A 61,725-nucleotide genomic window follows, 5' to 3' on the forward strand; every position below is an offset into this window, starting at 1 on the left:
ACGCCCCGGCCTATAACATGTTAATTTTCAAACAGAATGTTGTGCAGTATCACTTCCATTTCAATAAATGCTTGCACTTCAGATCCTCACTCTTAATAAAAATCTTGAGCACTGACATCTGACCGCTGGGTTCTGTACACTGTTTCATATTTTTTTCCAAGTAATTTTAGGTAATCTCAGCTACTCGGAAGGCTGAGGCAGGAGAATCGTTTGAACCCAGGAGGCGGAGGTTGCAGTGAGCTGAGATCGCGCAATTGCACTCCAGCCTGGGGTACAAAAGCTAGACTTCATCTCAAAAAAACAAACAAAAAAAAAAATCAAAAAGAAGAAAACATGTTATATAAGTATATAATCATAGTTGTTTTTGTTTTTTTAATAACAGCAGTTTGAGGCCGGGTGCCATGGCTCACACCTGTAATCCCAGCACTTTGGGAGGCCAAGGTGGACCGACCACCTGAGGTCAGGGGTTCAAAACCAGCCTGGCCAACATGGTAAAACGCTGTCTCTACCAAAAATAGAAAAACTAGTCGGGCATGGTGGTGGGCGCCTATAATCTCAGCTATTGGGAAGCTGAGGCAGGAGAATCGCTTGAACCCTGGAGGCAGAGGTTGCAGTGAATAGAGTTTGAGCCACTGCACTTCAGGCTGGTGAAAGGGCAAGAAGAAAAAAAACGAAAAAAAAAAAAAAAAAAAAAAACAAAACCAGCAGCTTGTTAGAAGAGATACTATTTCCAAAGCGAGTAACAAGAAGTCCAGTGTTAAAGGTTTTGTCTACAGTAAAAGAGAAAAAGCTGGAACCAGAACCTGAGTCTTCTTGCTTCTCTGGTCAAGTCAAATACACTGCATTTTGTCTCAATCCTGGGAACTAATATTTGGTTTTATGAATGATTAAAGTTTTATCTGTTCTGCCACAAATTGGTGTTGTGTTTATAAGTTATTCTATCTCTATTGATCTAATTCCTCATTGGTAAATGGGGGAGGCATTTAGACAAAATGACTAAGGCTCTTTCAGCTTTAAAGTTCTACATTTCTAACATTTTCCATATTATCCCTACCACAAGGAGTCCGAATATTTCGTTTACTTAAATAAGGTAACTTTTCCTCTGAATATGCATTACTCCGAAATTTAAAATATGCCAAACAAATATCTCTATTTTTGAGCTTCTATATAAACAGTACTCTTCTGCCTTTTACACTGTTTTGTTGGGGCTTTTTGGTTCGTTCTTTAGAAAAAGAAATATCCCTCTAAAAACTACTTTGGACCTGCACTCCATAAATTATTTTAGTTGTGCACAAGGAAAAAATGTCTAAACACTTTAAGAAAATCAGAATGAAAGAATAAAATGCTCTCTAGTTCACTCAAGGCACAATAAGGAGTTGATAATACTTTGCCTGAAGTCTACTTTTTCTCAATTTTTATTATATGGGGGAAAGTAGATCTAATATCAGTTTAAGTTACTCTAAACGTATCTGCCTCTTATTGTCTAAACTTTGAAGTACGGAATTCAATCACTCCAAGGGACCAGATTTATGGACACCAAAAAAACATTTCTTGAAAAGTTAAGTACATATAAATAAATGTTCTTATTATCCTATCTAATCGAATGATACCAAATTGTATAGGTAATGGGAGATATATGGCTCTTTCCAAATGGTCCAACACAGTACTCTGGGACAGTGATTTCTACTTTAGCACACCTGCGTTAATGTCTACTAAAAATGTTCTAGAAAAGTAAATAATGGAAAATTACTAGTATGTGGTTTTCCTAAATTTCAGTAGTAAATACCTTGTCGTTTTTAGAAACTTTAAAACTTGGCACGGTTTCATGTTTATTTTTTAATTCCCCAGAAACAGACCTTTAAGTAAGCATAACTGGGCTTTACTTTTTAAGATTCTCTGACTACTTAGGTGGGATTGGTCTAACTCCTACTGCGAAGCTACTGTGCTCCACAGACAGTATTACTAACAAGAACCACTCCAGGCTGCTTCTCTAACATTAACTAGGAGACAGTTCTCGTTCTCATGAGTCAGTAAGCTTTAATTCTACAGGTTTTGACAGCAGTAAGTCTGTGCCAAGCTCTTCGTTGTTTCATTTTTAATTAAGGAAAACACGAAAAGCTATTTTCATTTTTATACAGAACTTTTTGTGAAAGTAGATTAAGCTTTATATGCACATGTACACATACGAATGCATACATATAAATGTAAACGTACAATATGTAACATGCACTCAGCACCATCTGGACGACCTAGGAACACAGAGGTTAATAGACCATTTATCCTAACTTTACCCTCAAAGAACCAAAGTGATTCGAAAACCCTAAGTAAATTTGGAAGCATGAAAACTTTGCATTAACAGAGACAGCCATCTCCTATATTCTCTCTTCTCTTCAAAAGACATGGTCTGGGCATTAGCAGTGCTCTTATCCCCAGGGTTGGTTATATTCTGTGGACAGATTAAGGCTGGAGGCCCTTAAAGTGGAACGGAGCAGGATAGGGCGGGGGTGCGAGGGGCACCAGAGATGGATCTTCCAGTCATCATCATAATCTTCCTTCAGGGAAACTCCGTAGTGGTTCAAAGCCCGAGACAGTCACACAAACCTGTATCTGAATTCCAGGCTCCAACCTTACGGAAAGAACGTGGGCCAATGTCTCACCCTCTATGCCTGTTTTCTCATCTACAAAATGAGTCAATAACAGTATCTCACAGTGGAGGATTAAAGTAATGCCCGTCAAGTGCATAACATAGTGCTGAGAACTTAAGAGTTCGATAAGTTGTCATTTGCAGCACTGTTATTTGTGAGAAGTCACCTTTTCTGTTCTTTCTCAAACCTACGAACTTGTAAGATCGAGGAATACGAACCAAAGATGAATATACGGGGAAAACAAAATCAAAACAAACAATTCTGAAAAACCTCTTCGTCCTCAGGAGCAGAGACAGAACTCGAAAGTAAAACCTCCACCTACTTGCTTCCTGCCGCAGTGGCTGGAAGAAAAAAACACTGACCCGTGTGTGCTGAGATAAACAAACTCGGTGGCGCCCCCCTCGGATCCGGGGCTGGGAGGGTGGCGGTGAGACCACTCCCGGCCGGAGGCTCTGACCCGGGCGGAATACGCACAGAAAGCCGCCCGAGCCCCGGCGGCTCGTCCCCCTCGGCGCCCCCGCTCCCACCGGAGACGCCCAGGCCGACTCCCTCACCTCCACCAGCCGGCAGCTCCCGGGAACAAAGTGTATAGAGAGCTCTTTCTCCCGCCCCACCATGCCCGCCGTCTTCACGCCGCAGCCTCAGCGGCCGCCACCTCCACCAACCCAGGATCGACGCGGGCCTCAGCTCTAACGCCCTCGGCCCGCCTTCCCTAGGCCCAGATCGACCTCGCTCGCCGCTTCCGGCTTCCGCTGCCATAGCCGCGCCCGTTGATTGGCCACGCTCCGCCGACGCCCCAGAAAGAGGGCGGGTGCGCGCGGTCCGCCCCCAGCCCACGCGCCGATGCTTAAAGCGACACACAAAAGAAAGGCCGTGACCTTAGGCAGTGAATTCAGGTTTTGTTTCGGAGATTTTATTTGTGTGCTTTTTATTCTACTTTTTTTCTTGACTCGGGAAAAGATTGAACTGGATCGCCTTGAGTTTCAAGTTTGCAGACTGCGCAGTGCATGAGGATCGACTGAGCAATATAAAAAGTAGAATAAAAAGCATTTTAAAGTCATGGGGGGCAGGGGCGGAGGTGTGTAGAGCATAATGGACACATCTCTAGAGCCCTAGGTGGGGGTTTTGAAGGATTTAGAAAAAGACAAGGAATAAAAATAAAAGGGTTGGCGTCTGAGCCATTTGTCTTCCTGGGATGCTTAAAAAAAGAAAAAACCTATGTGTGAGATTTCAAAAATGTAAAACTATTTTTAACTAATTAAAAATAAAAAGTTGTGGGGGGAAGGAAGATGAACTACTTAGGTACCTCTTCAAAACGCAGATCCTTGGACTTTACCCATAATTACAGAACAAGAAACGAGCCCGGGGTCCGACTACTTAATGGGTTTAACCAGAATCAAGCCCACCCTTTAAGAAACACCGCCTCGGGGATTGCAGGATTGGGCCACACGAGCCCAGCCTTGGTAAGCACCGAGAATTTAAGCAGCAGCATGTAAGGCTGGGCGTTCTACCACCTTTTAAAAGTTAATCAGCCCTAAGTGCTGATGCCGACTTATTTCCCTTCCAGTTAAAAACCGCAAAAAGTCCTCAGCCGGGCCGGACGCCTGTGAAATTTATGCAGAAAGTAAACCCTGGCACAGGCCGTGTAGGATTTGCCAACTTTGCACCGAACATTCCAAGGGTTCTTGTGTGCCCAGGATAGCAAGCTCTAAACGTCGCCCACAAACGTGACCACTGCTTGGTTTTTCCTAGGGCCTTTCCCCAACTCCTAATCCTTTTTGGTTTATTTTCAAACTAAAGACTAAGCAGCCTTTTAAAGAAGTTTTCCACGTCAGAACACCGTGACTTTCCTTCCTCCCCAACCTCCAACAAAAACTCATTTCCTTATTCGTGTAAACATAAAGTTTCTCTAGAACAGTAATCGAAGACAGCCTGAGGTTTCTTATGTTGATTTTTTTTTTTTAAAACACAGGCTATTACTATTCATCAGTTTGGCATCATTTAGGGAATCCTTGAGGACTGCCCCAGCGCTAAACAAACAATCGGGACAACAAAGAAGAGGGCGGGAAGAGGGCCGGGGGAGCAGCCAAGATCTTGTTACTACTCCTTTCTTAAAAACTGGGAATTCGGTTTAAAGTTTCTAGTCGCAACACGTGATGTAATCTTAGCTTTCTGTGGGAGAAAAGAAAATTAATTCTTCATTCTTCAACGTGAAGAAGGTTTAAGGGCAAGCATATGCAATTAGCATTCTGATTCTCAGAGCAGCCTGGTCTTGAGGAACAGAAAGAGTTTAACTCGGCTACTTTTGAGAATCTGACTTGATACTTACCCGTAAAAGTTGGGTACAGTTCTAGGGGCATATGTTTGGATATGGTTTTTGATCATTTTCTTTAATGATGGTAGGGTCTATGCGAATCAAACGCCATTCTTAACATAGACAATATACAACTTGGTGTGGTGGCTAAGTCTATACATTTAAAGAGAGCAGCCTGAAACTAAAAGTTATGTTAGCAGATTCAATTTACACAAAGACAAAGAACATCTGGAACACACAACTACAGATAAAATCCTTATTTATGTAGAAACTTTATATACATAATTGCATTTAAAATGGTAAATGAAACTGCAATTCTGTCTTGCATTTTATTGTCAGCTAATGAGACTGAGCTGCGCCCTTCATAACCTGGTTCTCCAGGTCAGTAACTAAAGTTGGCTTATTCTTCCATGTCCCGAGGTTATGTTTTAAGGAAATGAATGACACCCGTTTCTATTTTCTTTACACAACAATTCTGTTTTTAGCAGGCGTTCACTGGAATGCTTTTAAAGCATCTCTTACTCTAGAATTCTTCATTTCTTGAATTGCTAGTTCTTACCTGCTCCATGTCCTCTGGCATTTCAGGCATGACTCCAGAATTATTTCAGGAGAGCAGATACGGGATGGGTCTTAGCCTCTGCCTTCTCTTGCTGGGTCTTTGTTCGCTTCTGCCTGCAGAGAGCGCAGGCACGCCAAAACGTGAGGCGCAGCTTCCCTTGACCTTTTAAATTAGCATTTTGATTCCAATCCCGGAATCTCGTGCAGTTTTCCACATGGCAGTAAGCTGGTAGCTGATTCCCCGTGGTAGTCTCGAAAATACCCAATGAGAAGTTTCATGTTTAATTGCCAGTCAAGCCTGGGTCTATTTGCAAAACTATTTGGTAGAACTAACTACTTAACAAAAACAAAAACAAAAACCCAACAACTTCCTGTCAAGACTCCTTGTAGTTTTCTCTTGCAGAAGAAGAGTGAGCCACACTTTTGGAAAGCACACAGATCGTGCAGTTGATTCCTGTTCTAAAAGGCACAGTTTTCTATCATTTTATTTAGTTACACCTTATTACAACAGATTATGTTTAGTAAAATTCTCCAGTGCTTTCCCTTCCCAGTGCTTTTAATTATTTCAAAGGAGAGTAAACGGCAGTGGTGGTAACAGCACGCAAGAAGTAAAATGCAACGGGTCATTTCCATTAATATTATGCTGCCCTCTGAGAAAATGGTAGATGGAGTGAGTGGCCTTAAGTTTCACAAAGCATTAAGGACTTCTAGATAAGTGATTTCCAAACCTGCCTGCACCACAGAACCTAAGGAACAAAATCATTCTCTGGGAGCGAAGCCCAGTAATCTGTTTTCGAAGACTTTCCAGGGTGATGAATGCGCTCAGTGAGCTTTGCACCGCTATTCTGAATTAATGGCTCTGTACCAATTTAAGAACATCAAAAATTGCCATTCGAATTGAACTAAAAAAATCATCTAACTTTTAATGTTATATTCATTTAGAGCACACAGTGCATGGTAAACTCTAAGAGGCATTCAGAGAAATCTCTTAATATAAATTATGAAGAATTGTGTGTGTGTTTGCATTTGTGAACAAATGTGAACCTGAAAAAGCCAGTCCTTCAAGATGGATCCCAAGTGGCTAACTGGGCATAATTTATTTATTTTTATTATTTCAAGACAGGGTCTCCCTCTGTCACCCAGGTTGGAGAGCAGTGGTGCCATCACAGCTCACTGCAGCCTCGAACTCCTGGGCCGCACGTAATTCTACAGCCTCAGCCTCCCAAGCAGCTCCATAGATAAGGAGTTAATACTCGCCTTGGCCATTCCTGGATTCCTTAGCTCCAGACCCCAAGCACACATTCTTTAGATGTCCTCCATAGACAGAAGTGAACATTTGCCTTGGCCATTCCCGGATTCCTTAGCTCCAAGCACACATTCTTCTTAGACCACAGGGTATTCTCGGGGTATGCTTAAACTTATTGCTGCCAGGTGCATCTGCCATACAACACTATTGATTGATTATTTTTAAGACGGACTCTCGCTCTGCTGCCCAGGCTGGAATGCAGTGACATGATCTCGGCTCACTGCAACCTCCGCCTCCCAGGTTCAAGCCATTCTCCCGCCTCAGCCTCCTGAGTAGCTAGGATTACAAGTGTATGCCATCATGCCTGGCTAATTTTTGTATTTTTAGTAGAGACGGGGTTTCACCATGTTGGTCAGGCTGATCTCGAACTCCTGACCTCAAGTGATCTGCCTGCCTCAGCCTCCCAAGGTGCTGGGATTATAGGCATGAGCCACAGCGCCCAGCTCAGACAGCACTTTAAAAAGGAAGATATAAGAATAGCCGATAAGCACATAAAAAGATGCTCAACATTAGAAAAGCAAATTAAAACACACAGCAAGATACCATTACATACCTAACAGAATGGCCAAAGTTAAAGACTGAAAGCATCAAATGATAATATAAGGGAGGCAAATTTTACTTCTATCTTTTCAGGGTTTTCTGGCTAGACTTAAGAATTAAATTAAGGTAGATCAACATACAAGTTTATTTTATACAAACTTTATGTGGCATGGGCCCTTCCAAAGGAAGTGAAGACCCAAAGATGGAGTTAGAGTTGCAATTAAATACCAAATTAGACAAAATCCTAAATAGTGAAAAAGTAACTAAATTTTTGAGGCTAGAAGATCAGTTATTTTAATAAGGTTGGTACAGAATTATCTTGGCATTAACTTCTTGTCTTTGGTGATAGGAATGTTACTTTACTTGTAATATGGGAGGGCATCATTCATGTGGGAATTTCATCTGCTTTTAAGAAACAGAAGAAAGGTCACAGTGATCTTCTTGTGCCTGCTGTTTTTTAAGTGTCTTTAACTTAAAATAGTCAAAATGCCAGTGTGGCATATTTTGGGGTAGTATATTCTCAACTCCTTCACTAACAAGCATTTTGAATAACTAGAATGCTCTTTTATTGCTAGAGGGAGTATAAAATGATACAACCACTTTAGAAAACTGTTTGGCAGTTTTTATAAAGTTACATGTATGCCTCAGTGAAATAAGAACAATAAGAAAAAAGAAGGAAGAAAATAAAATAAAATAAAGTTAAACATACACCTATTCTGGCCAGGCGCAGTGGCTCAGGCCTGTAATCCCAGCACTTTGGGAGGCCGGGACAGGTGGATCACGAGGGAGGCTGGGACAGGTGGATCACGAGGTCAGGAGTGCGAGACCAGCCTGACCAACATGGAGAAACCCCGTCTCTACTGAAAAAAATACAAAAATTAGTGGGTGTGGTGGCATGCGCCTGTAATCCCAGGTGGCGTGCGCCTGTAATCTCAGGAGGCTGAGGCAGGAGAATCGCTTGAACCCGGGAGGCGTAGGTTGCAGTGAGCCGAGATCGTGCCACCGCACTCGAGCCTGGGGGACAGAGAGAGACTCCATCTCAAAAAAAAAAAAAAAAAAAAAAAAAAAAAAAAACACCTATTCCATTATTCCATGACCCAGTAATTCTACTTCTAGATGCTTACCCAAGAGAAATAAAACATATATTTATAAAGACTCACATAAGAATATTCATAGCAGCTTAATTCAAAACAGATAAAAACTGGAAACATAAACATCCATCAGCAGATGAATGGGTAAACAAATAGTAGTGTATCTATACTGTGGAATATTACTTAGCTATACAAAGAAATGAACTATGTAAATGAATCTCAAAGTCATTATGATGAGTAAAAGAAACTAGATACAAAAGAGTATGATTTTACTTATGTGAAATTCTAAAATAGATTAAATTAATTTATCGTCATCTTGTCTCCCAAACCTAATCTTCCTCTTAACCTCCCAGGTTTGTCTGAAAGATACTATTACACTAATTAACTCAGCTAGATTCAAATATGCATATGAAAATTTATTAGGGATTAAAGGTAGTAAATTTAAAACGGATTATTAAAAAAATAAGGCTGTCAATGCTTTCTGTGGAAACTGAAAAAAAATAAGGCTGGATTCTAATTCACTCATACTAGAATAAGTACTTTACAAATTTAAAAAGTTGAACTATTATTGTTTCATTTATCATGGTTAAAAAAAGTTGAACTAAAAAAGTGGAACAAAAGCATTAGAAGAGTATATATAAAATAATCTTGACGTGAGGAAATCTTTTATAACCATATTATGCCATTTAGAAACCAAAAGGGAAAATATCAATAAATTAAACTGCATAGATTTTTGTAAAAAGCTGCACAACAGCAATAATGATAATTAACAAAGCCAAAAGACAAACTGAAGGAAAATAAGATCAAATGTAAAAAGCAATTCATTGTTAATAAAAGTCAAAAGGCAAAAACACATAGGACAGCATGCTGGAACTTACCAGTAGTCAAGAAAATGAAAATTAAACTTGACAATATTTTAAATTAACAGATTCAAAAATATCTAAAGACTAAAGCTTTTTATTAAAAATTAATATTTTATTAAAAATCAGTATTTGTTAACTATGGTATTTATTAGTCAAGATAGGCTAGTTTTACACTAAGGTAACAAATCCAAGACCGTGATCAACCTTAGAAAGTTTTTACTTCCTACTCAGGCTATACATCAGAGAAGTCAGCCAGATCTCTGCATCACACAGTTTCCCAGAGAGCAGGTCCAAGGAGCTTCCTCCCTTCAGTGGTTTCAAGAATATATGATAAGAGAACATTACAGGCAGATGAATCAAGTGCACAGAAGATAGGCCTACTCAGCCTGATGTGCTCAAGCATCTGCAAGGAGTCCAGTGTGGCTAAAAAGAATAAAATAGGGAAAGCTGGGCCAGGTGGCTCACACCTGTAATCCCAACACTTTGGGAGGCTGAGGCATGTAGATTGCTTGAGCCCAGGAGATTGAGACCAGCCTGGGCAACATGATGAAACCCCATTTTTATAAAAAAAAAAAATGCAAAAAAATTAGCCGAGCATAGTGGCACATAGCTGTAGTCCCAGCTGCTTGGGAGGCTGAAGTGGGAGGATCACTTGAGCTTGGGATATTGAGGCTGCAGTGAGCCGAGAAGTGTACCACTACACTTCGGTCTGGGTGACAGAGCAAGACCCTGTCTCAAATAAATAAATAAATAAATAAATAAATAAATAATAAATAAAAGGAGAAGGAGAAGGAGAAGGAAAAAAGCCAAAGAGGGAAGCGAGTGGAAGTGTGAGATTGTAGATCTGTTAGGGCCATTAGGGCCACTGGAAAGACTTACTTTGGCTTTCACTTTGGGCATATCCAGACATCTGCCTGCACTACCACAGGCTGAATAATCCTTTAAAGACAGATCAGGTTATTTTACCACTTGCTTGCAACCTTTCAGTAACTTCCCATCTACAAGACCCTGCAGGATCTGTGCTGCATCTTTGACTCTACCTTCCTTGTCCGCCCTTCTCCTCAAATAGTATACACCCCAATCTTAATTAGACTCTTATGTTTTCCTCTCTCACAGTATCCTATACCTTTATTTTTTAGCATTAAAAAAGTGTGTGTGACCATTATTTACTTCACATCTATCATCTTTCACTTAAAAACGTAAGGGGCAAAGTCTTGTTCTCCTCTGTGTATCAGCACCAAATTCAGTCCCTGGCACAGGATGAATATTTCATAAATATTTTTGAATATATAAATGAATGAATAAATGAAATGCAGTATAATCAATATCAAAAGCATGACTTACAGGTGAATTTATTTTATCCTCAGACCACTGAATTCTTAAGTGTGTAAATACATGAAGATAATACTTTTTAAAATTGTTTCTCCCAGAAAAGAGAATTGATTTTAAACAATTCAAATCAGTGGGCTATGTATATATAATTATTCACTTGTTAAAGACAATTAGGTTGGCTTTCACTCTTTTTCTTGAAAACTACAAAGTCCTAATGGATGAAGAGACAACAGGTTGGAAAATGGATGAATGTTATTGTGGCTAGAGATGAAGAGACAAGGTATTGACCCCACCCTCTTTGTTGTAACAGTTTCTGGAAAATCTATTTGTCAAAATTTGCCTTGTGATCGGAGCTTAGATGACTCCTAATTTAAAGAACTAATGAATAAGCTAGAGTTGGAGTCTCAAGTAAAACCTTCATAAGGATAGATGTCTTGTGGTCCACCTTCACCCGCAAATAGGTTCTGGGGCCTAGTTTCATATTTTCACCACCTCTGTCATCCTTCTCACCCTGTTTTAGGGGGTGTTCACATAGAAGTCATGAACAGCAGCAAGAAGAGAATCTGAAAGAATGATACTGAGGAAGGAGGCAGGGCATCCTGACCTCTGTCCTCTCTTGTCAAGTGTGAAACACGAACAAGCATTCAAGGTTAAAAGTTATTGTAGATAAATAGGGCATGAGTTAGACTAGACAGGGTGTTCAGTTCCCAAACCCAGTGATGTTTAATTGTGATGTTTAATTTTATATGTCAACTTGACTAGATCATAGGTTGACCACGGGCACTGCTTCAGGGGCTGTCTGTGAGGGTGTTTCTGAATGAGGTTAATATTTGAATTAGTGGATGCGCTAAAGCTGATTGAGGGTCCATCGAGGGCTGAGTAGAACAAAAAACAAAGGGAGAATTAATCCCTTCTTCCTGACTGTTTGAGCTGGAACATCAGTCTTTTGCTGACTTTGGACTGAGACTTACACCCTCTGCTATGATGGTTCTCAGGCTTTCAAGCTTGTACTGAACAACACCTGCTTTCCTGGGTCTCCAGCCTGCAGATGGCAGGATGCAAGCCTTCTCAGCCTTCATAATCATGTCAGCCATTTCCTCATAGTAAATCAACTTTTCTATGTATCTCTTACTGGTTCTGTTTCTCTGGAGAACTGTGACTAATACAGATTTTGGTACCAAGAGTTGTTCTAGAGGGACAGAATGTTAAGGATGAGTTTCCTGATGGTTCCAGGGTTTTTGGAGTTGGTACTCTGATCTTATTAAATATGTTAATGATTCTTTCCAGTTAGTAAAGTGAGCACTGAGTGCATAGCATGATCTGGCAATAGAAATACACAAAATAATTGCATTGGCCCCTTCTAATCAACCAGTTATAAGAGGCAAGGAGCTGGCTAACTATGTATATGATTTGTTTTTTTTTTTTGGATTTTTGGAAAACTGATTGTTGATGGCTGTTATGAAACCTTTGTTCTTGTCTTCTTAGTCTAAAAGAACTTAAGAGGCAGAGTGAAGACGTTGCAGCATTAAGCAATTCATTGCAAAGGAGAAAGAATATTTTGAAAGTTAAGTGCACAATAGATAGTACATCCTTAGAGAGAGGATTCAGTACAGGCCGCTGGTAAGGATGACATCACAAAGACTGGCACTAGGGAGACTCCCTTTCTGGGAGTCTTACGTGATTAATCATAAGGGGGTGGGAAGAGGTGTTACTAGTAAGCATGTTCTGGGTGGTCCTCTGGGTGCACAAGAGCAGTAGCTGTACATGCTTGTTCATACATCGCATGTCTCATTAGCATCTTAAATCTCCACCCAGTGGTAGGTTTTTTACTATTATAATGAGCAAAGGGTCAGGCTGAGGATAGGTAAAATCAGAATGTATATGCTGTCTATGGGGAAATTTCCTACTGAAGATAGCTTTGCTTGAATTAGCTTGACTACAGTGTGAACGCTGGGGCTTATTTTGTTGAAGTGTGTGGTACAGTAAGCCACAGTTGCTGCATACCAAGGGCATGTTTACTTCCTTGACTACCTATTCTGCCTCATAATGAGTATAATGAGGACAGTTGGTTATTTCTAATGTCACTGGATAAAGTGGTGCAAAAAAAGGTGAGTGTAGGGATTTTTATTCCTAGCTCAAGTGCTCCATAAATAATCTGAAAGCTTCTATGTGCACCCTGAAGAAAACCCTATCTCCTGTAGCCCCAGAGCTGAGACTGTTGAAAATGAAACACAGCATCTCATCCTGTAACTGGCTGAATTACAACACAAATTAGAATTCCAGCATTGCAGAGTGACTATTGTTAAAATGAGGGCACTTACTGAAAAAAAATGGGATTCTGTAAATTAGGATTGGGACATATGGGAAGACTTTGATGAAGCTGGGGACACTAAGCCCCTAAATTCTGATGAGTCTTCTTTGCTAGTGAAGAGGCTTCTCAACCCCAGTGGAAGCAGCTTCTCTATTTCCAGTGATAGCACCCTCCAACCTGTCTGTGATGATTAACACTGCATTGCCTGAGGAAATTGTAATGGCCTCCTTTGAGGCAGTTGATATGCAAGGCAATGTCGATTCTCCTTCAGACCCACTTCCACCACCCTTCTTTGCTTCTAGACCTGAAACTAGACAGGAACAAAGTGTTACCCATGAAGAGATGTGCTATAATCCAAAGAGTCACTGAAAGTCTCTAATTTATACAGACAAAAATCTGGGAACATATGTCGGAATGGATAATAAAGGTGTCGGAAAATGATGGAAGGAACATAAAGTTGGATCAGGTCAAATTTATTGACATGGGCTCACTAAGCAAAGATTCTGCATTTAACATTGCAGCTTGGGGAGTTAGAAAGGGTGCTCACAGTTTGATTGGCTTACTGAAACATGGAAAAGATGAATTGGAAGTGCTGGACATGCCTTGGTTTCATCTAAAGGATGGGATTAAAAGGTTTAGGAATATTGGGAAATTAGAGTAGATTTTTCACTCAAGAACTACTCATCCACACTGGGAAGGTCAAGAAAGCATACCTTTCACCAATACTATGAGAAATAAATTTGCGAGGAGAGCTCCAGCATGTTTTTCAGAACTCTAATGGCTCTTCTCTGTAGGCCAGAGCTCACTGCAGTCACTGAACTGGAAAACCTAAATATAATGGAAGTAAAGGATCCCAGGGTGGCAAGGGTCAAGTAATGGGACTCAACCACCAAAGGCAAGGTGAAGTGGTTATCATAGTGACAGAGCCAAAGGAACAATCAGAATAATCTGACTTGTGTAGACCTATGCTTTGGCTAGTTGATTATGGTTTTCCTAGAAGTGAAATAGATAGGAAACTACTAAAGTCTTACTTGATCTGTATAAGCAGAAAACTTCTAAGTCAAGTGACAAAAATTGAACTTGAATCATAAAAACACAATTGTGGTCCCTTAATTCCCAGACTTGAGCCACTTTATAGAGCCCAAAACCCTTCGATTAAAGGGGAGGACCTCAAGGGGACCCTGGTTCATAACCAAATGTTTATACTGTTAGTCTTTCTCCTAGTCCTCCGCAAAGGGACGTACAGCCTTTTACCAACGTATCTGTGCATTAAAAAAAGGGAATAATCAGATCTTTTGTGAACTAGTAGACACTGGCTCTCTGAAGTGACACTAATTTCAGGAGATCCAAAGTGCTACTGTCAGGGTAGCAGCTTATGGAGGTCAGGTGATCAACAGAGTTTTAGCTTAGTTCCATCTCACAATAGGCCCAGTGAATTCCTGAACCTATCCTGTGGTTATCCCCCAGTTCTAGAATGTATAATTAGAATACAGTCAGCAGCTGACAGAATCCACACATTGGTTTCCTTACCTATGGAGTGAGGGCTATTATGGTGGAAAAGGCCAAGTAGAAGCCACTAGAACTATCTGTACTTAGGAAAATAGTAAACCAAAAGCAATGCTCAATTCCTACAGGGACTGAAGAGATTAGTGCCACCATAAGTACTTGAAGGAAGGCAGGGTGGTGATTCCTACCAGATCTCCATTCAACTCGCCTGTTTAGCCTGAGCAGAAGACAGATGGATCTTGGAGAAAAACAGTGGATTATCACACACCTAACTAGGTGGTGACTCCAATTGCAGCTGCTGTACCAGATGTATTGCTTGAGCAAATTAACACAACCTCTGGTTCCTGGTATGCAGCTACCTGGTATGATCTGGCAAATGCCTTTTTCTCCATCCCTGTCTATAATGCCAACCAGAAGCTGTTTGCTTTTAGCTGGCAAGGCTAGAAATGCATCTTCATGTCCTACCTCAGGGTATATCAACTCACCAGCCCTGTCCTAATTTTGTTCACAGGAATCTTGATTGCCTTTTCTTTCCACATCACATTGGCCCATTACATTGATGACATTATGCTCACTGGACCTAATGAGTGAGACGTAGCAACTACTCCAGACCTATTGGTAAGACATTTGCATGTCAGAAGTGGGAAGTAAATCCAACAAAAATTCAAAGGCTTTCTCATGTGTCAGTAAAATTTCTCGGGGTCCAGTGGTATGAGGCATGTTGAGATACCTCTTCTAAGGTAAGTTTCTGCATCTGCCCCCTCCTACAGCCAGAAGAGGCATGACATGTGGCAGGCCTCTGGATTTTGGAGACGTTTCCTCATTTGAGTTTGTTACTCCAGCCCATTTACTGAGTGACTTGAAAAGCTGCTAGTTTGGAGTAAGACTGCTAGTTTGGAGTAGGACTGCTAGTTTGGAGTAGGACTCAGAATAGGAAAAGGTTCTACAATAGGTCCAGGCTATTATGTAAGCTGCTTTGTTGCTTGGGACATATGAACTTGCAGATCCAATGGTATTTGAAGTGTCAGTGGCAGATAGAGATGCTGTTGGAACCTTTGGCAGGCCCATATAGATGAATCTCAGTGCAGATCCTTAGTATTCTGAAGAAAGACCTGTTATCCTATGCAGATAACTACTCTTTTGAGAAACAGCTCTGGGCCTACTGCTGGGCTTCAGTAAGGGACTGAATGCTTACCATGGTCAATTAAGTTACCATGCAACCTGAGCTGCCCATCATGAGCTGGGTGTTATCTGACCCACAAGCCATAATGCCGCTGGGTGTGGACAGCAGGAGTACATCATCAAAGAACAAGTTATGTGTGTGACTGGGCCCAGGCAGTACCTGAAGGCAAAAGCAAGTTACATGAAGAAGTGACCCAAATGCCCATGGTCCCTGTTCCTGCTACCTTGCCTTTTTTCTCCCAAGCTCATGGAGAGTTCCCTATGATGAGTTGACAGGAAGAAACAACATGGGCCTAGTTTATAGATGGTTCAGTGTGATATGTAGGCATCACTTGAAAGTGGATAGCTACAGTACGCCAGCCCTTCTCTGGGACATCCCTGAAGGATAGTAGTAAAGAGAAATCCTCCCAGTGGGCAGAACTTCGGGCAGTGCACCTGGTTGTTCATCTTCTTACCCCATCTTGGCTAAAAGTAGAAGTCCTGAAGCATTTTTTTATTTATATATGTTTTAGAGATGAGGTATCACTATGTTGCTCAGGCTGGTCTTGAATTCCTCCCGCCTCAGCCTCCCAAAGTGTTGGGATTACAGGCATGAGCCACTGGTCCCAGCCCATTAAACCATTTTATTTTATTAGATAATTTTTCTAATTTCTACATTTCTTCTGAACTTAATTTTAAAAACTGTATTTTAAAATCAAGCATGTATTAAGATCTAATAAAATAATTATAAAAATCAATTCTGACTGATAGTCCCTGTTGGGCCATCAGTGAGAACATATTATAAAAAAGGTAGCTTATAAATATCTTACAAATGATATGTGCAAAACAGGCATTTTAGAGAGAGATTTACCACTTTCTAAACAGTATCTTTTGTGATTCTGGGGACAAGGTGGTGTGGGTAGGGTAGAGATGATAAATACATCTTACATAGAAGCATGAATGTAACTTCATAAAATACAAATTGAAAAATTAATTGGTTAAATGACTTACTGTGTAATTTTATTTCATATTACACAAATGTTAATCAAATGCTGAGTAGACATGCAGATGACAAGCAGTATATGACAAACTCTAAAGAAATAGTTGCATGCAGAGTTTCTCAGATTTTTAGTGTATCTAAGAATTAACTGAAGAGTTTGTTAAGAATGCAGGCTTAAAGGCCAATCCACAGATTATAATTTCATACAAATAGGATGGAGCCTAAGAACCTGTAAATTATTAAAAAACTGATTAAAAATAGAGAGGTTTCTATGAAGTTAGGCTTGTCCTTATTTCTTATTTGAACTGGACAAGTAGAAGGATAATAGGTAGGACCAAGTGAGCATTATCAGAATCAAAGTAGAGGCAATAATAAGCCAAGGTGTTTTAGCCTTGCTAAAGAAGCTCAGACTAGAAAAGACCTCCAGGATCAAGCTGAAAAATCTGGGGATTAGACTCTTGAAACTAAGGTTTCAGAACAGGAGGATAATAATATGATACTGACTTTTAAAGGAAGATGGAGTTGATGAGATGCATTGTAGGATGGAAAGCTAGCGAAAGGGTTCAGAATGAGGTGATAAAGGTGAGCATTAGGGAGGAGGTATTTGCAAGAAAAAATAAAAGGTCAAAAGACACTTTGGTAACAAATGTTCCTTTCACATATTTAAGGATTGGCAGTTAAAATGAAATATAACATTATAAAATACCCATGTCAAACATAGTAACAACAACATCAATAACAACAATACCAATGAAATAATCTTCAACAGGTTTTTTGGATGTTTACTTCCATGATTCTTGACACTCCATAGGAGTTCGGTAACAGTTTGTATTGCCTAGAAGGATTATTGAAAAGAAGTATTAGTAATCTAGATTAAAACGAATTTATCAATCATTATAAACTAAAAACAGGCCTTGTCTCTTCTCTAAGGCAGATGAAGCAATATATTCTGTAAGATAATTTTTAGATGTATCATTTCAACCAATTTTAATTTATTGTGAATGACAAACATTCACAGTCAAGAAATAAGAAACTTACTTCTCTAAAACTACAAATTAGAAAATGATTAAGGACCTAAGAGACATTTAGGTTAAAATGCTAAGGGTATCATAGAGGGAGTAATTTGGGGTGTTTGGACAGGGACAAAATAGTCATGCAAAGCTTCAAGGAAGATATAATTTGATCCAGCCTTGAAGAACAGGCAGAATCCAGGTATACAGAAAGGAGGATAAAAACAGTCATTGTATACAACAATCTCAGTAAGAATTGCTTTTATCAGAAGGTGTCAACAAATTTTCACAGTTCATAAAATGGATGACTTGCTAAATGCTGTAAAAGCAAATCCAAAGGAAGAGGACACTTTTATACATTTATTCATGTCTTACCTTCTTTTAATGGGGTTTTCAGGGCAAAATTTTCTTTACTTTCATGATGAAAAGCCTTTGAAGGATCAAAGTGTTTGATACCTAGGACTTTATTCAATTCCTCTTGAAGTTTTGTCTCACTTTGTTTTTTTTTAGCAAGCTGACAGCGGAGTTTTGATACTTCCTAGGTAAAAAAAAAAAATAGGTAATAAACAATTATTAAAGATTATGTCAGTGAAATGTGTTACCAATGTTGTGGGCAAATTCCAAAGTTGTTTATGTATTATCACACTCAACGGCAAAAATCACTACTAGACAGGCTTTAAGACTGAATTACAAAATGACTTGAAACAGCTGTGACAAAGGAGATACAGTCTTTTAAATGTCCTTGCCCCTCTACAGCTACAAAGCTATTTTTCTGATAAAAGTTCAACTCAAAAGTAATTGCTGAGATGGACTTCTGGCATGACAGCATGAAAGCTCTGCTGACCTGCTCCCTAGTGAAACTAAAAGTTATAAAATGTTAACCAGTTAAACCCTCTGAAAATTGACCTACGGGAAAAACAGCAAATGAAGAAACATCTATTCAAGAAAATCTGCAAAAATTTGGTGAAAAAGATGAGAGTCTGCAGTATTTAAGCCAAAACTCCTTCCCCTTTTCCCACTCCCAGCTTAGCAAGGCAAAGCCCATGCCAGACGGCTACAGCCAAAAGCACAGGGCCCTCTTTTCCCCCAACTTCAAGTCAGAAGCTTCCCTCCCAGGAGGACCAGGACATCAGTTTCTCATCTTGTCCCCAGCTCCCTGTGGCTGCCGTTATATCCTGGACAAATGCAACTGTGAGGTGGGGGATCCCTTCCTCCACTCAGCCCCATTCATGGGACAGGGGCTCACCTTGGGCACAGTGTGTTGAAAATGCTGGGCCCCGATTACTCTTTCTCTGGCTCATGAGGGGGATGGTTGTACACCAGGAGGTGAGTCAAGAGGGCCTGAGGCTATTCCTCATCTCCTCCCCAAAAGTCCACTGAAAACTCAGCTCCTAGGGCAGAGGATGTCACTCAGAGAGAAAACTGCCATTGTCCCCAATTTCAGCGCTAGTCCTGGCTCAGGGATATTGTCGGGGGAGGGGGAAAGGAGGGTGGAAAAGACAAGAAGGCCATAGAACAGGTAGCTCCGCATTTCTTTTCAAAGGAACTGACTTCACCTGCAACAGAGCTTGGAGAAGCTGAAGCCTAAGGGTGCTCTAAAGCAGGGGTCCCCAACCTCCGGGCTACAGACCGATACCCATCCATGGCCTGTTAGGAACCCGGCTGCAGAGCAGGAGGTAAGTGGTGAGCCAGGAAGCATAAGCATTACCCACTGAGCTCCCCGTCTTGTCAGATCAGCTGTGGCATTAGATTCTTACAGCAGTGTGAACCCTATTGTGAACTGCACATGTGAGGGATCTAGGTTGCATGCTCCTTATAGGAATCTAATGCCTCATGATCTGAAGTGGAACACTTTAATCCTGAAACCATCCACATCAACCCATCACGAGCTGGGTGATCCGGTCTGTGGAAAAACTGCCTTCCACAAAATTGGTCTCTGGTGCCAAAAAGGTTGGGGAACCATTAAAGAACAGTGGTGGTTATAGTCAGAGAGAATTGGGAGGAGATTTAAGATATAGGCTGAACAGTAGACTAGTTCATTTGCAGGAGAAAACTAGGGAATAAGACAGCTGGGACGAGCCCTTCTGTAGTCAGAATAAATACCCAGCACTGCCCTCAGATGCAATCCCTACAAAGGAGCCAGAATTTGACTGGATTAGTTTATAGAGCAATTTATGCTCTAAGGCACTGTTGCAAATAATAAACCAAGGAGCCAGCATCTACTGGAGTTTACAGCCACTATGTTCATGGAAAGAGAGGAAGTCAGCCCTACCAAAGCAAGTGTCATCCCAGGGTAATTGTGGGCATACTAAAACTGTACCTCCCTGAACAGCAACATCAGAGGCACAACACTGTTGGGATTTGGGGAGGTAGTGGGACAGGTTTCACTAAAATAATTGAGTCACTCATTAAGCAAACAAGCAAATAAAAAACCCCAAAAGGAGGGGGAGCTGTACCTAGAAATGCTACAATATATGATCTAAAAATTTACTTTCCAGTGAAAAATTACAAGGTATGCCAATAAACAGAAAAGTGTAACCTATACATTTGGACAAAAGGAGAAAAAATGTCTGAGAGTAATCGGATGTTGGATTTTTCAGCCATTAAACAAGGGCTGAAAAACCACTTATTGAGTACTATCCTTACTACGTGGGTGATGGGACCTGTCATACCCTAAACCTCAGTATCATGCAATGCACCCATATAACAAATCTGCATATGTATCCCCACATCTAAAATAGAAGATGAAATTATAAAAAAGAAAAGTTCTTGGCCAGGTGCAGTGGCTCAAGCCTATAATCCCAGCACTTTGAGAGGCCAAAGCTGGTAGATTCCTTGAATCCAGGAGCTCCAGACCAGCCTGGGCAACATGGCAAAACTCCGTCTCTACAAAAAGTAGAAAAATTAGCCAGGTGTGGTGGTGCATGCCTGTAGTCCCAGCTACTTGGGAGGCTGAGGTGGGAGGATCACCTGAGCCCAGGGAGGTTGAGGCTGCAGTGAGCCGTGATTGCATCACTGCACTCCAGCCTGGTGACAGAGTGAGATCCTGTCTCTAAAAAACCCAAAAACCCAACAAAAAAATAAAGTTCTTTCTCTACTAAAAATTTAAAAAAAGAAAGAAACTTACAAAAAACAGACTCAAATTACTAGAATCAGAAATAAAGAGGAGCCATTACTATTGACCTTACAGAAATAAAAAAAAAGATTATAAAGGAATACTATGAACAATTATATACCAACAAATTAGACACATTTATAGAAAGACATAAACTACTCAAGAAGAAAATCGACTCAAGAAGAGATAATCTGAATAAGCCTATATCAAGTAATGATATTGAATTAGTAATCAAAAAATATTCACAAGAAAAGCCAAGGTCCAGATGGCTTCACCAATAAATTCTACCACACATTCAATGAAGAATTAATACCAATTATTCAAAAACCATTTTATATAGAAAAGAGGGAACATTTCTCAACTCATTTTATGATGTCACCATTACCCTGATACCAAAATGAGACAGAGACATTAAAAAAACAAAAACAAAGCAAAGAAAACCTATAGACTAGTATCTCTTAGGAATATGACCGAAAAAAACCCCCTCAGCAACATATAAAAATAATTAATATGCCATAACCAAGTGGGATTTACCTCAGAAGGTTAGATTAACATCGAAAAATCAATTAATAAAATACATCATATCAACAGAATAAAAAACAAATTACATGATAATCTCAATAGAAATAGAAGAAGCACTTGATATAATTCATCACCCTTTCATATAAAAACGCTCAACAAACTAGGAAACAGAAGGGAACTTCCTCAACTTGATAAAGAGCATCTATGACAAATCAACATCTTTGTTTTTTTGAGATGGAGTTTCGCTGTTGTCTCCCAGGCTCAATGGCTCCATTTTGGTTCACTGCAACCTCTGTCTTCTAGGTTCAAGCGATTCTCCTACCCAAGTAGCCGGGATTACAGGCGCCCACCACCACACCTAGCTAACTTTTGTATTTTTAGTAGAGATGAGGTTTCACCATGTTGGCCAGGCTGGTCTCAAACTCCTGACCTCAGGTGATCTACTTGCCTTGGCCTCCCAGAGCGTGGGGATTACAGGCGTAAGCCACCATGGCTGGCCGACAAATCAACATCTAATAATGTCACACTACATACATCATATAGCTAACATCGTATATCATGGAGAAAGACTGAATACTTTCCCCCTAGATCAGGAACAAAGCAAGGCTGTCCATCCATTTTCATTACTTCTAACTTCAACATTGTATTATACTACAGGTTTTAGCCAGAGATATTAGACAAGAAAAAGAAATAAAAGGCATCCAGACTGGAAAATAAGTAAAACTATCTCTATTTGCAAAAGACATGATCTATAAGAACATCCTAAGGAATCCACTAAAAAACTATTAGAACTAAAATGAGTTTGGCAAGGGTGCAGGATACAAGATAAATATATTAAAATCAATTGTATTTCTATACACTTGCAATGAACAATCCAAAAATGAAATTAACAATTTCATTTACAAAACATCAAAAAGAATAAAATAGTAATAAATTTAACAAAAGAAGTGGAAAACTTATACTCTGAAAACTATAAAAGATTGTTGAAAGAAATTAAATGAGATCTAAATAATTAGAAAAATATCCCACATTCATATATTAGAAGACTTAACCTAGTGAAGATAATAATAATATGTCCCAAACTGATCTATAGATTCAATTCAATTCCCATCAGAATCCCAGCTGGTTTCTTTGTAGAAAAACTGATTCCAAAATTAATATAGAATTGCAAGAGGTCCAGAATAGACAAAACCATATTGAAAAATACAAAGAGGACTCATGCTTCCTGATTTCAAAACTTACTACAAAACAACAGTAATCAAGACAGTGTGGTGGCACAAGGATAGATGTATACATCAGTGGAAGACAGTTGAGAGTCTATAAATAAATCCATACATGTACAGTCTAAATGATTTTTTAACTGGATGCTAACTCCATTAACTGGAGGCAAGAATATTCTCTTTAAAAAATAGTGTGGGGACTATTGCATGTCCACATGCTAAAGAATGAAGCTGGACCCTTCCCTCACACCACATACAAAAATTAACTCAAAATCAATCAATAATCTAAATGTAAGAGCTAAAACTATAAACCTCTTAGAAGAAAACAGAGGGGTAAATCTTCCTGACCTTGAATTTGGCAGAGGAGATAGATACCAAGGAACAAACAAACAAAAAAATAGACACACTGGACTTCATAAAAGTTTTTTGGGTCAAAGGACATCATCAAGAAAGTGAAAAGGCAATGCACAGAATGGGAGAAGTTATTTGCAAATAATACATAAGAGACTTGTGTCCAGAATAGATGAAGAATTCTCACAATAATAAAAAGACTAATAATCCAATTTAACAACGAGCAGAGTATGAACAGACATTTCTTTCATGAAGATATACAAATGGCCAGTAAGCACATGAAAAGATGACCAATATCATTACCAATTAAGAAAATGCAAGTTAAGCCACAATGAGATACCACCTCATACCCACTACAATGGCTAGGATAAAGAAGTCGTCAGATAATAACATCCTTGGTAAGGATGTGGAGAAATTGGAACCCTCGTACACTGCCTGTAGAATATAGATTGGTATGAGCCACTTTTGAATACAGTCTGACCTTTCTATGGCATACCACCCTGAATGCACCCGATTTCATCTGAATATAGTCTGATACTTCCTGAAATGATTAAAAGTAGAGTTATCAAATGATCTGGCAATTTCTCTCCTATTATTTCCCAGGGAAATAAAAACAAATGTCCATACAAAAACTTGTACATGAATGTTTATGGTATAATTATTCATAATAGCCAAAAATGTGCAAACAAGTGTTTATCAACTGACAAACGAATAAATAAAATGTGGTATACCCACATAATGAATTATTAGGCTATTAAAAAAAATAAAGTACTCTCCATGCTACAACACAAGTGAATCTTGAAAATATTATGCTAATTGACTGAAAGAAGCCAGTAACAAAAGGCCACATTATTTGAATCCATGAATACGTCAGGTCTACAACAGGGAAATCAACAGAGACAGAAAGTATATTAGTGGTTGCTTAGGGCTGAAGGGTGGGGTGGAGTGAGGAGATAGGAGAGTGTTAGGAAAAGGATAACAGGGTTTCATTTTGAGGTGATGAAAATGTCCTAAAATTGACTATGGTGATGGTTGCACATATCTGTGAGTATACTAAAAAACACTGAATTGTCCACTTTCAATGGGTGGATTGTATGGGATGTCAATTATATCTCAATACATATGTTAAAAAATTTAAATGCCCAAATAGTTTTTAACACTGCTTCTCTTTATGGTTTTACATCAAGGAGTTTGCAGTTTTGCAAATGGAAATAGATATGTAAAGTTTAATGAATTCATCCAATTACTCTAGTAATTTTCAATATATTAAGAAGGTAGCTAGAAAACTTTAGAACATTGAACGCTCATCTGGTCAATACTCTAATATAAATCCACTAAATCACTTACGCTCAATTTTCCTCTATAAACTGTTATTTTTTTCTGATACCAAAGATTTTCATTTTATTTAAGTATTATAGTTAGAATAACCCCCACTCCAATATCTTTAATAAAATGAAAAGTCATTTTACAAACCGATTTGAGTTGGCTATTTTCATCTTTCAACTTCACAACATGCTTGATTTTTTGTTTCAAATTCTGATGACCCAATAATTTAGCATATGAATCTCTTATTTTATTTAGCTGTTCCTGAGCTGCACCATGTTCATTCAACAATGCCTGTTTTTCTGCTTCAAAAGCATCTAGTTGTAGCTGAAAAAGATTTTTTAAATAAAGTTAAGACTTAAAACAGTTTGATCTTACTAGTTTCATATAAACCATAAACACTAAAGAAAATTAAAAACACAAATAAAAACAAGGTATGTTTACGTATTCTCAGGGCTCTCCATAGATTCTCTACGAAAATCTTTTAAACTTTGTATTTTTCATTTTAAATATCATTAAAACAGAGGAAAAGAAACAAGGTAAAAAAGCCAGCTGGCCAGTTTTATCTGTATCAGTTAGATCACCACATTATAACCAATACTGTACTTCTACCTAAGTTTCAAAATCAGCATTTATTCTTTTTTCTTTTAAAAGATCAGTATATTGAGAAACAATGAGTATTTTCAATAAGTCATATCACAAATTAAAATAGGTTAATTATCAAAAGCTCATACCAGGCAAGCCCTCTGAGCCAAACTTTTAAGTTCCTCATTACAAAGTTTTTTTTTTAAACCACAAAGGGTCCATTGAAAAAATTATGTCAATTAAATTTGTCAATTATACTTCAATAATGTGGGAAAAAATTATGCATAATAATTTAATAAAATGTATAAACCTTTAAAAGTGAGCTAAATTGGCACTGTAAGGGCAGAGCAAAATGATCTTGCAGAAAACCCAAGTCACTGTCCTCACTATAATAGGGAACAAAGTGAATCCCTAAAATAAACACAAGTAAGTTTACTTCTAACTGACAAACCTGAAAAGGTTTTGTTTTATTAGATAGTTCTTCATAGAGGAGACGCCACTTGTTAATTTCTTCAGTTAATTCTGCTGTTGTATTTTCTTTTCCAGCTTTTCTGCATGGAAAAATTAAATTGAGAAAAACATAGTTATTTAAAAAATAACATCTTAACTGAGTTAACAAGGCACTCAGGTTCTAATCATAGATTACCTTCCTTCTTCATCTTCCAGCTGTTTTCTAAAGTCTTCCTCTTGTTGCTTGAGTTGGTTCTGCAAATCAGTTATTTTTTGAAGAAAAGAAACTGTGATTTCTTTAATTTCTGTTTCTTTTAGTGCTGACTTGCTCTGCAGATCTAGAAGCATCCTTTGGTTTGAGAGAGAAGAGGTCACTAAACATTTTATAGCCACTTTCATTAATTTTTCCTTTTTGTTTTCTTTTAAACCTCAAGGAACTGTTCAAGAAGTGTCATTTTTTTAACTGAGTAAATTCTTAATTTGCAATATAAGATGGCCAAAAGCAAGCCAAGGACAGTTACTAGCTGGCTTTCAACATTAAATTGTCTTAATGGTTCTAAGGCCATTATTTGCTCTATATACCTGACATATTCTTGATTTGAGCTCTCAGTTGCCAAAATCTGATGCTGAACATCTTCTGCATTTTTTCCAGCCTTGGCCACTTTTTCCTGTAATGATGAGTTCTCCAGCTTAAGATCTTCTATCTCACGGGCTGTTAATGCTTTATAGCTTATTAAAAAGAAAAAAAAGTCAAAGTAGTTTTCTAACTATTGCGTATGACAATCGTAACTGATCAGTTTACACTTTATATACTTCTAAGTAAAACTGAAGTTTTTAATGTATTCATGCATTTAACACACGTAGGAATTCAGTGTTCCGAGGTAAGTACTAATGAGTTTACATGGCATCTGCTGTGTATTCAAAGAAAAAAAAAATCAAGGGCCTACTAGGTGCAGGAAGTATGCATACAAAGATGGAAAAGAAATCAAATACCAAACATTAAAACTACTCACAATCAAAAAATAAGAAGTGAGACTAGAGCCTAATGAGTAAGAAAGGCTGGAGCAGAAGCTGGTGGCATGAGGGTCATCACCGCAGGGCACAGTGGGCTTACCTGGGGGATAGATGGGAACCATTAAAGGTGTCCAAGTAGGCCAGGCATGGTGGCTCATGCCTGTAATCCCAGCACTCTGGGAGGCCCAGATGGGTGGATCACCTGAGGTCAGGAGTTCGAGACCAGCATGACCAACATGGTGAAACCCCGTCACTATTAAAAACAAAAAAAATAGCCGAGCGTGGTGGCAGACGCCTGTAATCTCAGCTACTCGGGAGGCTGAGGCAGGAGAATCACTTGAATCTGGGAGGGAGAGGTTGCAGTGACCTGAGACAGTGCCATTGCACTCCAGCCTGGGCAACAAGAGCGAAACTCCGACTCAAAATAAATAAATAAATAAATAAATAAACAAATAGGTGTGTAATTAAATGTGTAGCTCACTCTAGAGCTATGAGGAGGACGGATTAGGGCAGGGGAAAGAATGGAAAATTGAAGGATCAACTTGAAAACAATTATTTATCAGACCAGGTGAGTGATAAAGGAGGCTTAGACTAAGGAGCTGGCAAATACACAAGATCTCTTTTGGAAGCAGAGTAGAAAAATTCAACAGATAGATTGAATGTTGGGGGTAAGGAAGAGACGATGATGAAGGATGACTCTAAGATTTATAGAATGAAAAGCTGGGAAGATGATGTCACTGATTACAATAAAAAACAGTGAGAGACTGGGGTAGAAAGCAATGGAAAGATCAAGAGTTGGTTTGGACAGGTTAATATTAAAAGACATTGCGATATCTACTTGAAGATGTCAAGTAGGTAACTGGATATGTGAATATGGAGCTGTAAAGAAAGGTCTGGTTTGATGAAATAAATTTTAATGCCACGACTATATGGATAGTGAGTGAAATCACAGAATAGATAAAAACCTCCTGAAGCACTATTCTTCAAACTAACGAGAAGGGAAATTCCTTTACGGGATTGATATTAGCAATAAATAAATATATATAATTTACATATATTTATATAATTTATGTGTTCTGATACAATAAAAATTATAAATAAAACATATACACATACAAATTATTTATCTATGTATCTGTCATAATGTATCACATGTGGAAACAGATCACTGGGGAAACAAGGTACAATTTAATGAATTAAATTAAACTAGGCAATCGGTTGTCCATAGGGAAAACAAAAAATGAATTTGATCCCTATATTGCTACACACACAGAAATCAGTTCTAGGTGGAAAAACAGAAAGTGAAATTTTAAGACTTTTAGAAGAAAACTAGTTGAATACCTTTACACCTGGAGATAGAAAGAAGTTCTTAAATGAGAAGCAAAAGTACCCACATACAGATAAATATTTTAACCATATTGAAATCAAGAATTTTCACTCATCAGAAGAAACCAAAAGGAAAATAAAAAAATAAGCTAAACTGGCAGAAGATACCTGTAACCCATATGGCTGATAAAGAAAACCTCCACAAATCAATGAGGAAAAGATGATAACCCTATAGACAAATAAACAAAAGTCATAAACAAGCCTTTTATGGAAAAGGAAAGATGAATTATCCACAATAAGAAGCCATTTTACACTAAGTACGCTGGCAAAGTTTAAGAAGTCTAACAAGCTTTGGCAAAGAAGATAAATGCAAACTTAAACAACACTAGTGGGAGTGTAGATTCTTACTCCCACATTGGAAAGTGATTTGGTATTAAGTTTTAGAGTTGAACATTCATATACCTTTGGCTTTAGAGAAATTCTTACATACATGTATACTTATAGTCACCAAATAACTAATAATAACTAACCAAATGGGAAACAACCCAAAGTCCAAAGAATGAATAAATAAGTTGTGGTATATTCATACAATAAAATACTCATAGCAGTGACTATCAACAAACCATAGCCTCAGACAACACGATTCAATCCTGAAAACACACATAATGCAGAATGAAATAATAAGTCCCAGGAAACGGCATATACTATGATGACAGTTTTTGGTAAAGTTCAAGGAGAAGGAAAATTACATAATGCATTATTTGTATGGATATACGTGTCATAAAATTATAATACACAGGGGAAAAAAGCAAGGAAATAATTAATGTAGACCGGGACAGTGTTATCTGTCCCATTTACTTGGGATGGTAGAGGAACTTACATACGGGTACTAAGTTGTTGAAAATCTTTTGGCTTACTGGTTGTCTTTTATAGGTTCATGCATGTCAGTTTTATCTTCAAGCTCTATAGTTTATGTACATGTTATGCATTCTTTTGTATTTACTAAATAAAAGAAAGGAAACTCTCCCCTAAAATGAGCTAAAGTAAATGTGATAAATAACAATGTTAACATTAATATATAGGTATTCATTATATTGGCCTTTGTAATTTGTAGTTCCACCCAAAATAAAGTTTTTATTTAAGGAGAAAATAAGTAGAAGGCATGGGAAGTGAGGAAGTGGATACAGAGACAATCTTCTCTGTCAAGAGACAAAAAAGGAGAAGGAAAATGACTGAAAAGGAGTAGAATTTGGGGTTAAGAAGGGAATGACTGGTGGTGTTAGACAGCTGCAAAAGGAAGTTAAGGTCAGAGGAGTATTTAAAACAATTTATGTATTTTATTTATTTTTCATTTGTTTTTGAGACAGTCTTGCTCTGTCACCCGGGCTGGAGTGCAGTGGTGTGATCTTAGCTCAGTGCAGCCTGGAACTCCTGGGCTCAGGTGATCCTCCTGCCCGCAGCCTCCCAAGTAGCATGTGCCACAATGCCTGGCTAATTCTTATTATTTTTTTTTTATGGAAACAAGGTCTTACTCTATTGCTCAGGCTGGTCTCAAACTCCTGGCCTCAAGCAATCCTCCTGCCTTGGCCTCCCAAAGCACTGGGATTACTGGTATGAGCCACAGTGGCCAGCTAATTAATATATTTTAGAGATAGATGTACACTAACATGTTTTAATATTGATTGGAAAAATTCCAGTAAAAAGGTTTCAAATTATGAGATAACAAAATGATAGAATGAGGTCACTGAAGATTAAAAGACTAGGACATTTAATCTGTAATAGGTGGGAAGATAGGATGAGTATAAATGTGGGTCTCTTTATAGGTTTAGCAAGGAGATAAAAACTTCTGAATTCCTTATGAAAATGATAACATCAAGAGAGTAGGGCAGACGCACCAAATGCCTCTAAGGGCATGACTTGATCCTCCCACCTCAGCTTATGTAGTGGCTAGGACTACAGGCATATGCTGCCGCACCTGGCTCAGTGCATAAAAGTTGAAGTGGATGGTGAGAAAGGGGATTTCTATAAATTATAAAGGGGAATTATATAAATATAATAAGATTACCAGATAATGCTAAATGCCCATTTATGCTTGGTGATTATGGAATTTAAACTAATACGAATCATCCTTTGTGTGACTGCTTTGTTCACATATTTCCCTGGGTAGACACCCCTTTCTGCTCACATTATATTTAAGAGTGCAGGCTCCCAAGAAAAATACCTTTCAAATTGAGCAGTAACATCTTCAAGCCTTTGCACTGTACTGTTACACTTTTCCTGCAAAAGCAGGGTGGCCTGGGTATGAGCAGCATTACTTTTCTCCAGTTCAGCCTCCTTCCTAAGAAAAAGAAATAATTAAAAGATAAAATGCCACCTAAAATTATTACCCTAAGAAAGAAAATAGTATTTACCTTTGAAACTGTGAATCACATAGCTCATATCTTCACCATTGCATTACCTGCTAAATAGCTCAGATCCTAATTTATGACTTACCTCGAAAAGCATGTTTTTCATGCATTTTTCTACTAGCTTCAACTTATCTTTCTTGCTTATTTTACTTTAAAAATTTGGGTGAAGAAGGTGGTAGGATATAAAAGACTATAAAACAAAATCTTAAGATATTAGCCAGGACTAAAGACTGCAAAAGATTACCAGTTAAAAAACATCTGGGAGGCCATGGTGGGCGGATCACGAGGTCAGGAGATCGGGACCATCCTGGCTAACACGGTGAAACCCCGTCTCTACTAAAAATACAAAAAATTAGCCGGGCGAGGTGGTGGGCGCCTGTAGTCCCAGCTACTCGGGAGGCTGAGGCAGGAGAATGGCGTGAACCCCAGGGCGCAGAGCCTGCAGTGAGCCGAAATCGCGCCACTGCACTCCAGCCTGGGCAACAGCGAGACTCCGTCTCAAAAAAAAAAAAACCATCTGGATTGAATAAAGTTTCATTCTCTCCATTTAGATACTTGAGAAATACTATGAACAATTAAAGCCACTTCATTTTAAATTACAGAAAGAGTTACAAGACTCTGTGGATTTATTCTGATTATATGAATAACCACATAATACTCTATTACTGAAAGATTCAATAAGTTCTTTAATGGATTATTTTGCATAGACAGAATGGGTTTTATCTTTATAAACATATGCTATTAAATCTCAGGGATATTTTGGAAATAATATATTTCCAAAGCGGTGATAAAATTTTTTATATGCATATGAGCTTATGAGAGATCTTTTAAAGAATATACAGAACTGAAAATTGTAAATAAGCATTGTGTACTTATAGACTAAGTGGGACACTGAGATAAGAATAACAGCTGATCAAATTCATTCTGTAACAAGTATGGGATTTCAAAAATATACACACCACAGCAAGAGCAATTAAATATGACTAAAGAGTCTATAATAAAAATATTTTCTTCCCTGTCCTCTAGAGGAATTATTTTCAATTCTTAGTTGGTTTGTCTCTTAAGCTTGAAATTTCCAGGCTAGAAGGGATCTTAGAGATCATCTCATAAAACTCTTTTATATCTAATGAAGTAGAAAATGAGAGAAACTAAGATTGTTTTGCTCAGAATCAACCAGCTAGCTAACAGAATTAGCAATAAAAATCCTTATCTCTTGACCACTGGACCACAGTTTTTTGAGTTGGAATAAAAAATTATCTCAATTTTCTTTCCTCTCTGAAAATGACATTATCTTATTTTCCCAAGATTCCTGTTCCCTGAGATTGGCTGTAGTATAGAACACCACCCCTAATTACAATTGTGTATTGTTCCCCCAAAAGCAGGGATATGAAAAACCTTGCTGTTCATTTGCATCATTAATCATAAGAAAACAGAAAAGGTTAATAACAGAAGTATCCACTGAGACAGATACACAGGTGTGAGATATATTACAATAACACAAACTCATATTTAGCCCATAGTCCTTTGACAAGTGTTTTAATGATGAGATCCCAAGAATTTAAATATCTGCAATTTGAACTCAAGAATCAAACCAGACTTTTTAATTTAAATATATGTAGTAGTGTTTGTCACTGACCTGTGTTCCTGAACTATGAAATATGAATATGTAGGCTAAGGAACAGTTTCTCTTAATAAATAAAAAATTAGCAATTACTACGGACAAAACAAAACAAAACAAAATGAAATAAATAAATGTATGGGAGAAGGAAACACAATGTGGCAGAAATTATAAGGAAATAGAGATCAGGAAAAAAGTGAGATTTCAGTCTTCCTTCTGTTTTTGAGATGGAGTCTCCCTCTGTTGCCCAGGCTGGGGTGCAGTGGCCGATGTCAGCCTGCCTCAGCCTCCTGAATAGCTGGGATTACAGGCGTGTGCCACCACGCCCAGATAACTTACTATGTATTTTTAGTAGAGATGGGGTTTTACCATATTGGCCAGGCTGGTCTCGAACTCCTGACCTTGTGATCTGCCCACCTCGGCCTCCCAAAGTGGTGGGATTACAGGTGTGAGCCACCGCATCCAGCCAAGATTTCAGTCTTTCTACTGTAAATAAGAGATTTCTTACTTTTGAATGTTTCCCAGTTATAATTATTTTTTCTCATTTGCTTTTTATCAGTTATTGATTGAGGTGGCATCTTGCTATGTTGCCCAGGCTAGAGTGCCATGGCTATTAACAGGCACAATCATTGAGCATTACAGCCTCAAACTCCTGGGCTCTAAAGATCCTCCCATCTCAGCCTCCTGAGTAGCTGGGACTTTAGGCATGTGCCATTGTGCCAGCCTGCTTTGCATTTCGATTGCTATTTCTGAAGTGTTTGTGCTTCCTGAAAAATATAATTAAAGGTATAACTTACACCATGTAAATGCATAGACAAAAATGGGAATGCTATTTATTAATGGGAGGGATTCTTTATTTTTTCCCCCAAGTTCATTATTGTGTTTTGTTTGTTTTTGAGACAGAGTCTCGCTCTGTTGCTCAGGCTGGACTGCAGTGACATGATCACAGCTCACTGCAGCCTTGATCTCCTGGGCTCAAGTGATTCTCTTCCCACAACTTTCTAAGTAGCTGGGACTACAGGCACACACCACCGTGCCCAGCTAGTTTTTTTTTTTAATTTTTAGTAGAGACGAGGTCTCACTATATTGCACAGGCTGGTCTCATACTCCTGAGCTCAAGCAATCCTCCCACCTTGGCATCCCAAAGTACGGGAATTGCAGGCATGAGCCACCACATCCAGCCCCAAGTTCATTATTGTTCTAATGCTGATATCCAGTAAATTTCAGAAATTATCAGAGTAGTAAAGAAGTGCAAAACTTTTGTCATTTGTTTATTAAAACTCTCTTTGGCCTTAAAAAAAAGGGGGCATAACCTTTAACTTTTAACTTAAAAAAGGGGGCTGTCTTACTTGTTTGCATGTATGTTTTGTGTACACATTCTGTGTCTACTACTTACTTGTAAAATAATAATTACTACTTAATTGTAAAATAATTCCAACATCACACGCTCACGATTGATATGAGAATACTAAAAAAAGTACATAAAATAAATACATCTAAAGTCATATATAAACATGAGATCCTATTAATACAAACCCTTTCAGCTTTTCTTCTAGGAGTTTTAATTCTTCAGCTCTAGATTTTGCCTCCTCTTCCAATTGCTTGACCAGCCTTTCAGCTTGCTCCTCCTTTTGCTGTAATTTATCAAGCTCATCCAGTGCTTGCTTTAATTCTTCCTCAAAGAGATTCTTCTCTTTAACCATTTCCTCTTGAAAAGAACAGAGCTTCTGATGAAGACTAGAAGATAATTCCTATATTCAAACAGAAAACCACCAAAATAATTTGGAATGGCATTGTGAGGTTGTACTAGGAGACAAAAAAAAGTACAGATAAAGAAGGATGAAATCTAAATTCAAGAGACTCAAGGAAACTTAAAACAGTATAGAAATAGCACATTTGTTTTCATAGATTATTTCCTATACCTTGTTAACATTGTGGCAAATATCATCTTAGGCTTTTTTCTATGCAATGCACACGCACAAACTTCTTAAACTAAAATTATATTTTATACATATATATCTGTTTTACAACTGGCTTTGATATTAATATTTTTCACATATTATGTAAAAAGTGTGTGGTGATTTCCATATTATATAAAATTATTTTTTAAGCTATACAATATACAAATACATCCCCTTGTGAAATAATTCTAACATTACAAATGATGTTAATATTATCTTTGATGACCTCCCCCCCCAATTTTAGTTTTCCCATTGCAGAGATAGCTACTAGTTTGGAATATATATGCCTTTTGGTATTTTTCTTTACACTTATAGATACATATACATTTGGGGAGGGATATAAATGATATGTACTCTGTTGCTGAAATCTTTCCAGGTCAGTGTATATAGATCTACTCAATTCCTTTAGCTGTTGAAGGTTGTCCAACACTATAATATTTCACATCAGTGCATGTAAGTGCCTGTTGGCTTAACTTTCATCAGTATTTTATATTATCAAATGTTTTAATTTGTGCCAATTTTGTAAGTGAAAAAAATATTATTTCTACTTCCTTGGTTACTACTAAGGTGGAATATCTTTCTATATTTACAGGCCATCAGAACTTCTCCTTCTCTGTTTCTATCCTATGCCCATAATTTTTCAGTGGACTTTCTTTCTTCTCACTGATATGTAAAATGTTCTATAAATAATCTGGATTTTAAAAATTGCTTTGTTTCTTCTGTAATTAGACACTCTTTTACAAGGTAAGTGTAAATGTTTATATAGCCTAAATAACACAAGAATGAGCCAGAAAATTTTTAAAAAATTATTTCCCTATGTTGCTGTATCTGTTGTCATTTTAACCCACATTATTCATAACCCTAGGGTGAACATGTAGTGAAAATACGTAGCTAAATCCTCAGCATATCCATGATTATGTCCTCAGGATATATCCTTCAACCCTAGGGTGAACATGTAGTGAAAATACGTAGCTAAATCCTCAGCATATCCATGATTATGTCCTCAGGATAAGACTAAAGATAGAATTGTTAGATCAAAGGATATACACAATTTAAAGGTGTTCAGAGACATAGGGAAATTATGACACAAAATAAACAGTTTAAAAAAATATGGTAGTAAATTACTTTCTCTTGTTGCAGAAGTGAATCAACTTGTAATTCTTTTTGTTGAAGCTTTTCACGTTCCTGTTGTTCAAGAATAAACTTCTGTTTTAAGTTTTGCATCTCAGCATTTAGATTTTCATTGTGTTCTCTATTCCTGTTGACAAGGTCTTCTAGAAAGTGCAAAACATCAAGAATACTGGAATTAGATAAGAACATTAACATTGAGAAACCTGGACTCCCATAATATTCCATTATACTGCTTTTAGCATGGTATTTCCAAAGAAAAAAACAAAACTGTGAACTTTGTATAATTACTCCATATAATATATATTATGTGCTAAATAATAAAATCCACAAATCTTGTTCTGTGTATCTACTGATTTTTAAATAGCCACCTAGTGCAAAAGTCAAGAATTATGTGACTGTATATATTTCAATCAAGACAGGTAATATGCTGTATTGAAATAAATACAAAACAAACATTATAAAAGTAAAATATTCTAAAATGCAGTACAGGATTTTGCTGTTGTATAGCTATATAGCTAATTATATTTAAAATGTTAGTATAGCTAATTATATTTAAAAGGTTGTTTTAGCATAGCAGTATTTTTCCTCAATGTTGTATGTCACACTTATCTAAAGAAAGTAACTATAAAACACTGTAATACCTTTTTCTTTTTCAAGCAGCTGACATTTTGCATTTAGATCTTCTACTTGTTTAGATAATATAATAATATTCTCTTCAAGAGATTGCTTAAGGCTTAAAATTTCATCATTCTTCTCTTTCAAATTTTCTTGTAACTGAGCAATATCTAGCTTGTATTTTTCCACTTGATCCGAAGCACAACTGCATTAAAACAAATTATCTTAAAAAGCACATCTATTTAGGCACAGGGAAAAATAACAGAAAAATGATGAAAATGACTCAGTATTAAAAAAATAAGGTTCAATTTAAAGCTACTGCTCATATTACCTAATTTCTTCGATGTATTCTAAGAGTTTTTCTGTTTCAGATTTTTCATCAATCTTTTCTTTCTCTATCGAAACACTAAAACAAAAATTGCATATGTTAATACATTCTAGTTTCGTTATTTAATAATCATACATAATGCTTATGTACCAGATACTGCTTTATCAGGCAGGCTGACTCCAGAGTCCTAACTCTCAACTATTATTTTGTGTGATTTCTCAAATTCACAATTTATATCAAAATAGAAGACTAAAATTTTTATTTAAGTGAGGAAGTTTTCTCAATATATACTGACAAAAAACCTATGATGACGAGAACCATCATTACGGTACCCCAAGTGTTAGAAATAATATTTTTTTGTGGTCTTCCTGGTTTCCCCACCCACCCAACATACTAAATAGCATTTTGTGTGCCCATAAAGCTTTTGTCCCAGACTACCTGGTATTCAATTACTTATCTGTTTACCTCCACCAAACTGTCCAATGCAAGAAATGGACAAAAGACTTCAAGAGACACCTTGCAAAAGGTGACACGCACATAAAATGCTCAATAAGCACATAAAAATATGGTCAACATTCATGGTAACAAATTAAAATCACAAAGGAGATACCACTTCCTACCTAGTAGAAAGGCTAAAGTCAAACAGACTGACAACATTAAATGTTGGTGAGAATTTGGAACAACTGAAACTATCATACATTGCCAGGGGGTGTATAAAAATGGCAAAAACACTTCTGAGTTTTAAAAAACATTATATATACACTACCCTATTACCCAAGAATTCTACTCCTAGAAATTTCTCTGAGAAATAAAAACGTGTCCATAAAAAAACATAAAACATGTTCACAGCAGTCTTTTTAATGGCAGAAACTGGCAACAGCCCAAATAATGATCAAAAGGAGAAGAGTGAAGAGATGGAGGTATATTCATAAGGTGAACCACCACTCAGAAATAAAATGGGAAAAATTACAGTACACAGAACGGTTTGGATGAATCTTGAAAAATTACATCAAACAAAAGAAGCAACACACACACACACGCTCTTTCTCTCTTGCATGTCTTAAAAAATGGCAAAACTGGCCAGGTATAGTGGCCCATGTCTATAACTCCAGCACTCTGTAAGGTCAGGGTGGTATCACTTGAGTCCAGGAGTTTGAGATCAGCCTGAGTAACATAGCAATGCCCCATCTCTAAAAAAAAAAAAAAAAAAAAAAAAAAAAAAAGATAATAAATAAAAAAAGGCAAAGCTAATTTATGATGATGTAAGTGAGAAAGTAGTTGTGGGGATGGGGACCTGACATAGGCAGTAGCAGGGGGACAAGAAGGGGTATGAAGGAACTTTCTCAAGGGATGAAAATGTTCTCTATCTTGTTTGGTAATGGTTACATAGGCGTATACAATTGCGAAAGTCACCAAACTGAATACTTACTATCCACACATTTTATTATATGTAAATTAAAGCTCAAAATCAAAGGCTAGGATTGTGCATAAATCACAACTTCCTATACCAGTGTTTCTCAATTTCAATCTAATGACCACTTTCATAAGATCATGAAACCTTTCCTCATCAGTAATACAGAAGATGTACAAAAGTAATGCACTCATACAACTTCCTAGCATAACATGTTTGAGAATGATTAGGGCTCATTCTAGTTTAAAAAGAGAAATAAGGCAACTGGAGGGAGGCAATGAGATAAGTACTAAGAGAAGGTTGAAGTCTCAGTAGACAATAATTTGTAAAGAGAGTCAAATCAAGAACTGCTTCCACTTAACAATTTCTCTTCACATTCAGTCACTTACAGTTTTCCCTCCAGTTGGGCTATTTTCCCCTGAGACTCTTCGAGACTCCTTTGGGTGACCTGCAGCTTCATCTCCATGCCTTCTTGCTTAGCCATCATACCCTACACAACAAAGATACATGTTTTAGGAAATGAGAAAATTGTACTGATCCCCAGATCCAGACACAGCAAACCTGCCAAAGGCAGCACTCACCCGCATCTTTGTTTCTCTTTTGTTTCTAAGTTTCATCAACTCCAAGCTTAGAATTCTCAAATTCTTCTGGTTGCCATTTTCAGAAAACTAAATACAACAAACACGTAAAAAATGCAGAAATATTTTCCGCTAAGACATATTTAAAATACACAAATATTGATTTTTCTACCTATCACTGGGGGCTATGTTTTTGACTTTAATATACTTTGGTAGAGAGAACAGTCTTTGACCTACACCATAATTACTGATTGATTTAATTTTTTTTTCTTTTCAAGAGATCAAGTCTCACTCCGCTGTCCAGGCTAGAGTAGAGTGGCATGATCACAACTCACTATAATCTCAAACTCCTGGGCTCAATCAATCCTCCTGCCTCATCTTCCTGAGTAGCTGGGATTACCGGTGTGCACCACCACCATGCCTAGCTAATTTTTCAATTTGTTTATAGAGATGGGGTCTTGATATGTTGCCCAGGCTGGTCTCAAACTCCTGGCCTTAAGCAATTCTCCAGCCCTCTGCCTTCCAAAATGCTGGAAATACAGGCATGAGCCACTGCACCAGTCTACTGTTCTTATCCCTCTTTTCCTTCATGTGACTTGCTGGTTTATTTTTATAAAAAATAAATCAAAAAATTATTTTTGGTTTGCAAAAGCTATTTGATGTGCCTACTCTACCATAATAGATACTAGGCAAGCTGACTTTAAAATTATAAATGTATTAATCTTTTTTTTTTTTGAGACGGAGTCTCACTCTCTTGCCTAGGCTGGAGTGCAATGGCACCATCTCAGCTCACTGCAAACTCCACCTCCTGGGTTCAAGCGATTCTTCTGCCTCAGCCTCCCAAGTAGCTGAGATTACAGGCACCCGCCAATACGCCTAGCTAATTTTTGTATTTTTAGTGGAGACAGGGTTTCTCCATGTTGGTCAGGCTGGTCTTGAACTCCCGACCTCAGGTGATCTGCCCGCCTTGGCCTCCCAAAATGCTGGGATTACAGGCGTGAGCCACTGTGCCCGGCCTGAAAAAACATGTTTATATTTACTCAATTGTAAATGTTATCATGAGGCTCAGATACCTTAGATTTTAGTAGTTCATTAGTCCTGGTCAATTCAATAAGTTGTTTTTCCAGTGTAGCATTATTTGCAGAGAGAGACGTTTTTTCCCTGAGTGCAGCATTTAGCCTTGCTTCCATCTTTTCCAACTCAGTTTCCAGATCCTGGATCTGCCTGTCCTGGGCACCACGTTCCTGTAGAAGAACACGAATCTGGACAAAAACAAGGTGATAATAAATGATTCACTGAGAGAATGCCAACATAAGGAGACGCTAACAATAATCACCCCTAAAGTTTCTGGAAAAATCTCTGATTTTGACATTATGCTTGTAGATATTCTAATGTTACTATTTGAATAATCATATTTACTTATGATACATCTTAAAAGTCTTAATGCATAAAAGTCTTAATGCATTTTAAGAACAGAAGAGCTTTAGTTGCCATAAATTCCAAGTACAATTAAACTATCTATTCACTTTTTTTTTTTTTTTGAGATGGAGTCTTGCTCTGTGCTCTGTTGCCCAGGCTGGAGTGCAGTGGCGCGATCTTGGCTCACTGCAAGCTCTGCCTCCTGGGTTCAAGCGGTTCTCCTGCCTCAGCCTCCCGAGTAGCTGGGACTACAGGCATGGGCCACCACACCTGGCTAATTTTTTGTATTTTTAATAGAGACGGGGTTTCACCATGTTAGCGAGGATGGTCTCGATCTCCTGACCTCGTGATCCACCTGCCTCGGCCTCCCAAAGTGCTGGGATTACAGGCGTGAGCCACCACACCCAGCTGCTATTTATTCACTTTTAAGGTATTTCCACCTATAATAGTTATTTTCTCTAGCTTCAATTACACAAATTCAAATTAGATTAAAATGCTAAATGTTTTTTATTTCAAGAAGGCAGAGCTGGGCTTCTGAGGAGAATGTACTAGGCATTGGCAAGCCATCATTCTTGCTGCTATTACCAGATGAAAAAAAAAAAAACCCAAACCAATATTTGTCAACAGAAAATGTGGAAGCCAAAGGCAATGAAATGATATTTTTAACATAATGGGGGGGAACCTGCCACCCTAAAATTCTATACCCAATGAAGTCACTGGTATAAATTAATAGTTCTAATCCTGGCTTTACCACTCACTTACCAGGTATCTCACTGACATTCAGTGATTGTTCCCGTAAGTATCAACCCCTATATGTATCCTCAATAAAATGATAGCTAAAATTATTAGAATAAATACAAAAGAATCAGAGCAACTGAGCAGACATTTACAGTTACTCTGACATACTCTGGGTCAAAAGCCAACATTCGACTGTAATCAAATAAAAGATTTTAATATATCGAGAGAAAATACCCATGAGAAAAAGAGTTGGTCAGCAATGGAAACAGAAAAAAAAGACCGCAGAGAAGCAAAGTTCACAGTGAGCTGCTTAGCATTGCTAGGAAAGTAAATGGGTTCTTTAGGTTAGTACTGTTCAATAGAAATTTCTGTCATGGTGGAAATGCCCTGTCCAGTATGGTAGCTGCTAATCACATGTGGCTATTGAGCACCTGAAATGTGATTATTGCAACTGAGGAACGGAGTTCTTAATTTTAGCTTATTTAATTTAGCTCGTCACATGTGGTGAGTAGCTACCGTATCGAACAGCATAGGTCTATGTTATTTCACCCAGGAGGAAGGCCTATACCCACTGTGCAGAGCAATGCATTGAGTTAGCCTACCTTCATCACAGTCTAACCAGCTAGGATTGCACGCTCACTAAGAAATCCTCTAGCTATGTTGTCTTAACGTAAGTTAGAATAGAGGAAGAGTGTGAACGATGGATATAAATATTTGATCCACATGTATAATTGTAATCAACTGACATAATGATTTTCAGTTATCAGTTTTTCATTAAGTGGGCTATCTTTAATCTTGGCGTTGCCAGCATATCACATTAACATAGCCTGGATAGATCTGTGAAATATTGTAAGAACTGTTTTCCTGTAGGCAGTGTTCTGGATGGCATGTTTGCCTCACTGCAGGACTTCTCACACTGCAACAGAATCCTTATCTCTTAAATCTGTGTAACTCTCTTTCTATCATATGTACTTTTCAATAAGTTGAAAGCACTGCTTACCTCTTTCTCTAATATCTTCAAATCTTTATCATTCTTTTGAGATTCCTTCTGTTTAAAAGCCAAAGAAAACTTATAAGCAAATTTAGATGTCACAAATATCACAGCCAGATTTGTTTTTCAGTTACCAGAAAAGATGAAGGGATCCAAACAGTTTCTATTTTAAACATTACACTGAGTCTGTTAAAAATTTTGTAGGTCACTCATCTGACAAATAAAAGATTCTAAAAATCTCGAGACATTTTAGGTTTAAAAGTTTTCAACCCAATAAATCAGGATTTTCCTAATCAGCCCAGTGAAAAGAACAGGTGGAACTTTATGAATAAAGCTACTGCCTGCCTCCCTCTAATGTGAAACAGCAACACATCTTGAATATTTAATTTATGCTATCTCAGAAAGAATCTTACAAAGAGAAATCAACTTAAACTTTGATACCCAAAGAGGAAAATATACAGATGCAAAGAAATAAAAACTGAAATAGCATAAGCTCTGATTCTAATTTTCTCATTGGCTTTATTCTAAATAAGACATATAATTTTCACACTATATCTTTTTATATCCAACAGACTTTCTGACACAATGGCTAGAAAAAGAATATCTTTTCCATCTAAAAATGGAAGAAAGGCATCAACATCTTGCATGAAATCTGTTTTAGATGTTTCTAAGTGGGGCAGGAGGTGGGGGTGACATCAGTGTCATGTTTATTAATTTCACACTCCATGAAATTTTTTATGGGGAAGGACTATTATTTTGGGGCTCCATACAAACTTGTATGTAATTTAGTTTTCTAAGGGGCTTTATAAATTACAAAATTACAGAACACTTTCTTCAAGAAATTTCAGTCAAACCACTTACATCAATTTCTAAGAAAAGAGTGTCTATAATAGTCCTGCCCAATAAAAATAATGTAAGCCACCTATGCATTTAAATTTTTCTAGTAGTGTATTTAAAAAGTAAAAATCTTAATATATTTTACTTAACCCCATATATCAAATATATTTTTCAGCATGTCATTAGTATAAAATTATCAATGAGATGTTTTATATTTTTGTACTAAGTCTTTAAAGTTTTCTTTGTATTCTACACTTACAGCCCATCTTAATTCAATGCTAAATTTTCACCAGAAACATTTATGTATATTTAATTTCATAAAACATAGGAGAAAGTAAATTCACATACTCAAGTTGTTCCAAAAATATTTAAAAGTGTTCCACTAACAAAATCGAGTATGTCTTTAAATAAGTATTAATTAAAATTAAATATTAAAAATTTAGTTCTTTAACAGCACTAGCCACATTTCAGTTGCTCAACAGACACATGTGGCTATGCTTCCATACTGAACAACACAGCTCCATATTACAGAATATGAGGCTTAGGCAACTGCCAAATGAATGAACAACCTAAGCCTTTTTCCAACTCTGAATATTTTTCACATCAAAAAACCTATTAATTTGTACAACTTTTTTACTTTATTTTTATCTTTGAGGTAGGTTTTGCTCTGCTGCCCAGGATGGAGTGCAGTGGTGCAATCTCGGCTCACTGCAACCTCTGCCTCCCTAGGTTCAAGCAATTCTTCTGCCTCAGCCTCCCAAGTAGCTGGGATTACAGGCACGTGCCACCACACACGGCTAATTTTCTTGTATTTTTAGTAGAGACAGGGTTTCACCATGTGGGTTAGGCTGGTCTCAAACTCTTGACCTCAAGCAATCCACCTGCTTCAGCCTCCCAAAGTGCTGGGATTACAGGCGTAAGCCACTGTGCCCAGCTGTCTTTTTTTTTTTTTTTGGAGAGACTCAGTCTTGCTCTGTTGCCCAGGCTGGAGTACGGTGGCGCCATCTTGGCTCACTGCAACCTCTGCCTCCCAGGTTCAAGCAATTCTCCTTCCTCAGCTTCCCAAGTAGCTGGGACTACAGGCGCATGCCACCACATCCAGCAAATTTTTGTATTTTTTAGTAGAGATGGGGTTTCACTATATGTTAGCCAGGCTGGTCTCGAACTCCTGACCTCACTTGAGTGAGGTCAAGTGATCCGCCTGCCTCACCTCCCAAAGTGCTGGGATTACAAGCGTGAGCCCCCCACAGCTGTCTCTTAAAAAGTCTTATATGGCGGCTGCGTGCGGTGGCCAACACCTGTAATCCTAGCACTTTGGGAGGCGAAGGTGGGCTGATCACCTGTGGTCAGGAATTCGAGACCAGCCTGGCCAACTGGCCAATATGGTTAAGCCTCGTCTTTAGTAAAAATACAAAAATTAACCGGGCGTGGTGGGACATGCCTGTAATCCCAGCTACTGCGGAGGCTGAGGCAGGAGAATTGCTTGAGCCTGTGGGGACAGAGGCTGCTGTAAGCTGAGATGGCGCCACTGCACTCCAGCGTGGGTGACAGAGTGAGACTCCATCTCAAAAAAAAAAAAAAAAAGAAAAAGTATTATGCAGCTTGCCTGATTATAAACTTATGAAAATAGTAATAGCTCTTGCACAAGCCACAAGACTATTAAGAATTTAATCTCTCACCACTCCTTAACAGTTTCTCAGTAGCAAACCTCTCTTAAATATTGGCATTTTTCCCTCTTTTCTTCAAAAACACTCACCCTTCCCCACAAACAAATACACAAAGACAAAACAACTCAAATGGTGGTACTTAATATATCAAAGCATCACATAATTTTGAAATGTTTACTAGGTAATAAACAATTTAAACGGAGAAGTGACTGAGAATTGAAGACCATTATAATTGTGAACTAAGGGCACATTTAAACATAATGACCTACGCAGAAATGTAAAACTTGCTAGAGTTCTAATGATAACTCATTTCATTAATTTACAGATTTACTTATAACATTGATTCATACACTTAACCCATTCTAATAAAATACAATACTTTCAGATGTTTTTGATGATACAGTTGATAAACGAGCTGGCATATGAAAAGCTCCTCACCTTTGATTCGGAAGACTTAACTTTTCTAGCTGAAGCAGGCAAGGTAGTATCTTTGTCAACATTAAGATTTTGTTTAGATTCTGCAGAAAAATGAATTGTACAGATCACGGTTGATGTTAATGTGTTTAACTACACACAAAACACAATTTCCAAATTTTTTTTTTCTCTTTTTGCTTTTGTTTTTTGAGACAGTCTCACTGTCACCCAGCCTGGACTGCAGTGCTGTGATCTCGGCCCACTGCAACCTCTGCCTCCCAGTTTCAAGCAATTCTCTCACTTCCCTCCCTAGTAGCTGGTACCACAGGCGCACTCCATCACACCCGGCTAATTCTGTATTTTTAGTAGAGATGCAGTTTCACCATGTTGGCCAGGCTTGTCTCGAACTCCTGAACTCACGTGATCCACCCACCTTGGCCTCATAGAGTGCCAGGATTACGAGCACGAGCCACCTTGCCTGGCCCCAAATTTCTAATTACAACTTTTGATGAAACGATATATTCTTTCCTTAGTTGTACATTTTCAAATAATTACTCATACAATTTTTTTACACATCTAACACCTTTCTGATTTTCTTAATATTCCCTGACAGGTCAAGGTAACTACCAAAAGGGAAGCTACATATCAATATGAGTATCTTGCTTAATTTTCCTGGTTATATAACAATGTAATGACAGCATTATTCCGTACTTGACCCTTTCATAAATTCATTAAATAAAATTTAAATATAGTTCTAGCTTCACATTTTAAAAAATGCTATAACATCTTTAAATATTGTTATTCATAACTTTAAAACTTATAAGATCACATAACTATTGTTCTTTGGTGATGTATTACCTTTTTGTTGTTTAAATCTTTGTGATTTCTGAAAGGATACTGGTCCTTTCAATAATTCTAAAGTTTTAACATCATAAGCACCTGGAGATGGTGCACAACCTAGAGGAAATAGAAAACATTAATATATTATCTAACGTTACTTATGATCTTAAGTTAAAACATGTCATAATAAAGTGAATATGAATGTAAAAATGTCATTAACAAACTGCTTCTTTTTTTTAAATGTAAAAAACTGCATCCATTTGATATTATAAAGGCCTCTCTATGAAGAACAATATCATCTTGCCCTTTATATCAACTGGGTCAAAGGAACACAGGCAACTGAGCAAACGACAGTTTTGAGATGAACATCATGTATTACAGGCAATATATGGCTTTCTAAGGATTGAATATAGCAAATAAGTTACTTGGTGTCAACCCTACTCAAAGAGAGTCACAAAGGTAACTACTATCGGTTTCTAGAAATAAAGTAATTAAAACTGTCTATCCCTCAATGTTTAGCCTAGAATAAAAATTTATAGTGATAATCCATCTCTGGCTAATATCAATACATCAGACCTATTGAAGATGTCAACTGCAATTAAAACACACGGAAGAAAAGCAACCACACTAGAGCAACTAGAATTTTTTGAACACTTACTAAATGCCAGGCATTATGCTAAGCATTTTATAGATGTTATTTTATTTAATCCTCACAAGAATCCTATGTGATAATTTATAGATAAAGAATGTGAGGCTTAGGAAATTCAAAAAACCAACGTTATGCAAAGTAAAAATTGTACTAGACTATATTTGTATGTTCCAGAAGTTTATACTGCATAATTTCACTTAACTAAAGTCCCAAATTTGAAGGCATTTCTAGGTAAATACACACAGCAGACTTGAGATGGGGCCCTTAGGACTTAAAATAATTAAAATACTATTAGCCTAAAGCTTTAGCTGATTGGGAACAAATAGATTAATACTATTCTCTGAAAAGCTATTTACTTCAGTCTAGAGTCTCATGCAAATAAATAGGAAGAGCAAGGAGCTTGGACCATTCCCAGGCAACTACTGCTGTCCCCTAAACTTTGTCAAATGGTAGACAGGAACTCATTATTTTTTTTTTTTTTTTTTTTTTTTTTTTGAGACGGAGTCTTGCTCTGTTGTCTAGGCCGGAGTGTAGTGGCGCCATCTTGGCTCACTGCAACCTTTGCCTCCTGGGTTCAAGCGATTCTCCTGCCTCAGCCTCCGAGTAGCTGGGATTACAGGCTCCCACTACCACGCCCAGCTAGTTTTTTGTATTTTTAGTAGAGACAGGGTTTCACCATGTTGTCCAGGCTGGTCTTGAACTCCTGACCTCAGTTGATCTGTCTGCCTTGGCCTCCCAAAGTGCTGGGATTACAGGTGTGAACCACCAGACCCAGCCCCATGAGTAGATCTTGATTAGCATTTTTTAAAAAGTAAAAACAATAGAAAAAGTCAGCATGACTCATATGCTGCAAAGTTAAGCATTGTTTTGTGAAACTTTTCTTTCATATGTATGTGTAGAGATACAAAAATACATCTTAGGTTGAAATATAAATTTTGGCGTTTTTTTTGGCTTTTTTTTTTTTTTTTTTGAGACAAGAGTCTCCCTCTGTCGCCCAGGCGGGAGGACTGGAATATGAAAAATCACCACAGTGCCTCATACACATTAAGCATCAAATGAATAATTGGTATTATTCCTGTAACTGTAAGCCTGAAATACTATATCTTTGATAAAGCCAGTTTAACCTACTATAATGCAAACAACAACAAACACAAAAAAACCTTAAAGCCACACTGCTGACAAAACTTAAGAGTAGGTCCTTTGATTACTCGGGAAATTATATGGTCCTTGAATCTTTTAACTAAGAAAATAAGTTTGTGCTGATTCACTTGCTCATTTGGCCTTCCTTTGTGAGTTGTTGTGAATATTTTCATTCACACGTTGGCTGACAGAAATTAGAGATGTAATGAGTAACCATGAAATAGTGTATGATAGTGAATAAATCATGAGCTTTAATATTTAGCTCTACCACTTACTGACTGTGCAAGTCACAAAACCTGTTTTCTCATCTGTAAAATGAGGTCAATATCAGTACCTTCCTCACTTGGCTTTTGGAAGGAATAAACAAGATCTAGTAGCAGAGTCCCAGCATACAGCATCTTAAATGATGAGTGCCTACCAAACCCATCTAAGGCTTCCTGGTTACTGTGCTATGCATTGCGGTGTTAAGAGCACACGATGGGGGCTGGGTTCATATTCCAGTTCGGCCACTTTGGTAGTGTAGCACTGAGCAAATTTAAGTCTCAGTCTTTTTATCAATAAAATAGTAATAGGATTATTCCTTAGAGTTGCTGGGAAATTAATATAACTAATAATCGATGTAAAGCCTTAGTATGGTGCTTGAGGTATAAGTATAAGTGGTCGATATCAGCCATGATAACTTCAATGTTTATGTTTTCAATAAGTGCTACTGCTCTAATTTTACACCCATAAACTGCCTTTACTCATCTTCCTTCTTTTATGCCCAAATGGAATACACAAAAGAAATGCACAAGTTCACACTAAAAGTAATACTCCAGTGTTCTTGTCACTGAGGCCCTCTCGGACTTGAAAATCAAATAGCTACCAACGCCTCGGCTCCATTCCCTTTGCCCTGCTGTGGTTTCTCCATTACCGCTGTTTATTGACAGTATTCCCCGCCTGAATGTAAGCGCCACGGGGCGGGGACTGTTTCACTCACTGCGGTATCCTTAGCATCCTGATTAGTGCTTGGCATGTAACAGATGCTTAGAGCATATTTGAGAAAAATCAATCAATTGAATGAGCCCCAGCCCGACCCTAAAATCGCCTCCTGCTTGCCTCCCAAGAAGGGAGCCGAAAGAGGCAAAGGGCGTTAGGGCGTCCCCCGTCCCCCAGCTCCTTCCCCCTTACGCACCAGAAGGGTCATTGAATCGTTTCAGGGGCGCCTTAGAAAAGGACATGTTGACGGCCAGCTCCAGAAACTGAAGGTGACCAGCACTCCTCCACAACTGAATGCGGATTATCACTGCCTACCGGCTTCAAATTCAAATCTCCCCACATTCCCCACCCACCCCGGCGTTAGCCAATTGGAAAGCCAAACCCCGGGGCACACCAATCCCGCACAGGAACACGAAGAAAGAATGCTGGGTTCTGATTGCGCCCAATTAGCTGGCCTGTGAGTTTAGGCTGCCAGCCAATAGGAGACCGTTACTGTTCCCACCCACCCACCCACCCAGTCATTCCCGGAGTTACTCAATTGTAACCTAGCGTTTGCGCAAGCGCACTTCACTCCGGAGACGTTAGAAAGTGCATTTTGGCATCACTTAGGTGACGGTGTAGTGAGTTCCGGCTTCACTGGTTCCAATTCTGTCCCATTGTTCGTTGCATGTGAACTTTTCTGGATTTCATTTCTTTCATCCGGGTCCTGCCGGTGCCGTAAATGGCCATTCAAAGGGAAAAACGAACACGCACACGAAGACGCCAGCTTGCGTTCCTGCGCATGTGCAGTGACCCGGGCGGAGGGGCCGAGACGTAGCCAAGGCGTGGGATTCCGCGCGTGCGCTCGGCTCCGCCTGGTGCGGCTGCGGCCGGGAGGCGACTGGACTATGTCGGCCCCGTTTGAGGAGCGGAGTGGGGTGGTACCGTGCGGGACCCCGTGGGGCCAGTGGTACCAGACCCTGGAGGAGGTGTTCATTGAAGTTCAGGTGCCGCCAGGCACGCGCGCCCAGGATATCCAGTGCGGCCTCCAGAGCCGGCATGTGGCGCTGTCGGTGGGCGGCCGCGAGATCCTCAAGGTAGCGGCAGCTCGGGGCTTGTGTTCAGTTTCATCTTCCCAGCTGCCCCCAGCCCCGTTTCCCTGAACGACTGTTGGGTGTCCCGACGGCTCCTGTGGCTGGCAGAAAGAGAAAGAGAATAACATTGACCAGGTTTGGGTCTGGTCGGAGTCCCCCCGTCCTCAGGGCAGGTGATGAGTTGTGGAAATTTGAGGAGCCCATTTTCCTGTGTAGTTTTCAAACCAAGTCAGACTGCTGCTTCTGCTTCTCTGAGGGGCTTCAGCTGGGAACAGATTAACTAGGTTGCTAAAGGAACAAACATTTCTTCCGTTCACTGAAGACAGGCAGGAAAACAGATAACGTCCCTGCAGTGGGGAGGTTGAGCTCCTCTACGGAGGCGTAATAAACAGATAAAAATATAGGAAAGGACAACAAAGAAAACAGGGATAGAATAACGGGCAGAGAATTTAGAGATGATGTCAGGTGATTAGTTTTCTCATCTAAAAGCTTGAAAATCCCGCATGTTTGTGGAGTGGTCAAGCAGGTGGTGAAGAGGTGTGTGCATAAAATTGGTACTCCTTTTATTTCTTTACACCAATACTCTTTGGATCTGGACCCGCTTTTTCTTTGTTAAGTGTATAGTTAACAGGTTGAAATCAGATTTTGCTCTCAGGGTAGATGCCCAAGATGTTTGATGGCAGTGTAATGGGGTGAAGGGAGACTACTTGTTTCCTAGTTTTGTAAACTTGGGCAAGAGATTGTTCAGTGTCTCTATACCTTCCTTATCCACAAGATAAGGTAGTTACAGTACCCTTCTCATAGGATTGTTTTAAGCATAACATGGTATTCATGTGTATGAAGAGCTTGGAGTATTCACTGGTATGTAATAAGTTCATACAATATGTTAGCTATTATATATAATACAGTATATGGAGGTGCTTTGCCTCAAGATTCGTGTGAAAGACATTAATTTATGTCAGCTTGGATCGCAGTTACTTTTTGAATTGTACAATTCATAGTTTCCTCAACAATGGTTTTAGATTACGATTTAAATTTAAATTTAGATTTAAATTTACTTTAGTAAATCCAGTAACTTTCGAAATTTAGCAGTAACTGCTGAATTTGGGATTTCTGATGTACATATAGACCAGTGGGATTTTTTTTCCACTAATTTTGACATATTTTAAAATGTGGGCTTTTCCTAGTGACATTTAATTTCACTTTCTATAACTTAAATTTGGCAACAAATTAAAATGGATTTGAGCTTAGACATTCTCTCTTTTTTTAAAAAATTATTTATTTATTGAGACAGGGTCCCTGTGTCCGATGCTGGAGTGCAGGGGTGAGATTGTAGCTCACAGCAGCCTCGAACCCATGGGGTCAAGCAATCCACATTGGCCTCCAAAGTGCTGGGATTACAGGCCTGAGCCACTGGGCCTGGTGCAGTCTCTTAAATTTATATTTTGTTTATTTTTTTAAAAAACATGAGTTTGTGAACAGTTAGTCACAACTAATCTATCAAATCTGGAATACATACTTTAAAGTTTTTTTAATGCCGATTGCCCAACAAAAAGATTAAAACGTTTTTAAAAGTTTACTTTAAAAACAACATTTTGCCGGGTGTGGTAGCTCATGCATGTAATCCTGGCACTTTGGAAGGCCTAGGCGGGCGGATCACAAGGTCGGGAGTTCGAGACCAGCCTGGCTAACACGGGGACCCCCCCCTCATCTCTACGAAAAGTACAAAAATTAGCTGGGCGTGGTGGCGGGCGCCTGTAGTCCTAGCTACTCGGGAGGTTGAGGCAGGAGAATCGCTTGAACCCTGGAGGTGGAGGTTGCAGTGAGCCAGATCGTGCCACTGCACTCCAGCCTGGGCGACAGAGCGAAACTCTGTCTCAAAAAAAAAAAAAAATTAATTTTAGCAGGAGATCCTTTCTTATGGTTAATTTAAATTGGTAGAATTAAAGCATTTCAGATACTAATTTCACATTTGGCCAGTGGTCAGTATTACTGTATCTTCTAAAAATTAAGGAGCCCTGATCTTTCTTTAGAGAGCTGTGTGTTCTTTGCCATAGTAAATATCCCTTGCAGTGTAAACTAGTTTCCATTTTTCCTGCTGGGAGAAAATTTAGGGTTATGCACCTATAAATGTCATGGTGAAGTGGTGGTATAAGATGTGGATTAGGTAGGAAAGTAGGTAAATCTTAATCATGAAAACTTTATAAAAATTAAATTCTGTATTTTTAGCATGTTATATGTTTATTTTTCAGGGCAAACTCTTTGATTCTACAATAGCTGATGAAGGAACATGGACTTTGGGTAAGGGTAATTACTATAATTCATCAAATTAAAATTAATTTTGTCTTGATATCTTTTCCCCTTTTGTATTAGGTCTTTTTTGTCTTTGCAGCTTTGAAAGATAAAGCAATAGAAATGTGTTGAAAACCGTTGTATGTGAAAGTTACCTAGTGTGGGGAGAAAAGATTAGTTAGTTGTTTTTGGAAATATAAAATTTAATGAAGAACTTCTTGAGACCACCCTGGCCAACATGGCAAAACCCCGTTTCTACTAAAAATACAAAAGTTAGCCTGGCATGGTGGCGCATGCATTCCCAGCTAGTCGGGAGGCTAAGGCAGGAGAATCACTTGAACCCGAGGGGTGGAGGTTGCAGTGAGCCGAGATCGCGCCGCTGCGCTCCAGCCTGGGTGAGAGTGATACTGTCTCAAAAAAAAAAAAACAAAAAAAAAACCAACTTGATGAAGAACTCCAATTTATTTGTGTGTGTGTGTGTGTGTGTTTTTTTTAGAGGATAGAAAAATGGTTCGTATTGTTCTTACAAAGACAAAGAGAGATGCAGCAAATTGTTGGACTTCTCTACTAGAATCTGAATATGCAGCGGATCCTTGGGTGCAAGACCAAATGCAGAGAAAGCTTACATTAGAGAGATTCCAAAAAGAAGTAAGTCAGATGAAGTGTATGAGTATGTGTAATTAAATATATAAAAATCATCAAATAAATATTATTTGAAATTAAAACTCAAATGTCATTATGAAAAGTTACAAACATTTTCTAGAAGAATTTTTAAAGTGAATTGTTAGAAAAATGGCCTTTCTTGTATGGATTTGATTTTTCGAAAGATTTTCTTGAGAGGAATTTATTTGTATTGCTGTGATTTGTGAGTTCAAGCTTACTTTTATATACATCAGTAATGCATGAATAAACTCTTACTATAGTTGAATCAATATAGACTTACCTAGTGTAAAAAGTGAAAGGCCCCTTCACCACCATTCTCCCCATTCCATGCATCTATCTCATTTTCATCTCATATGTTGGCTATTGCTTGTTTTGTTTTGTTTTTTAGCATAAATGGAGGATCACACTGTGTGTATTATTATTCTTGTTGCTTTTTTGTTTAATAATATGCTGTGGGTCTCTTTCCCTACTAATATGTAGGTATAAAACTCATTCTTTTTAACTGCTTCAGAGGATTCTGTAGTTTGGATGTGTCATCATTATTTAGCTGTTTGCCTTTGATATGATTTAGATTTCTTCTTTTTTCTCTATTTTAAACAAAGCTGTGCTTTCATCTCTGTGAAACTACTCAAGTGTTCCAAGATATCTTTAAGATAAATATCTAGGAGAGGAATTACTAGATTGCAGCACTTGATAATGTACGTCTTTATGATAATGTATATCTCTAGCCTAGACTTTTTTTCTGAATTTAGGACCTGCATACCTGGTTGCCTATTCAACATCTCCACCTGGCTATCTAATGTATATTAAGCTCAACATGTCCAAGTTGAACACCCTAACATCCTTCCATATTTGTTTTTACCTGTAGCCTTCTCATCTCAGTTGATGAAAACTAGTAGTTCAGGTCAAAAAAATTAGGACTCATCTTTGATTCTCACATCTTTCTCATACCCTATCCAGTGTATTAGGAAATCTTACTGATGCTACCTTCCAAATATATTTAGAATTTGGCCACTTCTCACCACCAACTCTACCGCCATTCTGATCTGGACCACTTCTAATGTCTTGCCTGGATTACTCTAATAACGTTCTAATTGGTCTTCTCACTTTTACTCTTGCCATAGTCTTCTCAAAATAGCAGTTAGAGCAGTTCTTTTTTTTTTTTCTGAGACAGAGTCTCACTGGCTGGAGCACCGTGGTGCGATCTCTGCTCACTGCAAGCCCCGCCTCCCGGGTTCCCGCCAGTCTCCTGCCTCAGCCTCCCGAGTAGCTGGGACCGTAGGCTCCTGCCACCACACACGGCTAATTTTTTTGTATTTTTAGTAGAGGTGGGGTTTCACCGTGTTGGCCAGGATGGTCTCGATCTCTTGACCTTGTGATCCACCCGTCTCGGCCTCCCAAAGTGCTGGGATTACAGATGTGAACCCCTGCGCCCGGCCAGTTAGAGCAGTTCTTTTAAAATACAAGTCACATCATGCCACTTCTCAGAACTCTGCAAGTCATTTCTCCATCTCTTAAAGGGCCCTATCTGATCAGTTATTCCATTATCTCCCTGATTACCTCCTCCCTTACCGCTATCCCTCTTAGTGATTCTGCTTTTGCCATACTGGCCTGTTTGCTGTTCCTTGAAGAACATGTCAGCCCATCCGTTTGCTACCCTTCTGACTGCAGTGCTCTTTTACCACAGTTTGGCTAACTTTTGTGTTTTCATATCATTGCTCAATGAAGCATACTTTGATCATCACATGTAAATATAATTTTATTTCCCTTATCCTGTTTTTTTTTTTTTTTTCTGTGTCACTTACCAACTTTTAACACTAGATCAGGGGTTGGCAAACTACAGCCCTTGGGCCAAATTTGGCCCACTACCTGTTTTATAGCTTTTCTAGAATACATATATGCTTATTTGTTTGTATATTGTCTTTCAGACAGTTGAGTATTTGTGACAGAGACTATGTGGACTGCAAAGCCTAACATATTTACTACCTAGTTCTTTAAAAAGTCTGCCAGCCCCTGTACTGGTTGATTTATGGTTTGTCTCCTCCTGCTAGAATGTTAAGTTCCACTAGAGCAGGGATTTTTGTTTTTTTTCGCTCTTGAATTCTACATACCTCTAATGGTCTTCCAAACAGTAGGAGCTCAACAAATGTTTGTTGGATAAATTAAATAGCCCACCAAAAAGACTAAGGCTTGACATAGTACTTCACAGGATTGTTGTGAGGGTTAAATATCTTATATATGTATAGCTCTTAGAAATTTGTGTGGCATATAGAAAGCTCTCAAAAAATGCTAGCTATAGGCCGGGCGCCATGGCTCACGCCTGTAATCCCAGCACTTTGGGAGGCTGAGGCAGGCGGATCACCTGAGGGTTGGGAGTTCAAGACGAGCCTGACCAACATGGAGAAACCCCATGTCTACTAAAAATACAAAATTAGCCAGGCGTGGTGGTGCATGCCTGTAATCCCAGCTACTTGGGAGGCTGAGGCAGGAGAATCGCTTGAACCTGGGAGGCAGAGATTATGGTGAGCTGAGGTCGCACCATTGCACTCCCGCCTGGGCAACAAGAGTGAAACTCCGTCTCAAAAAATAAAAAAATAAATAAAATAAAAATGCTAGCTATTAAATCTAACTACAGACTTTTATTGAAGTATATGTTTCCCCATACACTTGCCAACATTGTAGTATACATATGATGTCTAAATATTTGTAACTGGGAGAGTCGAAAAATGCCTCATAATTTTAAATATTACTTTGGTGATAACAGTGAAGTCTGTTATATTTTCATGTATTTATTGGTCATTTATATATCCTTTTTTATCAATTGCCAGTTTGTACTTGTATTTTTCCTTTTAAGTTTTATTTCATTATATATATTTTTATATCTTTTAGAATCCTGGTTTTGACTTCAGTGGAGCAGAAATCTCAGGAAACTACACTAAAGGTGGACCAGATTTCTCAAACCTTGAGAAATAACTGCTTTTTTTCCTGCATTCTGTGGATCCTAGCAGATATTGCCAACTTAATCAGATAAACAGATTATGTAATGGAAGAAAAATGTGGAAGCCTACAGTTAGCAGATTGCAAAATGTATTTTAAAATGGTTCTAAGAATTGCATTCATACATAATTTACATAGGAAATGTACTGTGGGAACTATTCTATGGATATATGGTAAAGTTGTTTTGGACTTGTTTTGCTCAGCATGAAGTTTTATATGCTGCATTTTACTAATTCCATATTTAACCATATTTTTAATAGAAAAGAACATTAGAGTATAGATCATGTGAAATGAAGGGTGCCTTTGGGGAAAATTAACTTTTTCTTTTGATAAGTATGATATTCAATAAAGTTTTCTAAATAGGAATTGTGTACCCCTTTGTCTAAGTATGACAATTCACATAAAATTATAGTACTGAAAACAATTTTAATAAAGGAAAAAGTCCATAAATGTATTTTAAGTAAATTAAGAGTTAATGAAAATTTCTTAATTAGAATATTACTTGAGGGATTACTTTGTCAAGAAGTTTAAAAATAGTTAAAAGCCTAACAGTAGAAGTGGATTAACACAGAAGAGAAGTGTGATCATGGTAATTAGGTGAGTCCTTTGTGGCAGAAAGTGAAGTAAGGTCACTAATTGTATATCAGTGGCATCGTTTTGATCGTAAGTGATTTAGGCATATAGGTAGGAATTGTCTATAGACATTTTATTCAATATCCTATTTATGTCCTTTTTATTTTTTGCCCTTTTTGACTCTAGAAAAAATTTTAAATCTCATGCATAGAAAAGTTACAGATAATTTTTTTCTTTCTGAACCATTTATGATTTAGTTGAAGACATGATTCCTCATTAGTGATTACTATTTGCTTCAAATTATCTTACATGACTACAATGCAACTATTAGAATCAGGAAATTTACGTTGACACATTACTACCCTCTAATCCTCAGATCTTCACTTCATTCAAATTGAACTGATTGTCCCAATATCATATAGCAAGAGGATCCAGTCAGAATCATGCCTTTCATTTAGATGTCAGCTGTCTTTAGTTTACTTCATTCTGGAACAAATTCTCATTTGTTTCCTTTTACAACTTAGTACTTTCGACAATTATGGGCTAGTTTTGTAAAACATCCCGTATTTTGAGTTCCGTCTGATACTTCATGATTAGATTGAGGTTATTCATCTTTGGCAGGAATGTGATAGAAGTGCATCCTGTCATGGTTTAATAATTTTAGTTTGTCTCATTTCTGATGGTGTTTCTTAGATGACTGATTAAGGTAGTGTCTGCCAGACTTCTCCACTGTAGTTATTTTTATAATTATTTTTTGAGAAGATAGTTGCAAAATACTACCTTGTTTCTCATCAGACTTTAAATTTATCGTATCTCTATAAACTCATTATTTTCTATTCAGCGGGTTAAAAAACCTATTATCATTACATTGATGCTCAAAATTATTGTACATTTGGCTGGTAGAAGTCCATTCTGGGTGGCCTCTGTGTCCTTCTGACATGTTCCCATCATTATTCAATCAATTACTCTCTGGCATAAGATATACCAGGCTTCTCATGCTGTCCTTGACCTAACCCAAGAATCAGCCATTTTTCCGTAGAGCCTGGGTTCTCTTTAGTGGGTAATATTTAAAAGCCAAGATCTGTGCTAGTGTGCAATTGCTGTTGGTGTGTATATATAATGCATGTCTTTACATCTACATTTCTGCATCTATGTACATTGAAAACCATGAATTCACATATAAATTCTAATCCCATGGGCTTCATTTTCATTTTTTCCTTCTCCATTTTTATAACCCTTTTCAGTACCAGTGAGAAACCTGATTCCTATTTGATTATTTGTGGGGTTTTTTTTGTTTTTTTTTTTTTTGAGATGGAGTTTTGCTCTTGTTGCCCAGACGAGTGCAGTCACGCGATCTTGGCTTACTGCAACCTCTGCCTCCTGGGTTCAAGCGTTTCTCCTGCCTCAGCCTCCCAAGTAGCTGGGATTACAGGCATGTGCTGCCACATCTGGCTAATTTTTAATTTTTAGTAGAGACGGGGTTTCTCCATGTTGGTCAGGCTGGTCTCGAACTCCCGACATCAGGTGATCTGCCCGCCTGGGCCTCCCAAATTGCTGGGATTACAGGCGTGAGCCACTGCACCTGGCCTGATTCTCTATTGTAGGTCATCTCTCCACATGAATGTCTTCCTCACCCTGCTTACGCTTCGCATCCTGTGCTGAGCAGGAATGTCCTCCTTACCCTGCCTGGACCCTAATACCTCACTTCAGGCCATGGCAGTCCGTTCACCCTATGATTCCTATCTTGCTCATTTTAGGAATGAATTGTTGGGGAAGAGGCTATTTTTCTTTTAATTTTATTCTCTTTGACATTTAACAATTTTTTATTTTGAGTAAAGTAAAATTAACTTTTTTGGTGTATAGTTTGGTGAATTTTAAGTATAGATATGTGTAAACACCTCCACAGAGTATTGAAGAGATCAATCACCGTAAAAACTGTCGTGCTCTCTTTATAGTCACACCCTACTCCCAGCCCCTAAACCTTGGAAACCACTGATCTAATCCCCGTCTCCATATTTTTGTCTTCAAGCATGTTATATATGGGATCATATATAATTAAGAAAAATGCTTTATTGTAACAACATACATTTCACCCATTTAAAGTGTGTAATTCAGTAGCTTTTAGTATATACACAGATAAATGCAACCATTCCAATAATCAATTTTAGAATGTTTTCATCATCTCAGATAGAAACCTTGTATAATTTAGCTTTTATCCTTCTCCTGTCATCCCTCCCCATCCATACTACCTCTTTTCATCTCACAGATTTCCTTATTCTGGAATTTCATGTACGTGGAATCATAATATGTGGTCTTTGATTACTGGCTTCTTTCACTTAACATGTCTTAAGAGGTTCATCTATATTCTAGCATGTATCAGCACATTCATTAGTATGTCTGAATAATACTTCATTGTATGGCTGTATCACTTTGTTTATACATTTGTAAGTTGGACATTTTGGGTATTTCCACCCTGTGGCTGTCCTGACTAAAGCTGCTATAAACGTGTACAAGTCTGTATATGCATGTGTTTTCATTTCTTACCTAGGAGTAGAATTTTTAGGTTATATGATAACTATGTTAATCATTTGAGGAGCTGTCATTGTTTCCCAAAGCAGCTACATCTTTTTACTTTCCCACCAGCAGTGTACACAGCTTCCAATTTCTCTGCGTCCTTGCCAATACTTGTTTACCTGACATTTTGATTTTAGTCATTCTAGTGGATATGAAATGGGATCTCTATCTGTTTTGGTTTGCTATTCTCTGATGACTATGTTGAGCGTTCTTTCTTGTGCTTATTGGCTATTTGTGTATCTTCCTTAAAGCAGTGTTTATTCAAATTCTTTACCCATTTTTTAGTTGTCTTATTGGGTACTAAGTCTTTATATATTCTGGGTACAAGTCCCTTACCAGGTATATGATTTGTAATTTTCTCCTACTCTCGTTTTACTTTGTTGAGAGTGTCTTTTGAAGCACAGACTTAATTTTGATGAAGTCTTATCCATCATGCCATTGGTGGATCATAGTTTTGGTGTCATGTCTAGGAGCCTTAACCCTAGGTCATGAAGAATTTTTCTTTTCTTTTTTTTTTTTTTTGACTCAGATTCTCACTCTGTTGCCCAGGCTGGAGTGCAGTGGCACAATCTCCACTCACTGCAACCTCTGCCTGCTGGGTTCAAGTGATTCTTGTGCTTCAGCCTCCCAAGTAGCTGGGACTACAGGTGTGCACCACCACTCCCAGCGCCCCCCCCCCCCACCTTTTTTTAAAAATATTTTTAGTAGAGATGGGATTTCACCATATAGGCTAGGCTGGTCTTGAACTCCTGACCTCAAGGGATCTGCCCGCCTCAGCCTCCAAAGTGCTGGGATTACAGGCATGAGCCACCGTGCCTGGCCTATGGATTTTTTTCTTCTAAAAATTTTATAAATTTAGTTCTACATTTAGATGTGTGATCCATTTTAGGTTAATTTTTGTATAAGCTGTGAAATTTAGGTAGGTTTATTTTTTTGCATATGGATGTTCAGTTGTTTTAAAATCATCTGTTGAAAAACTGTCCATTCCCCATTGAGTTGTCTTTTCACCTTTGTCAGAAATCAATTGCTATTTATGTGAGTCTGGTTTTGGACTTTATTCCATTGATCTATGTGTTTATCCTTTCATAAATACCAGATTGCCTTGATTATCATAGCTTTATAGTAAGTCTTAAAACTGGGCAGCATGATTCCTTCAACTTTATTCTTTTTCAAAATTGTTTTGGCTAATTTAGTTTCTTTGCCTTCCATATGAATTTTAGAATTAGCTACTCTGTATCTACAAAAAAATCCTACTGGGGTTTTGAATGCAGTTTTGTGTCTTCCAATCCATGAACATGAGGTATCTATTTAGGACCTCTTTGATTTCAGTTATCAGCATTTTATGTCATTTTTCAGCAGATATTCCACAGTGTTCATTTTGGGGGAACTATTGTAAGTTGTATTATTTTTGAAACATGGGTTTCCAATTATGTACAAATGTGTTTGATTTTTGTTTGTTGACCTTGTATCCTGTGACCTTGCTAAACTTCATTAGTTTTGGGAGTTATTTTGTTGTTAACTTGTTAAGTTTTCTACATAAACTACAAATAGGAAGTTTTATTTTATCCTTTTTAGTCTATGGGCCTTTGATTTTTCTTGCCTGATTGCAGTGGCCAGAACAGTAACGTGGAGAAAGCAGCCATCTCAGTCTTGTTCTGGATCTTAGGATTTTGAAAGCATTGTTTTTGACCATTATGAATGCAAGCTGTAGGCTTTTCATAAATTCCCTTTGTCATGTTGAGCAAGTTCCCATCTATTAATTTGTTGTTAGCAGAGTTTCATGAGTGGACGTTGAATTTTCTATGCTCTTTCTGTATTAGTTTGGTCATTTTTTTCTTTAGACTGTTAAAATCATGGATTTTATTGATTCCAGAATTTTGAAACAGCTTATATTTCCTCCCAACCCCAAACTTGGTCATGGTACATTATTCAGCTTATGTATCTAGATTTTTATTTTTTGAGGATTTTTATCTGTGTTCATTTTGGATATTGTGCAATTGTTTTTGTTTTTTCCTTGTATTATCTTTATCTTGGTATGGTATCATGTTAATTCTGGTCTTGTAAAATGAATTGCAAAGTGATTATTCTTTCTGGAAGAGATTTGTAGAATTTGTTACAGCTTTAAATGTTTTATGAATTTGCTAGTAAGGTTTTAAACAATGGTTCAATTTTTAAAAATAGAGAATTTATTGAGGTTTAGTTAAGTTTTGATACTGTATGCCTTTCAAGGAATTGGTTCATTTCATCTAATCCTATGTGCATAGAGTTGTTCATGGTATTTTCTTTGTGTCGTTCTAATGAGGATCTATACTGTTATCTTTTCTTTGATTCCTAAGATTGGCAGCTTCTCTTTTTTTTGTCAGTCTTGCCAGAGGTTTATCAATTTTACTGCTCTTTTCAAAAATTAGTTTTTTGTTTTGATTGTTTTCTATTAATTTGTTTACAATTGCATTTATTTTTTGCCTTTTTTTTTTCTTCTGCTTGCTTTAGGTTTAGTTTGGGCTTCTTTTTTTTGTAGACAGGTCTCACTTCATCACCCAGACTGGAGTAGTGTTATGATCATAGTTCACTGCAGCCTCAGACTCGTGGGGTCATGATCCTCCTACCTCAGCCTTCTGAGTGGCTGGGACTATAGTGGTGTGCCACCACACCCAGTTAGATTTTCCTGCTTTCTTAAAGTGGGAGCTTAGAGTATTAATTTGAGAACTTTTTCTTGTTTAGTAAAAAGCAGTCGATTGTTATAAATTGCAGCACCAGCATGGCTGCATTCCAAGCATGGTGATATTTTCATTTATTTTAAAATATGTTTTAAGACTTCCCTGTAGAATCATGAATTATTTAGAAATGTGTTGTTTAATTTCCAAGTGTTTGGAGATTTTCTTGCTGTTACTGATTTCTAGATTATGGTCAAAAAACATACTTTATATGATTTCATCTCTTTTAAATTTGTTAAGGTTTAAAACCCATGATGTGGTTTATCTTGGTGAGTGTTCCATGTGTACTTGAAAAGAATGCTTATTCTGCTGTTTTAGGTAGAAGGGTTTTATGTCAATTAAATCTAGCTGGTTATTAGTATTATTCCATTTTTCTACATCTTTGCTAATTTTGTATTAATTCTATGGACTACTGAGAGAGGAATGTTTAAGTTTCCAACTGTAAATGAAGATTTGTCCAGTCCTCCTTTTAATGCTACTTTTTGCTTCATGTTTTTTTTTTTTTTTTTTTTTTTTTTTTTTTTGAGTCTTACCCTGTCACTCAGGCTGGAGCATAGTGACTGTCATGCTTCACTGCAGCCTCAAACTCCTGGGCTCAGACAGTCTTCCCACCTCAGGCTCCTCAGCACCTAGGACTACAGGTGTACATCACTATGCCTAGCTAATTTTTAATTTTGTAGAGATACGGTCTCCCTATGTTGAGCAGGCTGGTCTTAAACTCTTGGCCTCAAGCAATCCTCCCACCTTGGCTTCCCAAAGCACTGGAATTACAGGCATGAATGAGCCTCTGCACCTGGTCTCTTCATGTATTTTTAAGATCTGATAATAAGTGCTTACACTTTTAGCACTGTCTTGGTGAATTTTATCATTATATAATGTCCCTAATTATCCTTGGCAATTTTGGTTGTTCCTAACTCTACTTTGATGAATATAAAAGTGGCTTTTTAATTTATTTTTTGAGACAAGAGCCTCACTCTGTTGCCCAGGTTGGAGAGCAGTGGTGTGATCTTGTCTCACTGCCTCACAGGTTCAAGCAATTCTCCTGCCTCAGCCTCTGGAGTAACTGGGACTACAGGCATGCGCCACCACACCCAGCTGATTTTTGTATTTTTAGTAGAGATGGGAGTTTCACCATGTTGGCCATGCTGGTCTTGAACTCCTGGCCTCAAGTGATCGGTCCACCTTGGCCTCCCAAAATGCTGGGATTACAGGTGTGAGCCACTGCACTCGGCCTTAAAAATTGGCTTATCTTTTAATTCATCTTGACTCATGTTTACTGTTTTTTGGTTTCTGAAAAATAGGTTTAATAAATAACATTTTATCAAAGTTATTCTATTAGTATAGAGAAATAAATTAAGTGTTGTTATTGTTCTATGATCATGATGACAGCACAGAAGTTAATGTGGCCAGAATATAGTTTTGATTAAAAATTATACAAGCAATTTCACTTGAGTCCAATTAATCTTCTATTTTGAGAGGTAATGTATAGAGTGGTTAAGAGCACAGCCTCTGGAGTCAGAACTGCCTGGCTTTGAATCCTACTTCCAAGTACCAGGTATAGACCAGGGGCAAA

General features: G+C 38.0%; 3 protein-coding genes and 1 long non-coding RNA gene across 9 annotated transcripts in view; 2 read left to right on the top strand and 2 right to left on the bottom strand.

Moving 5' to 3' along the window:
- MAT2B (methionine adenosyltransferase 2B) overlaps positions 1-5,879 on the bottom strand; it is a 16,199-nt gene extending 10,320 nt beyond the window's left edge. The window contains exon 1 of one of the 2 annotated variants that reach the window (XM_003268629.4): positions 5,519-5,879. In XM_003268629.4, the coding sequence (XP_003268677.1) occupies positions 5,519-5,548 (30 nt within the window). In that variant the 5' untranslated portion in view covers positions 5,549-5,879. Of the gene's footprint in view, positions 1-3,199; positions 3,422-5,518 lie in introns of those variants that run through there. The other variant, XM_003268628.4, reaches the window with a different exon arrangement.
- An 8,572-nt stretch (positions 5,880-14,451) lies between these two features.
- LOC105739355 lies at positions 14,452-25,970 on the top strand. The gene is made up of 4 exons (XR_004032943.1): positions 14,452-14,828; positions 14,978-15,084; positions 19,181-19,313; positions 25,300-25,970. It is a non-coding gene; the product is annotated as an uncharacterized LOC105739355 (long non-coding RNA).
- Positions 16,622-47,656, bottom strand: HMMR (hyaluronan mediated motility receptor). Of its 4 annotated transcripts, none has more exons than XM_003268625.3 (18): positions 47,463-47,606; positions 44,518-44,616; positions 43,684-43,763; positions 40,751-40,798; positions 38,667-38,855; positions 37,597-37,683; positions 37,405-37,505; positions 35,608-35,682; positions 35,303-35,481; positions 34,656-34,804; positions 33,106-33,320; positions 29,765-29,881; positions 25,786-25,932; positions 25,400-25,552; positions 25,205-25,304; positions 24,319-24,495; positions 18,013-18,175; positions 16,622-17,462 (listed from the first exon to the last, which is right to left on the bottom strand). In XM_003268625.3, the coding sequence occupies exons 1-18, from the start codon at positions 47,506-47,508 to the stop codon at positions 17,410-17,412; spliced, it is 2,178 nt and encodes a 725-aa protein (XP_003268673.1). In that variant the 5' UTR covers positions 47,509-47,606; the 3' UTR covers positions 16,622-17,409. The 4 variants fall into 4 exon arrangements, with proteins under 4 accessions (XP_003268673.1, XP_012360432.1, XP_003268674.1 ...); XM_012504978.2 differs by having other exon boundaries at positions 40,751-40,795; positions 47,463-47,563; XM_003268626.4 differs by lacking the exon at positions 40,751-40,798 and having other exon boundaries at positions 47,463-47,656.
- A 398-nt stretch (positions 47,657-48,054) lies between these two features.
- NUDCD2 (NudC domain containing 2) lies at positions 48,055-54,745 on the top strand. 2 transcript variants are annotated; one of them, XM_030825468.1, is made up of 4 exons: positions 48,055-48,342; positions 50,592-50,640; positions 51,128-51,279; positions 54,184-54,657. In XM_030825468.1, the coding sequence occupies exons 1-4, from the start codon at positions 48,154-48,156 to the stop codon at positions 54,265-54,267; spliced, it is 474 nt and encodes a 157-aa protein (XP_030681328.1). In that variant the 5' UTR covers positions 48,055-48,153; the 3' UTR covers positions 54,268-54,657. The 2 variants fall into 2 exon arrangements, with proteins under 2 accessions (XP_030681328.1, XP_030681333.1); XM_030825473.1 differs by lacking the exon at positions 48,055-48,342 and adding an exon at positions 49,154-49,200 and having other exon boundaries at positions 54,184-54,745.
- The last annotated feature ends 6,980 nt before the right edge of the window (positions 54,746-61,725 follow it).

This window comes from Nomascus leucogenys, chromosome 2 (assembly GCF_006542625.1).
Source record: "Nomascus leucogenys isolate Asia chromosome 2, Asia_NLE_v1, whole genome shotgun sequence".
NCBI classification, from domain to species: Eukaryota; Metazoa; Chordata; class Mammalia; order Primates; family Hylobatidae; genus Nomascus; species Nomascus leucogenys.

Excerpts from the sequence above, each read along its gene's own strand:
- HMMR (XM_003268625.3), bottom strand. The coding sequence starts at position 47,508 with ATGTCCTTTTCTAAGGCGCCCCTGAAACGATTCAATGACCCTTCTG. Across the intron at positions 37,684-38,666 it reads ATGAACTACTAAAATCTAAG|TTTTCTGAAAATGGCAACCA; the intron begins GTATCTGAGCCT and ends TGTTGTATTTAG. Across the intron at positions 25,553-25,785 it reads TCAAATCAAGAATATGTCAG|GATGCTTCTAGATCTGCAGA; the intron begins GTATATAGAGCA and ends CTCAAACCAAAG.
- NUDCD2 (XM_030825468.1), top strand. The coding sequence starts at position 48,154 with ATGTCGGCCCCGTTTGAGGAGCGGAGTGGGGTGGTACCGTGCGGGACC. Across the intron at positions 48,343-50,591 it reads GCGGCCGCGAGATCCTCAAG|GGCAAACTCTTTGATTCTAC; the intron begins GTAGCGGCAGCT and ends TTTATTTTTCAG. Across the intron at positions 51,280-54,183 it reads TAGAGAGATTCCAAAAAGAA|AATCCTGGTTTTGACTTCAG; the intron begins GTAAGTCAGATG and ends TATATCTTTTAG.